The sequence below is a fragment of the Rhamphochromis sp. 'chilingali' genome (genome assembly GCF_963969265.1).
Source record: "Rhamphochromis sp. 'chilingali' genome assembly, chromosome: 14".
Classification (NCBI taxonomy): domain Eukaryota; kingdom Metazoa; phylum Chordata; class Actinopteri; order Cichliformes; family Cichlidae; genus Rhamphochromis; species Rhamphochromis sp. 'chilingali'.
In genome coordinates, this window is record NC_137941.1 from 19,657,634 (window position 1) to 19,729,341 (window position 71,708).

The window sequence follows — 71,708 nt, forward strand, 5'->3', positions numbered from 1 at the left end:
CCATTCCTACCGTTAATCCCCCTAATTTGCTCCATCTCTTTGCCTAGCTATCCAGAATCAAAGTCACTTAAAACTGTTCCCTTTGCCACCCTGCTCATTACCAGACATCTTACACCAGTACAGCCAGTACTCTTTCTAATCTTTCTGAGTGTCCCACTTCTTAATTGATTCACAGGGGGAAATAATCCACCAAAACATATACCATCATGAGACTGAACTCATTTACAAGGAGCTTCACATTTTTTTCACCTTTTCTTTCTTTTATCTTTTCTCTAAAAAGCAATTCAACAAAGAAATCTCTGAAATCTAAAATATCTAAACACCAAAGAAACTTCAATGCTTCACTGAGCTAACTAGAAACTGTGGCAAATCATGTTTTTCATTTCATTTATTTATATGTTATTTTCTCTTTCAGTTTTTGTCATAACATGGTTCTCTTTTAAATGGCCTGGGTGATACAAAACTGTAAGTAAGATACAGTGGGGCAAAAAAGTATTTAGTCAGCCACCGATTGTGCAAGTTCCCCCACCTAAAATGATGACAGAGGTCAGTAATTTGCACCAGAGGTACACTTCGACTGTGAGAGACAGAATGTGAAAAAAAAATCCATGAATCCACATGGTAGGATTTGTAAAGAATTTATTCGTAAATCAGGGTGGAAAATAAGTATTTGGTCAATAACAAAAATACAACTCAATACTTTGTAACATAACCTTTGTTGGCAATAACAGAGGTCAAACGTTTACTATAGGTCTTTACCAGGTTTGCACACACAGTAGCTGGTATTTTGGCCCATTCCTCCATGCAGATCTTCTCGAGAGCAGTGATGTTTTGGGGCTGTCGCCGAGCAACACGGACTTTCAACTCCCGCCACAGATTTTCTATGGGGTTGAGGTCTGGAGACTGGGTAGGCCACTCCAGGACTTTCAAATGCTTCTTACGGAGCCACTCCTTTGTTGCCCGGGCGGTGTGTTTTGGATCATTGTCATGTTGGAAGACCCAGCCTCGTTTCATCTTCAAAGTTCTCACTGATGGAAGGAGGTTTTGGCTCAAAATCTCACGATACATGGCCCCATTCATTCTGTCCTTAACACGGATCAGTCGTCCTGTCCCCTTGGCAGAAAAACAGCCCCATAGCATGATGTTTCCACCCCCATGCTTCACAGTAGGTATGGTGTTCTTGGGATGCAACTCAGTATTCTTCTTCCTCCAAACACGACGAGTTGAGTTTATACCAAAAAGTTCTACTTTGGTTTCATCTGACCACATGACATTCTCCCAATCCTCTGCTGTATCATCCATGTGCTCTCTGGCAAACTTCAGACGGGCCTGGACATGCACTGGCTTCAGCAGCGGAACACGTCTGGCACTGCGGGATTTGATTCCCTGCCGTTGTAGTGTGTTACTGATGGTGACCTTTGTTACTTTGGTCCCAGCTCTCTGCAGCTCATTCACCAGGTCCCCCCGTGTGGTTCTGGGATCTTTGCTCACCGTTCTCATGATCATTTTGACCCCACGGGATGAGATCTTGCGTGGAGCCCCAGATTGAGGGAGATTATCAGTGGTCTTGTATGTCTTCCATTTTCTGATGATTGCTCCCACAGTTGATTTTTTCACACCAAGCTGCTTGCCTATTGTAGATTCACTCTTCCCAGTCTGGTGCAGGTCTACAATACTTTTCCTGGTGTCCTTCGAAAGCTCTTTGGTCTTGGCCATGGCGGAGTTTGGAGTCTGACTGTTTGAGGCTGTGGACAGGTGTCTTTTATACAGATGATGAGTTCAAACAGGTGCCATTCATACAGGTAACGAGTGGGGGACAGAAAAGCTTCTTACAGAAGACGTTACAGGTCTGTGAGAGCCAGAGATTTTCCTTGTTTGAGGTGACCAAATACTTATTTTCCACCCTGATTTACGAATAAATTCTTTACAAATCCTACCATGTGAATTCATGGATTTTTTTTTCACATTCTGTCTCTCACAGTTGAAGTGTACCTCTGGTGCAAATTACTGACCTCTGTCATCATTTTAAGTGGGGGAACTTGCACAATCGGTGGCTGACTAAATACTTTTTTGCCCCACTGTACACCTGTTGTAGTCCATCTTCTGGACAAGGAAAAACTATTAGGAAACGTATGTAGCGGTATGTGTTTTTAATATTCAAACATAGCTGATGATTGACTTTAAAATTCCCAGCTCTGGTAATGGATCACATGAGTAAAAACCTAGAGGAGAAAGACAAAGCACAAAGGAAGGAGGTGCCCTCCTTCCTTTGTGCTTTGTGTCCCACAGGAAAAACTGGAACGAGTGAGTGACTTGGAAATGCAATGGAAAATGAAAGCATAGACAGGATTCCTTTGTTGACCTTCCTGAATTACTGAAAACACTGCAGGTATTATTGGTGCAGAACAATAATACTTGCCTTGTCTTATCACACAAGCCAGTGTATTGTTCTTTCACATGCTTCAGTTTAACTGAGAATTCGGTGAATTGACCATAATGGTTTATACATTTTTAGTCTACATGCTTCCTTCAACAGTTTCTTTATTTTTCACAAGCATTAGCCAAGACATGTAGGTGTTCCAGTAAATATTAGTAAGAATAGAGTAAAAATTATAGTTGTACCAAAACTATCCATAATTTCAGTATGCTCAGTTTAGGATTAGTTTCACTTGCATTTTTACTTATTTATTCACTTTTTAAATTTTGCTTCATGTTTTTCTTCTTTTCTTAACGGATTAATCATTCCCCGTTGTGAAGACTGTAGATGACACTACTGATTTGAGTTCATTTATTTTAATATGTCTGTAACTTGTACACACTTGTACTTGCTTTATGTTTTATATTTAAGAGGAGTAAAGTTATTCATATAGTTTTTATTCTTTATAATATGTTGTGCAGATCACTGCAGTCATACTTATCTTTACAGACAAGGTGAATAGATAGGTAGCTAGACAGAGAAAGAGAGAGAGAAAGAGAGAAGATGCATTATTAATTATTAAATCCAGTCTGATGAGAATTCACTGCTTGAGTTCAGTTTTGGTGTTAAACTCCCAAGAATACCACCTGGATCAATAGTCTTTTTTCTGATTATTGGCAAAAGGTTTACAGCGGTCTTCTTCTTAGAGATGCTGCTAAGGCTGTAATTAAGCCAAGAGATACAATAACTGAAAACATGTGCACATAAAAAAATCTCCTGATGAATGAATCACAGGCAAGGATATGCTGTATAAACACTGTATAAATTAACAGTACTCAGTGCTGGTTCTAACAGCCAGAGCTGCTTCAAGCTTTATCAGAATCACAATCAGAATACTTTATTAATCCCTAGGGAAATTATGCAAGTTACAGTTGCTCCAGTACAGTAACATTAAGAAAAACAGAAAACAAAACCGACTGAGACAGGACTCTTCTAGACACTCTAACACCCACCAGGACAATGTACATTTCAGATTTTTCATTTAAAATTTTCAGATTGTCTATTTTATTTAATTCATGTAATGTACAAAATTCACCCGGGTGGGAGGTATTGGTATTGTCCAACATTGTCCTTATCTTGGACAACATTGTAAATGGTAAATGGCCTCTTCGACACCACCTTAAAAGAGTGCAGCTCCATACACACAACATTACTGGCCTTATGGATCAGTTTATTGACTCTGTCGGCATCAGCAACCCTCAACCTGCCGCCCCAGCATGCAACATCATAGAGGATAGCACTGGCCACACCTGACTTATAGAAAATCCTGAGATTGGTGGTGTGGCTCTGGATTCCAGGCTGACTGCAGGTGAGGTTGTAGGTGAACATCTGGCACAGCTGTCCTGTGCCAGATGTTCTGTTGACCCACTGAGAGAGGCTTCATTTAAGAATCACCAGGAACACTGAAGCTCATTGCACTGATCAAGCAGGACTCATGATCTTCACCAGCAGCTCCCTCACAGGGAAATCTTCAGAGCTCCACCGCAGGCCGACCCCAGGAGATGGATAAACCCAGCATTTCATGAACACTGTGATGGAGACCTTTGGTTTGTGTAATGTTATAAATACTCGTTTTTTTTAATGTGCAAAAAACTGTAAAGGAATTCCAGATCACAAGTTTGTAGTTTGACATACAAGTGATGACCTTTGAGCTTCATCAGGTTTTATTTAATTGTGTCAGAGAAAATCAGCTGTGCTCTTCATGCAGCTGAGTACATCAAGTGTTTAAAACAGAAGCTGTGCAGGTCTGAGATCAGCAGCTCGCTGAAAAACCAAGCTGAGGTCCTGTTAATGCTGATATATAGTGACACAGTTACATGGGTGATTAGTCCTTTTGACTTTTTGTCTTTAACTTTGTCAATAAAACAGCTGCAGCTTTCACTGACAGCACATGTGGTACTTTAACCTTTGTACTGTTTTCATCAGTTCATTTTGCAGCTAACATGTGAACATGATGGATGATCTGTCTGCTCTCACTGGTTGGTGCTGAGGTCCAAATCTGAGGGCAGCTCCTGTAATCACAACGAGAACAGAATCATCACAAACTGAAATATGAAGTTTATCTTTCAAATCCCAAATAAAGCTGATCCTTCTCTGTCCTCACACACCCAGGATCTGAAGCTCTTCTCTTACATTTTTTTTCAGTTCTACGGTTCAATCCATAGTTACTTATTAATGAGGAGTTACTGAAGTACAAGCTTTAAAAAAATAAATTGGTTTACTGTCTTTAAAGATGTGGCAAGAGACTAGGGTTGCCAACTGAAGGAAACTGTTTCCAGGGCCTACTCCGTGGATCGGCTTCCTCCGAGGCGTGGACGTCTATCAGCAGAGAATGTACCTTCACCTATCAGCAGAGAATGTCCCTTAGTCTGTAACACAGTCAAATATATTCTCAAGTAATATTCAAGCATGCCATTCAGCGTGTTAGTACGAGCAGCTCGGGAGCAGCTTGGGAGAACAAGAAAACAGAGACTGCTTTAGATTGTCTTCCCAAAGTGACTCAACTTTATTCACAAGTACAACAGTTTATATAGAGGGTAAAATTCATGAGACAGCAGATTTATCAGTTTAAACCAGTACAGACCAAGATAAGGCAGCGTCTTCCTGCCCTTGGGTGAAGAAGCATCCTTTGTGTAGTGTATCAGTTCAGCTACAATTGTGATTATCTCAGCGACATATTTTCAAGGCACAAAACAAAGAGTTCTTACATTAGTGAAATCTGAAACAAACCATTTGGCCTCAACAGGCGTCTCCTAAAAGATTAAGAAACTAATGTAGCTGAGGGAGTGATCTCTGTGGTATTTCAACCTTGTACCAGCCTGTGATTCTCACACATCAATTCTTGGGTCAAAGAGAAAAATAACTAAAACAAAGGGGCCTTATTGAATGACAGAGTTTTCCTGCATAATGTCACTATAAAACAATATCCAGTAAATGCTACCATGGTACTAAAATACCTAACACCAACCGTCCCTTAAAAAACGGAATCGTCCTGTATTTCGAAACAAAAGTACACGTCCCGTATTGAGCTAATAAGGGACGCACTTTGTCCCGTAATACAGTGATAATCAAAAGTAGTCTATAACTTTTAATGGAATTAACACTTTGTTTGAAAACATAATTCCCAGCCCCTCTCCTGCTTTGTGACCAATGAGCTGACAGCACACTTATGACAATTCGAGTATAACAATTCAGATTACCGCTCATCTCATTGGTCGAGGAAAGGTCGCTTACAGAGAAAATACCGGAAGACAACAGATGACCACAACAAGAAGCATGGCCAACAGGGAAACAAACGCCGACACTGCGGTGCAAGTCTCGGACGACAGTACACCTAAAGCTGGGCAGACACTGTGCGATTTTTTTCAGTCACGTTATTCAGCTCCTGCTCAAACTGCACGATTGACTCGCAGGGGTTAGAAGTTGGTAGGTCACGATGCAGGGTCTCACACTATACCGCCCGATGCTCTGATGCGACCTGAGTGCTCACACTGTGCGTCCATAAAATGAAGGTTATAACAGAAAATCTGTCGCTCTCTCTCTCTGTCTTTCACTCACACAGACACACCACCACCATCAACTTTGCTAAATTGCTAATGAAAAACATTGATCAGGCAGCTGTGATTGAGCACCAATGTAAATCCAACTATTTTCACGGTTGTTGTGGTCGTGATAATTTTGTGATGCCACATCGAAAAGGCTCGGATGAGCTTTCCAAAGTTCTACAAGTTGTGCCTCCATCGCTTGTGTCCAGATCACACGCGGCACTGCCGTGCTGCTCCGTCTTTTTCACCGACGTTTGCGCGTGAGCAGTGTGAGCGCCTGTGGTGACACTAGGGCTGCCACGATTTGTCGACTAGTCACGATTACGTCGACTATCAAAATCGTCGACGACTGATTTAATAGTCGACGTGTCGTTTGAAGCTTTGTAAGATCGCAAAAGACGCAGGAATAATAGCAGGATTTAAGAGTGTAATAACGGACTGAAACAGAAGATGGCAGCACAGCATGTACAAGGATGCCAGCTGCCGTTAAACCCCGAAGAAGAAGAAGTAGCTGTGTCCCAGAATTCATAGCGCGGCCCAGCTTAGTTTCCAACAATGGCGGTAGCTAGTTAGTTTTAATATTACTCTTATTATTCTTTCTGGGTCACAAAATAAACGTTTAACATATTTTCAGGCGAGAATGTAGCTGTGTAAACCTCAAATATCTGCTCAGTTTATCAGGACACCACATATTTTCAAAAGCGCTCCGACGTTTTCGGAGACGTCTGTTACCCACTAGCTCGATAGCTAGCCGGGGGCTAGGTCACTAGCGCCGTGAGAACACCGGACTCCCGGCAAATTGTTTTCAAACCCACACTCAGGTTAAATATATATGAGTCACTTAGATAAATTAAAAATGTTGTTGTTTGGCTTTTTTTTTTTTTTTTTTTTTTTAGTATTTTATTTGTTCCTGAGTAAATCGGTTTGGCTGAGATTAAAGTTATAGTTTTTACACAGCTGAATAAATGTCAAGCAGACAGCTGATTATCAGAAGTGTGAGATGCTGGAGAATATACCCCGGTGTCCTGTTATATTTTAGATAGCAAGGAGTTTATTAAACTTTACCGAAACAATCTGCAAATTTCATTAAAATTTAATAAACTATCATCTTGTCTTTATTTTTAGTTAGCACCTTAAAAGCTTAAAGCTGTAAGCTAATGATAGTTATATAAGCTGTAGTTTTAAGTCCAGTGGATGATGATCTGATTAGTCGACTAATCGCAAAAATAATCGGTGACTAGTCGACTATCAAAATAATCGTTTGTGGCAGCCCTAGGTGACACCCTCACGAGCGATTGATGATCGGGAGCTGGTCGTGAGGTGTTAATCACTTCTCGTTACCCCACGTATACTACACAACGCACAATGAAGGCCAAAATCGGTCCGATCACTCAAAAATCGGCTCAAAATGGGCCTGAAACCGCACAGTGTGAGCCCAGCATTAGAGCAGCAATGTTTGTTCCCCTCAGAGAAAGGGAAGAATGGGAAAAGGAAAACACCTGGCTGGAAAAAGTTAATATGGGCATGTGCAGTGAATATCAGCGCTATGTGGCCAGAAGTGTGATAATATCACTTATTTTGTGTAATAAACAACTGCAAGGATAGATGATTACAACAAATTGATAACTAATACATAGATGAATAATGATGATGAGTTATGATGCGTAATCATGTGAACAAGCGGGTTTACAAACAGGAGCAGCTGATTAGCATTAGAAAAGCTGAAATAATACCTCAACTGAAGCCAATTGTACTAAATGCACTAAATGTGCACTGTTACAAGAATATTTTTCTTTCTATTGTTTTCTATTATTTTAAGTTAAGCAGGACAGAGTTCTTTTAAAGAAAGATTTACTTATATTCTCAAAAGTTAAGCATGACAGGCTTCTGTTTAAGAAAGAGGCCTGTTTTATTGTGTTAATGTTGTCATTTTGAGCTAAAAATAAATGGCTAAATGATCATTTGTTTCACATGTGTTCATATCACAAAGAATAGAATATGCATCTACTTAAATCAACTTAAAGTCAAATGGTTAAAAAAAATAATTTCACACACAAAAAAAGAGCTAGAAAATTCACCACACTGGGAAGGGTGAAGACAACTGGGTCGCCCGGTGTTCCAGATCTACTGGCGTTTAGATCAACTGGCGTTGGTCGAACAGATGTGTGTCAGTCTTGCGTTTCAGGAGCTGCTACCGACAAACCAGCAAAAAAACGCCAAATGTGTCATCTGTGACATTTGTGAGGTTGTCTCAAACACACTCCGTCAGTCTTGATGCTGTTGAACAACAAAATGCTTAAAAATGTGGCGAGTTTACCTGGTGATATCCTCATGCGCGACGCGATCGCGAAAACAGCAAACAAGTAATACCACGCCGATGTTGTTCACAGGACAGCAAGAGTAAACGATCGGGAGACTCTTGTCGTCGTCATCGTTCCCCTCGCACGGTTTATTTCTCCGAATTCAGCGTTTTTGCTTCACAACTACAGCGTGCTGTTTACTTTGTGCACTAACATGGAGTCGAGTCAACCAGCGCCACCTCTGGCCAAGTGCCACAGCCTACAGCCAGATCAACCTGTGACACACATCTGCACCACGTTTGAATTCGTGTCATGCACATTTGTACCTTTCAATTGTGTCTGTTTGTGCGTCATGCAAATAAACCTTTGAAAAGAATGAAATGATATCATATATTCCTTATTGGCCTACATTTGTACAAAATTCCAAATTATATACACAAAGTCATAGAAATCACCACTCCAATTGGTCATCATGATTTTGATATTCTCTTTTTCCATAACAATGAAATACGCCTTGGACAAATATGACACATCAATATTTCATTAGTGTTGTAACATCACATGTCGCTAGCATAGTCTGTCTGTGTCTTTTCCCTGAAAATGAATATTTCCAGCCAATATAGGCAATTCATCAACATGGCTGGAGTTATATACAGTCTGTATAAGTGTGGTTAATCTAATGAACATTTGTAAGGAGACGGCAGTTACTGTGAATTCACAGCAGTTACACAGTGATTAGTAATAAACAGCCAGTGAGAGTGAGTGGATATGACTGTTCCCACCACTAACACATGACCATAGCCCACTACTAGATTAACTTGTGACACATCTGCACCTGCTGCTATGATCACAGTGAGTAGAGGCTGAGTGGCTGCACTTACCCCTGGTACATCCAAATCTGCCCACAAACATGTTGAAAGATGCAATGCCAGCAATGTGGATCGTCAACACTAAAAACAATCAGTAAGCGAAGACAACAGGGATCACTTTTTTCTGTTTATTTAGCACCCACAACATTTGTAGTCGCCTTCTGCACAAGGGAAGTCCACACACACCGTGTGGTACCACTTTCCACAGAAGGTGCAATCTGCAAGATTGAATGAGATTGTCAGAGTCATTGTCTGGCTGTTTATTACTAATCACCTGCTGTACATTCACAGTAACTGCCATCTCCTTACAAATGTTTATTAGATTAACCACACTTATGCAGACTGTATATCACAACCAACTCTAACATGTTTGTTTGCAGAGGGCAGACACAGACAGACTACGCTAACGACATGTGATGTTACAACACTGGTGAAATATTAGTGTGTTCACGACATTTTTCGTATGGGCAAAAGTATTGATATCAGGATGGTGATTCTTATGTGTATGTCATTTGGCATTTTGTACAAATGTAGGCTGATAATAAATACATGATATCATTTCATTCATTTCAAAGGTTTGTTTGCATGACGCACAAACAGACACAATTGAAAGGTACAAATGTGCATGACACGAATTCAAACGTGGTGCAGATGTGTGTCACAGGTTGATCTGGCTGTAGGCTGTGGCACTTGGCCAGAGGTGGCGCTGGTTGACTCGACTCCATGTTAGTGCACAAAGTAAACAGCACGCTGTAGTTGTGAAGCAAAAACGCTGAATTCGGAGAAATAAACCGTGCGAGGGAAACGATAACGACGACAAGAGTCTCCCGATCGTTTACTCTTTGTGTCCTGTGAACAACAACGGCGTGGTGTTACTTGTTTGCTGTTTTCGCGATCGCGTGGCGCACGAGGATATCACCAGGTAAACTCGCCACATTTTTAAACATTTTGTTGTTCAACAGCATCAAGACTGACGGAGTGTGTTTGAGACAACCTCACAAGTGTCACAGGTGACACATTTGGCTTTTTTTTTTGCTGGTTTGTCGGTAGGAGCTACTGAAACGCAAGACTGCCACACATCTGTTCGACCAACGCCAGTTGATCTAAACGCCAGTAGATCTGGAACACCGGCGGCCGCCTCGGGTCTCTCCTCCTGCCTCACCTTCCCTCATCCACCTGTTGCCTCTGTGGAAGCTCCGCCATAGCCACCACCAAACAACTGAGTTATTTTTACACATCGGCCAGCATCTGGCCAATCCACCACCTCTCATTGTTCATGCCGTTACAAAAAAAAAAAAAAAAAAAAAAGTCATCAGCCCACCATGCAAACGTCCGATGGCTAGTCCAGCTATGTTAACTTGTTAATCTTTCCCCGAAAAAATGTTTTCTGCGGTGCCGTCTTTCGTGCTTGGCTCTCCTACCTTTGCTAACATGATGCGCATAGTGCAGAAGCCGGTGCTGCATTCACTTACCCTCGGATATCTGAGCTTCACTGTGAAACCATAATCGTACATTTGATATTTCATTAAATTTTATTGTTTTAGCTTCGGGGTGGCACCTGGGGTGGCCAGTCTGCAGTAAGCATTTGTTAAAGTGTATCTAATTTAAACTTTTGTAGTCAAATATTTCGCAGCTAAAGATTGCACCAAATCAACTGCTTTCCACCTAAAAGTGATGAATCAAGCAAAATCCAGAGCACACAGTGTCCTTTAAATACTGCAACAGCAGCCAGGAGTCATCTGTACATGTAAATGCCAACTTTGAGCATCAGTTGAATTAGAGTAGCTGCATTTCCTCCTGCAGGAGCTTGATACATACAGATCCTGTAGCTTGGACAGATTAGTACAACATTACAGCCACTATGTGGAGCTCTTTCTCTATTTTCTATATTTGATGGTCTTTCCCTTTTAGGTGAAAAGGGAAAGACCATCTTTAAATCTAGGAGGGTATCTAAGGGTACATCTTTCACCATCTTACAATGCTGTGATTGCAACCATTCCCCATCTCTCTGTGAATGGGACTCATGGCCATTGAGCAGTGGTCTTTGATTAGTGGTTGTTGATAAATGGTCATGAGAATTTGCATATTAATAATGAAGGAATTGACCTCCCAGCCCATTGTTCCTTCAGTGTTGCTAGTTTCAGTCATTATGCAAATGTACTGTTTATTGGGGAAACCTGCAGTCAGCTGAGACTGAAGAAGTCGGTGATGAAACGTTTCTCCCACTGAAAACGCTACGTCCAGAAGAACAGAATCAACTTTTGGGGGTATCTGACCTTACATGGCCCCTCTATATGCTTTATTCTCATTAACATTATCAAAATCATATTGTTGTCTGCGGATATCTCAAATAGGAAATTTACCACTTTTTTCCAGTCACGTGTTATTACTTCTTAAGCTAAATTAGTTATCGCCACCACCCTTGCCTGTGGGAGCTCCATCTGGGGCCTCCATCTGTTTTATCCCGACCTTCTTTGCTGAGCCTTTCCTTAACTGTGTTCCTGCCTCAATATTTTCTTCTTCCTTGGATTTTCTCTGTTGTTGCTGTTGCTTTTTTGTTTTTCTACAATTTGTTTCAGCTCTCACACATTTGCAACCATCAGTATAGTAATTTGACTTCTTACAGTCACACTTAAAAAGGTTGACCTAACAAGTATTCAATTTAGGCATAACATATGTTAAACTATCACCATCTGCTGGCTACTATAATTTTCAAGTCAAGGTTCAAATCCTGAACAAAGAGGAGAGACAGAACAGAGGAGAGGCATATACAGAAAAGAAACATAAATGTAAAGTATGTTAAATCCAGGTTTGATGTTTTAGATTATTATTTGAAAAATAAAACAAAATGTCTCAAGTAATAATCTGTTTGAAAAGCACATCATACACTTTCTGAAAAACAAAAGATACATTGTCCAGATACATGTACCGGTACTATAGGCTGAGTCGATTTTAATCAGTTTAAATGCCTGTTTCTGTCAAAGTAATTTAATTATGGTGGGCATGTTGTCCTTGTGTCATTGAGATAATGTGTTTAAGAGGAATCATCATGTTGTCCCTGCAGTTCAAAGACTCCCTCTGGCTACAGTCTGTGAGGAGAAAGAGTCAGGAAGTCAGTGAGTGCCTGAAGGACTAGGATCCACGTGAGGATGGCATAAACAGCATCATAGACTGCATCACTGAGATCACTGCCTATGTAAATATATGAACCATAATTCCAACAACAAGCCCTGGATCACCACTGACCTGAATACTAAATGAAAGGAGGGTCGTCAACTGCTCATAATTACCTATAATTTCCTTATTGATTCATAAAGTATTCTGATTCTTATAACCCCACCAATCCCATCTTCCTGTCTGAAACCCCTGCTTGTATACGTTTGTGACCACTGGTCAGTTCGGGAGATGGCATGAGCTACTAGCTGATGCAGTGTGCTCGCTGTCACCTGGATGATATTTTGGTGGTATTGTGAGAAAGCAACCAAACTCCATCATGGTGAATCCTTCTCTCCCACTTCATCCCACTCTACTGAGACAACAGAGCTCTTTCTCCCTCAGACAGGTGAATACACTGATAATATTCCATTGTGTAGTTTTCTATCCAGGTGTGCTTTTAATGCACTGGGAGTCCATTTGGGAATCCATTGTCTGTCAGGTTCTTTTCAGATGTAATTTCATGGTGGATCTAAAACTGATGGTGCTTTTCTTTGTTCATAACTCCATTAATTTTGACATGATCGCCAACACGACTGACTGATATGCAGCTCCATACCATGACAGAACCTCCACCATGTTTTACAGATGCCAGAAAATTCCACATTGGATTTCTTCTCTCCACAAGACCAAAACGTCCAACTGGAATTCAATATCAAGGATCACAGATGGGGTTTACACACCTGAATGTATATACACATGTATACTGAGGGAGAGGAACGTACTGATTTTATGCATGATTATTTACTTTTGAAGAAAAATGATAACAAAAAGTATTTCAGCAGTGTAACATGTTATAAAAGCAATTACAAAACAAAGTTTCATTTTAAGCAAACAATAAAAAACACAAGATATAAAGCAAGCACACCAAATGATTTATAATTGGTCAAGAATACAGATCAAACAACACACTTTAGTGATTGAATGCTTAAAAAAAGCTGCCACACAAAAACCTAAATAAATTGAAAAGTACAACCATCTGAGACACAGGTGTATGATATATGATTTGATATGATGTATAGCTTTCCAAAAGCAGGGAACCCTGACTGTGTAATGCTTTAACAAAGTAATTCTCCAGCTTTCTCTGAAATGTCAGCCAATTATTCCCTACAGTAGTCGCACCACCAGCTCCACAGTTTGAGAAGACTGTTTTAATGTGTAGTGTAAGGACATGTTATCAAATGGCTCTCACAAATATCCCCTGTGTACATGTGTAAATGAGAGAAAAGACAAGGCACAGTTTATTCATTAATGCTGACTCTTTCAATAAACAAGTTTAGAGATTTAAAGTTTAGAGTTAAAAAACGCGTACTAGTGTAACTATTGCTATAAAGGATTAAGATGAATTTAGCTAAATGTAACCTACACAATTAAAATACAAACATATCTTCATTTGACACACAAACTTGGCAGCAAATAGTTGATTGGTTAACTAACTGGTCAAAATACTCCATCAGCCTTTTTATGTCTGGGGGTAAAAATTATGGGCCAAAGTTTAAACACACATGCTGTGAAATTTTAGCTTCATATACCGAATACAGTTTTGTGAAAAATGGTCTATCGACCTACTATCAAGCCATTTCTTTTCTTAAAATGGTCAAGGAAAAGTCAGATTAGCAGCTGAGAGTGCATTTTGAAGGTTGACATTGTTTTTCACAGTATTTCACTGCTTTTCTGTAGTGCATGTAATACAGAACTTAAATTTGACCTTAGAAACTGCCCATGTCACATATTCTGTTTTTGCTGACTTTGCCTCCTGTCGTTAGCTTGTATACTCATAATAAAAGTCGGCACAAAACAGATGATCAAAGAGTTTCACTGACATTACTTGATAAGTTTGTGTGTCAACAGAAGTTAAACATGCCTTTCACCATTTTTGAAAGTGAAGCAGCTTACAGCAAACACTGTAGAGCGAGTCTGGCTCTCTGGAAACAGAGATCCAAGTGATAGCTCCTGGGAAAATACAGGCATCATAAGCTTTGCAGAAATACGTAAGCCAATGTCGAACAGAATTATCAGTTACAGTCAGTTTCCGTCTTTATGATGACACACTTTTCATAACAGTGAAGTAAAAACAGCTCTTTATCAGTCAGCACACTTATTAGACCCGTCTATGTTTTAAATAAGTCAGCTCGGCTGAACGGATGGAGTTAAAGGTCTGAACCAGAACAACAAAAGATAAGAAATTAAGAGAGTGCATTTGCAGTTGTGTAACTTAGCATTTGTTACTTAATGCACTATGTAGTCTTGTATTCATATAATATTAAATTTTAAATTTACCATTTTTAGTATTTTATCATTACCTAAAAATGAGTATTTAATCATACTCCCATAAGTTTATAAGAAATCGGTTCATATACTTGGGCTTTCTGTTCAAGTTTCTTATTAACCGTTGATCAGCACATTCATTTAAGTAAATACATGAATGAAGATTAAGATTTTTTTTTACTTGCATGTGTAAGTTTTGTTTTATTAGAGCAAAACTTGTACATTCATGGCAAGTACAGACAAGTGCAGGCCTGTTTTATTATAGTTTTATGTAGTAGTTTTACTGGAGGGGAGTAAGTGTGTGCACCATCATCATGCACAAGAGAAATTTAGCACCATTCACAGTGTGCAGTGAAGCTATTCTCTGTGTGAGTTTTTGTATTATACTGGTAATTCATTTAGTGTTTCTGATACAAACACTGTGGGTTTTATAAACTGCAGCTTAATGACTCGTGTTATCAGGAGGAGTAAAGAACATCAGCCAGAGCTTCAATGCAGACACACCTGCTGCAGCTGTGCTAGCATACTGACTGGATACTGTTATGGTGCTTTTATAGGCACAAACAAAAAAGGAAAACATGTAATTCCATATGAATGGTTGATGTGTCCACAATTGGCCAGTATTGTACATTATAACCTTAAATACTTCTATTGTTACCCTTAGGGAAGGGTGTTACTGAAGGCAGGTGGATTTTTCATTCCTGAATTTACAGTAACCACATTACTATAGCTGTCAACAGTTTTCACTGATGATGAAAGCTTTTGACAAGTTGGTGGAAACACAAGAACAGATGGCAAATATAGTTAAAGCTTTTCATGACAATAGAGGACCAGGCAGTTAAAACCACATCCTAACAGTTGTTCCAGTTACATGTGAAGTTGTTTCACAACATGGCCTTTTTAAAAAAGACTAAGCTAACTCTAGAATAATATGTTGGTAGAAACTTCAGTTGAGATATTTTCCATCTTTGGCTTCCACAACTGTCAGAGGGATTGCTGAAGCAGAGGATTCAGAACAATTGTTTAAAAACCTGCATTGAATTTAAAACAAACACGCAAAGACTCTGTGTATCTGCAGATTTTACAAAGAATAGTAATACTTCTGTAATATTCAACACACTATTAAAAAAAGAAGGGCAGATTTAATAAAATAATAAAAAAATATATAAACATATCTCCACCATATCAGAGAGTTTTGCATTACATTTTTTTTTTCGATCGCTTTGGCCCAGTTCTCAGAGCAGAAAAGTCAGTCTCACTATTCTATTTTTGTCTGTTTTCTTTTGCATATAGTTTAAAGATTATTATTTTGCTTTTCTCAATTTCATCAGTTTTGTAAAATAAATATTAAAATCCTTCGGATTTCACTTTTGTTTCTGAAATATGTGTACACTACATTAGGCCTACATTTTTGCAATACTTCTAAAGTCATTTAAGGTTTTGAGGAAAAAAAACTAAACAATTTGATGACTACGCCTTTAAAGGGTGGTGAAAGGTTTCTATTCATTCATCACAGAGATAAAGTGACTGACTGACTATTCGTTTTTTGAACAATGTAAGAAAGGTTTTGATTGTAGTAGTTCCTTTTGCACAAGAGACTCTGTTATGAAAAATGCTCTGTTTTGAGAATTGCATAAAGAGTGGTTTGAATGACTTTTCTGCTGTGAGAATTGCACAGAAGCAATTGAGAAAAACTGTAAGTTAAGTCATTAGCACCAAAATATTGAGAGACATATTAATTAATTTATATTTAACATAATTAATTTTGACTTTAACATCTCTACAAATTAACCGTTGGTGACCTCGCTCACTTCCTGCAGTTGTTCTTGCTCTCGTCTTTGATCATCTCCTGCACTCCTGGGAGATGGTGGGTCTCTAGGCCCATCACCATGTGATGGAAAACACCTAATGCCAGAGAAAAATAAGACAGTATGCATGGCTTACAGTTAAGCCTGGAAATTTTGCGGCATTAAAAAATGAAACAAAGATGAAATGTCAGACAAAGCAGAACACGAGGAGCTTATCCCCAGAAGTGGATCATCATCCACTGGCTGGAACTACTTTGTATTTGGGACAAATGACATTAACTAAGAACAAATTATAAACAAATGTTGCTGTAGAGTTGTGTTGGCACCACACAGCAACACAACTAACTGAACCACCTGAAAACTCGCCACAAACTAAGATGAATGTACGAAAGCCAAGAAAACCAAAATCATAACTCAATAACAATAAAAGCAAACCTGTACAGTCTGTCAATGTGTCCCAGTGAATGAACACTTTGTCTGCAAATACATTTTAATTTGAGGATTATAGTGAAATGTAAGAGAGAAACCAGTGCCCTGTTGAATCGTTAGTGTTGAACTTTGCGGCAAATGCAATTTGGAATTTTTAAAGAAATAACCAAGCAGTTTACACAGTTTTTCAGTGACCTGTTAAATTGTGTCTGTGTGTGTGTGAGAGAGTGTGTGTGTGTTTGAAGTACCTTTGAAGTTGTCTGGATTTATTAAGGTACCATATTGCAGCAACAACAACATTCAGGAAAAACAAAACACCAACTAGAGCCCAAACAGCAGAGCATGCATCTACAGACACACATGGAAAAAAAGAATATTGTGTGAATGAGGTAATCCTTTCTCTCCTTCATGGTGTTTAGTCTTTTCAGACATTGTTCAAACACCATGCAGCACTTGTACCAAACATTCTAAAACTTTTATGCTCTGAAAGGTTCTGAGACAAATGACCATGAAAAGAACTATTTGCTAGGACATGTTCTTCCAGTGATGGAGCTGACTTTAATATCATTTTTGCTCTGTGTGGAGCTTCAGTCATCCATTCATTAACACTACGTTTTATGCCGGAGATGTCTTAAACCAACCACCTCTTTAAGCTGGCTGGTTTTCAGAAAAACATTAGAATGAAGCAACACCAGCAAAGGCTCAAATTAAAATTCAGAAAGATTTGGACAAACTGCACAGCTAAATCCAAGCTGCCCTCACCTGATGCCACATGCACATAGAGCTGACCATGTTTAGTTCCATATGCATTAGATGCTTCACACTGATAGAGGCCATTTAGATCAGAGGTCAGGCTCAGCAGTTGTAGCTCTGCACCGTCGACTTTGATAGAAGACTGCAGCAGAGTCTGGCCAGATCTGGAAAAACATGAACAAGGCTCAACATGAACTATATATATATATATATATATAAAAAAAAAAAAAAAACACCCAGCACGCCCCTGCGGGCGGTTTATCCTTCAAGCTCGGGTCCTCTACCAGAGGCCTGGGAGCTTGAGGGTCCTGCGCAGTATCTTAGCTGTTCCCAGGACTGCGCTCTTCTGGACAGAGATCTCCGATGTTATTCCCGGGATCTGCTGGAGCCACTCGCCTAGCTTGGGAGTCACCGCACCTAGTGCTCCGATTACCACGGGGACCACCGTTACCTTCACCCTCCACATCCTCTCGAGCTCTTCTCTGAGCCCTTGGTATTTCTCCAGCTTCTCGTGTTCCTTCTTCCTGATATTGCTGTCATTCGGAATAGGATGAGGGACCTATGGATATATATATATATATATATATATATATATATATATATATATATATATATATATATATATATATATATATATATATATATATATATATATGTGTGTGTGTGTGTGTATATGTGTGTATATGTGTGTATATATACGTATATGCATATGTATATATATGTATATATGTATATATACAAAAAAAAAAAAAACACCCAGCACGCCCCTGCGGGCGGTTTATCCTTCAAGCTCGGGTCCTCTACCAGAGGCCTGGGAGCTTGAGGGTCCTGCGCAGTATCTTAGCTGTTCCCAGGACTGCGCTCTTCTGGACAGAGATCTCCGATACATATATATATATATATATATGTATATATATATATATATATATATATATATATATATATATATATATATATATATATATATATATATATATATATATATATATGTATATATATATATATATATATATATATATATACATATATATATATATATATATATATATATATATATATATATATATATATATATATAGATAGTATGCACACACACACACACACACACACACATACGCAGTTTTTCTTCTCTTAATTACTTTACCTACTCCAGATAAAGTTGGCACTTGGGTTGGCTTCTGTCACACACTCAAATGAGTCTTGTGTAATCACTCTAATATTCACTTCTGTGGGAGAGACTGCAAAAAAAAAAGACAGAAAACTGTGTTAATCCTGAATTGAGGACATAATAATAATATCGAAATAATGTTTCACAAATGTTTGGGTCTCATTGCATCAGACAAAACAGTCAATCTTTTCAAGACAAAAACAGTAACAAGGTTGTGACTGGCTAATTTATAATCACCTTGATGATGGAAAAAAGAATATTACATTACATGGAAAATCCACCAGAAACAGGACCCCACAGTTGTACCATATCAATAACAATAATGCACTTCTGAATAAGCCTGCTTTTTACTTTCATTGCAACTTCCATTATTTTTGCTGATGGTGTGACCAGCAAACCTCCTCCTCTGCCATTTCCCATTTATATTCAATGACTTACGACTGGAAAGATAAATTACATTTATCTTAACGTTAAGCATGTTGGTCACAAATAACCTTTATGCTTGACAAACAAATCTGAAACAGCTTTTGCTGTGACTTGGTGTATTATTGACATCAATGGTTTTGATGGTATGGCATGTTATGGTTCCTTGCACGTGTGAATTAGATGGGTTGTTAATGACATTTGATGAGAATTCCATTTCAGTGGCACCTTTAGAAATATGTTAACTTAGAAAAATTGGTGATGTGTTCAATACTTATCTGCTGTGTGTGCATGTGTGTGTAAATATGGGGACATTGTTGAAGTGACAGTGGTGAAAGAGAGAGTGATATCAATAAGTTTTGGAATTTGATAAATTTGGGACATTTAACAGAGTGTATAGTTTTAGTGAATCATTAGTATGTAGTGTAATGAAAAAAAATTGAGGCATTGTTTGCATGTCAAAAGCTGTTATAGAACTTTGTCGTTTGCTAAATTTGTCAATAATTTTCTGTTAAATCTAACAATTCATATTTGCATTTCAAGTTATAAAACTTAATTGTTAAAGATTTTTGTGGTTTGTGGCACTCACAGTAGACTTGTATGTTAAAGGGCAGGACTTCTTCTTTAGACAGGGAGTCACCACTGATGACACACTGGACCTGGTGACCGTTAATCTCTCTCGTAGGAACACCAAACAGAGAACTGACTGTGGTAGTTGTATCGTTGTCATACTGTGTGGAGTTTGTTGTCATCCTCACTTTGTCTCCCAAAGCACCAGTGAGCCACCTCACCTCTGCAGGAGGCTTCGATCCAGCAGCCGTGCAGGTAGCAAATAAAACCTCTTCTGTGCCCAAAGTGGGAAGATTGTCCTTCACATTTGTGAAAGGAGGCACTAGGAGAGGTACAGCACTAAAATAAATCAACATGCAAGAAGGATGGTGGAAGTAACTCCGTCTCACGTACAAGAATATTAGAATATTTGAAATAAAGTATCTTTTCATACCGAGCAAGTTCAGAGGTATCTCAGTCTTCTGATTTCCACTGGGAAACAAGGTGAAGATACACGTGTAGCTGCCTTCATCCTTCAGTGCAACATTGGATAACTGGAGTGTTCCATTTTTGTTGTTAAAATTCCCGATATATTTAAATCGATCATCACCTCCATTGACAAACTGCACTCCCTCTTTGGGTAGGATAGTGAGGAAATTGTCATTGTGAGGTTTTTCTCTCGTCTTCCTCTGCCAGGTAATCTGTGTCAGGTCATCATTGGTATCAATGACATGGCACGGTAAAATAGCGGTACCTCCTTGAACCACTGTCACATTTCCACTAATCACCTGGAGAGCTGTAAAGTGAAATACTGTTAAAGAGCAGAAAAAAAGTAAAAAAAAAAAAAAAAAAAAGCGTCTCCAAGAATTTTTGGGCTTCACAATTAATCAAATATGAATCTTGATTTTAGTTTTACACAATTAAATGAATATGGCTGATACTGAAAACGTTTGCACAAACTTTATGCCTGCAAGTGGCAATAACAGCTTTTTCCTACACTGTGAAGCTTCCTGGATTAATCTGGATGAGTACATTAAATCAACCTAAAAATTATAATTTGTATTATACATGCATCTCAATAAAAACATTTAAAACAAAATCTCAAGGGGTTTTTTTCAGCTTGTAGAAACCAAAGATTCCTGCCCATTCTGCTCCAGTCATATGGGTAAATACTGGACTGTATGTAGCGGAGATGACAATAAAGTTTACTTTGATTTCAGCAGCGAGCAGGCGCACCGAGGGCTCTCGCTCTCACTTTATAGAATTTCGAAAAAACATCGGTGCAAATTATAAATCTGTATCATAATGTCTGGTGTTTTCGTGTTTGTTGTTTTTTTTATTTTTTTTTTTTTTTTATTTTGCGAGTTGGTTATTAGATGCTGCTCCAGCCAGCCAGAGAATCCCCCGCCGCCCCGGCCGCAAGCAGCATCAACACCTCGCAAACGGAGGGCGCTCTTACTCCCAGCAAATGGGCGATAGAAAACCGATCGGTGCCTATGCCATTCCCAATATGCGCTGGCATGATGTCGGAGCAGCATGAGTACGAGTAATTTTTTATTTTTATTTTTTTCCCGTGATGCCGCCCCCCACCACGATGCCGACCCGGGCAACCGCCCGTGTTGCCCGTATCAAAAACCGCTACTGGGTAAAGATAATAAAATACACAATTTTTTAAAGCTTTAAGGTCACAGGTCCTGAGCATCTTCTGAGTATGTCTCCTTATAATAATAATAATATTAAATAATAATAATAATAATAATAAATACATTTGGACAACACTAATATAATACAAAAACATAATTTCAGTCATCCGCTTCAAAATCCCCACATTCTTCCCTGTCAGATTTTGACATCAGTTAACACCTGCCATTTTATCTCATTTCAGCCCAAGCAAATCCAAGCATAAACAACAAAAAAAGAAAACTTTCGACATACCGTCAGCTTCTCTGGTCAGCAGGAGCGCAGATATTAGCAAAAACACGCGGTTATCGCGGAAAAATAGCGTGGCATGACTTATCGCAGCAGTTGGCCATAAAAACACAAACGAAAGTAGCAGTTCCATCCATTCGCCCATATCTTGCCGTTACCTCGTGGCTGCTCTCAGAGGAAGAAAAAACAGAAATGGCATAATGGACACGGTAAGGTAGGCTTTACTTAAGTCACGTAACCTGGATCGGCCCCTGGGACACTTGTGCTGGGTCTTATAATTATGAAAAGGGAATAATTCCCCTTTTCTCATTATTATTTCTGCTTTGGATTGTGAAGACATTCATTTTTACAGTCAGATCCAAAGTGTAATTACATAAATGACGGCTTATTGGAATAATTGCCGTCATACGAGAAACATACAAAGAGACTGATGGGTGAGACAGCGCTGCGTTGTAAAATTATTAAAGTATTTTAATAAAAAGTCGCCTCTAAGAGGGTCAAAAATTTTAAAGTTACAGGGAATACAAATAATATCAGGCTGACCCTGCCACAATCTGACCCCCTGTCCATGAACAAACAGAAGGCTAGTGTTTCAGCTACATGTGTTTTACAACAATAAAATAGAAAATTGTTTTAATTGATGCACTCAGAAAGGTGTATTTTTGGTTCCAGCAGACATAACTTTTAGCGACATGCAACAATCAGAGCAAATATTATTTTTATATGACGTCTGAAAACAAACACAGAGCCGTTATCTTGTTGAGAACATGTTAATGTTATATTGAGGGGTAAAGCTTATATGAATCACACAGGCATGATTCTACTCCTATCAGGCAAAACGTCCTCTTTTTAAATAATAATAATAACAATAATCATCACTTGAGAACAATAAACATATAATTTTTATATCATAACCTACAAACTAATCTAATGTAATTTCCTTTCCAGTCTTTCTCACTCACTATGTGTTAATAGACCTCTCTGCATTGAATCATATCTGTTATTAACCTCTGTCTCTCTTCCACAGCATGTCTTTATACTGTCTTCCTTCTCTCACCCCAACGGTCGCAGCAGATGGCCGCCCCTCCCTGAGCCTGGTTCTGCCAGAGGTTTCTTCCTGTTAAAAAGGAGTTTTTCCTTCCCACTGTCGCCAAAGTGCTTACTCATAGGGGGTCATATGATTGTTGGGTTTTTCTCTGTATCTATGAAGCGCCTTGAGACAACTTTTGTTGTGATTTGGCGCTATATAAATAAAATTGAATTGAATTGAATTAATGTAAACGATGATTTTCACTTTTTCACCAAGTTACACATTGCTACTTTCACCTTTAGTTGGTTGGAATGGAGGCGAAGTTAATTGGATCCGCTCTCCCTGCCAGTGCGCCATGGCACGACACTTTTCATCACTTTTTGACAGGAAGCCAAGACTTAGTATTTGCCAAAAAACATTATTGCCCGTCAAGGCTGGACTGGGACAAAAAATTGGCCCGGGCATTTTGACTAGAGACCGGCCCACCAGGGGTAAAACCGCAAAGGATTCTGGGAACTTGTGGCAAGAGCTACTAGCGCACGCAGGCTTTCAATTACACTCAGTTACACAGCGATAAAAAGAAACCCAAAAAATGTTCAAGGTTCAAGGTTCTTTATTTGTCACATGCATAGTTATACAAGTATAACACACAGTGAAATGTAGCCTGACACGCTCCTCGACATGTGCAAAAATTGGGGGGGGGGGGGGGGGTGTAGAGGAGGAACATTATATATATATATATAGTATATACACTGGGTGAATGTGCAGTAGTAGCAGCAAGCAGGTGAATTCTGTACATTAATGTCAAGAAGCTGTTGTATTATTAACTGCAATAGCCGGTCGCATGACAGCCAAGGGAAGCCGACGGGTAAAGAGATCGTTTTTCTTTTTTATCGGATTACGTCGTTGAAGAGAAATTTTTTAAGCCATGTTTCCGAAGTAAGAGCCGATGGATGGTCTGGATATACCAAATATAACGTCTCAGAACACTCCAGTGTAGTAAAACTGACAAGCTAGTCAGCGAGTTAACTCCAATTTTTAGCTCTCGGTTTTTTCTCTTAAACCTGGCCGTCAGCAGCTACTGTCCGGACTATGCATCCCTGGCTGATTCAATTCAGTGCAAGTCATCAGAGTAAACTCAGGTAATGACAAAAAATTTACATAGTTAATTGTGTTGTGAAATATTGGATATTGCGGTTATGCATGTATATACATTGTAGATATAAAGAATCCTCAATATATTTATAAATAAGTATATGTTTTGGATTTTTGTAGTGGGTAGATCATTTTGACTTGGTCATTTTATAAGTAGCTCACATGCGGAAAAAGTGTGAGCACCCCTGTCCTATAGTTACCATATCTCCTGCACTTAATAAAAACATGTTCAACCGTTTCCATAACACCACACCACAACAATGCCCTGATCTTATTCTACTCATATAACAATCTCCTCCTGCCTATTCATTCCTTTATTTCTTTTTACTTCTACTGTATTTTGTACCCAGTAAAATTGTCTCCCTCTAGTTTCATCATTCCATTTTCCATAACTTCTTACTTTCTTTCCAAACTATACACTTTCCTTCAGATTAAGATAATGGTATCTGAACATCTACGTCTACTCTTTTAATAACTTTAGCCATCTTATCCGCTCTTTCATTAACCATATCGCCTTTATAGCTGGCGTCAACGTTATTACTACACTTTTGCCCTGTTCACACACTCTGTGGTGAGCAAACATAACTTCATACAGAATGTTCTGATCATTACTTGTATTCCCATTTTCAATCCTTAACACAGCTGATAATGAATCACTGCATATTATTACTTTTGCAATTCTGCTGTCTTCCACCCATTCTAATGCCATCAATATGGCATATAGCTCTACTGCATATATACTCAGAAAGTTTATGTTCTTTTCCCAAACTTGATATTTAATTCTGGAACTACCAGTTGCTTCACTTTCTGGATCTTTCAATCCATCTTTGTACACCTGCACATAGCCACTGTACTTGCCCTCGAATCTACTGTAAAATTCTTGACAAAGATCTGTTGTGACTTTTTGATATCCACATATGTTCTATCTACTTGGACAATCCCATGTCCAAGTGGGCCTTAAAGGCCATACCACTGTCTGGCTAAATTATTTGTCATATACCTTAAATGCTCTTGCTCGATCATCCCCAACCCATCCAATACTATTATTGAACTCCTTCCCTCTTTCTCAACAATGTTCCAACACCTTCTTTACAGGATGATTCTCATTGGGACCTTTCAAAGAACCCAATAGTTAACCATTAACTGCTGCCTTCTAATATGCAGAGGCTTTTCTCCTGCTTCCACCTGAAGAGCACATACTGGCGTTGTTTTAACTGCCCCTTAACAAATCCACAACACATGAGCTTGGATAACATCCAGCTTCTTTAACCAAGTTTTAGCCGCTGCCCCATACACCACACATCCATAATCAATCCTTGATCGAATTAATATGACACAGATACTTTTAAGTGCATTAAAATTGGCACCCTATGACAACCCTGCTAAACACCTCATGATATTAAGAACCTTTTTACTTTTCTCCACAATGTGCTCTCCAGTTTTCCAAGTTAACTTTCTATCAAAAACTACTCCCAAAAAACAAAAGCTCTCCACCCTTTCTAACCCTTCCCCATACAAGAACAACTGTATATCTTTACCCTATTTTTCTATTTGTGAAAAACATGACTTTAGTTTTCTCAACAGAAATTTTAAACCCCACTCCATTCCCCACTTATCTATCCCCTCTTGAATTTTTCATAACTAGATGGTCAACATTCCTCCCCCTTACCCAAGCCACTCCGTCATCAGCGAGAAGTCATTTACCAAAACTATCAGATATCTCTTTAAAAATATCATTAATCATAACCGAAAACAATGTTGGACTTACGACACTTCCCTGCCGGGTTCCATTTTCTGTTTTGCATGGCTCTGACACATGTGTCCCTAGCTTAACTGTTCTCCCACAAAAGAAATCCTTTATCCAGTTAAACGTCCGTCCTCCTATTCCTAAACCAAACAATTTAATCATCAAACCCTCTCTCCAGAGCATATCATATGCCTTTTCTAAGTCATAGAACACAGCCACCACCACTTCTTTATTAATCTGTGCATTCCTAATTTCATCCTTCAGACATAAAACCAGATCCATAACTCCTCTTCCCCTACGAAAGCCACTTTGGTACAATGCTAACATATTGCTTGATTCTAAGGAGTGAACCTACCTCTCATTCACCATCCTTTTCATCACTTTACTCACATTAGAAGTCAGAGCAATGGACCTATAATTCCCAGGATCACCATGGTCCTTCCCAGGTTTCTTTACTGGCATAATTATTGCTTCACTCCCCCACAGCAAGTGATGTGCATTAAAATCTCCACACCATATAATATCTCCTTTCATACCCATTTCTTCCAGCTTACTTGTTTCCAGCTTTTTACAAGGATTGTAGAAATTAATAATCCTCATCACCTTCCTTCCCAACCATACCTCAACCCCAACGTACTCGAACTCCCCCTTCCTTCCAATTTTCCTATACGGTATCCCTTCCTTAATCAATGTCAGACACCCCCCTCCATTCCCCTCTTCCCTATCATACCTAAAGTCCAAACAAGGCTTCAAATCATGTTTCCTGAACACAGATTATTTCAGGCTTTTCTATTTGATCATAAACAAACTGCTTAAAATCTTGACCATTTGCTAAAAGACTCCTTGCTTTCGACTGCACGATTAAGATGGTTACAAGAAAAGTTAACCACCACACCTCCTGGTTCACCTGACAACTAAGCTCGCCTCTAATATCCTCCCATCTGTTATTCTTCATGTCTAAACTATGACATGCTGCTTTAACAATAATCTGAATCCTCGCTGTTTTTGACTTTACATCTGACGTTGCATTTATTACCCCCGCGATGAATGTCACCATCTTCTTCTTCTCTTCCTCCATTTTCCTTTCTACCATCTCCATAACCTTGTCCAGCCTGTCTTTCATTCTTTTTTACATGCTTCTGCATACTGTATGTTTATTTTTGCACAACTTTTTGCACAACTCTCCTCTTTGGAACAAAGAGTTGTTTCATCACTTCACACCCCTAAAAAGCAACACTATGTTCTCCACCGCAACTACAACATTATGGCTTAACTCCCACACCACACTTCCCATACTCATGGTCTGCAGAAAACTGAGTACACCTTCTCTTCCTTTTACACACCTTGGCAATATGTCTAAATTTGTGGCAATTAAAACATCTCAGTGGCTTGGGTACAAATTCCCTCACACCGAATCTTACAAACGCTCCTTGGTCATTCCCCTTACCCCTTTAACCTCACCATTTCTTAACTTTAAGTTCTCCACCAGGTCCTGCATACTTGTAGTTACCTGTACTCCCACAATGACTCCTTTACTTCCATTGACTCCCTTTTTCCCAACCCTTGCAGTATTTTTCACTTTAACTATACACACCCCCATCAGTTTCACTTCCAAATTACAGCCAATCAGTAGATTACCATCTCTGAGTAACTTAGCATACTTAATTTCTCCCACTTGTGCTCTAAGCACTCTTGGCAACTTCAGTAGATCCATTCTCTTTATTCCCTCCTCCTCAAACCACCCCTCCCCTTTACCTTCACTATCAGATCCTTCCGAACCCTCACTTCTCTTTTTCCTTTTCCTTTCACTAGCCCTGTCCCTCTTCCTGCCCCTTCCCAACTTTCTCCCAATGATTCTCTTCACACTGCCCGCCAACCTCCTCCTCTTCACTATCATCCATGTACTTCATGTTATACAGTGCTCAATCCAATACTTCTCTTTCTCTCTTAGGACTTTTTTTTTTTTTTTTTTTACTGTACTGAAATAAATATTTCAACTGAAATGATTATTCAAACTATTTTATCTGCTCCAGGTAAATTTTGCATTCGGGTTGGCTTCTGTCACACACTCAAACGAGTCCTCGGAAATCTTCTTAATGTTCACTTCTGTGGGAGAAATTGAGAAAAGACAAAGAAACACATGTGTTAATCCTGAAGTCCTGAATGTTTCAAATTTGCCTGAATCTTGTCAAAGCCACTGTTTTAGTTACTTTTCATTTAGTTTCAGGGAGCGATTCTTTCATATGCTTTCAAGGTTGTCACCAGATCACCCACAAACCTTTTCCTCATCTGCTATTCTCTGTGCACACCATGGATCTTATGACTGAGGGAGATGAATGAAGCCCAATGAAGTAATTTTGCAGCTTGATAAATTAATTTGAAACAGCCTTTACAGTCTTGACGCAGTGTTTAGTCATGTTGGAAGTAGAAGGTCAAAAATGAATAAATAGATCCAGATTAGAAACATTCTGTTCTGCAAGATAGGCTGTGTTACTCAAATCATAGTTGAGTGGTGCTTCTATTTCACTACGTTTACCCTGGATTGTTGGATTACCTTGGACTGCATTCCTCTGAGAAATGACTGAATATCAAGAAATACTCTTACTGACACTTTAGCTCAGCTGAACAAAGCTTATCTGGGTTTTCTGGGTATGTTGACCTCAATGGGCATCGCTAATTCCACGCTGCTTTCAAGAATCCAAAAATAACTCCAACAGTAATGCTCTTTGCAGTTGAAACTGTTAAATTTATCTCATGTTTCTATTTAGTTGGTTTTGACAAAAAGGAGCTATTACAAGCACAATTCCCCAGACCACTAACAACTAAGTGTTTTGAACAACTTAATTCATGTATAAATATATAATGTATATATTGCACACAAGCATTGCAGATAATGTATTGTCACTTGTCAGCAAATTAAGGAACACATCACCGCCTGGATTAAAGAGAAATAGTTTCATCCAGATTTCCTCCCTTACCAAATGTCTGTCATGCTAAACATGGAGGCTAAAACAAAAACTCTTCATTAAACATTTATTGCTAACTATTGCTGCTGATTTTAATCCTTAGTGTGTCCGTGTATCTTTTTCATATTTGATTTAATAATTAAAATAATAAAATATTTAAAATCGACAGACAAAAAAGAAGACAAATAATAAACTACATCATCAGCTGATACTCACAGTAGACCTGTATGGTGAAGGGCAGGGTTTCTTCTTTAGTCAGGTAGTCACCACTGATGACACACTGGACCTGGTGACCGTTAATCTCTCTCGTAGGTATGCCAAACAATGAGCTGACTGTGGTAGTTTTATCGTTGTCATACTGTGTGGAGTTTGTTGTCGTCCTCACTTTCACTCCCAAAGCATCAGTGAGCCACCTCACCTCTGCAGGAGGCTTCGATCCAGCTGCCGTGCAGGTAGCAAATAAAACCTCTTCTTTGCCCAAAGTAGGAAGATTGTCCTTGATGTTTGTGAAAGGAGGCACTAGGAGAGTTACAGCACTAAAATAAATCAACATGCAAGAAGGATGGTGGAGGTAAGTCTGTCTCACACACAAACATTTAGAATATTTTAAATAAAAAAAAAATATATATATACCAGGCAAGTTCAGAGGTATCTCAGTTTTCTGATTTCCACTGGGAAAAAAGGTGAAGATGCACGTGTAGCTGCCTTCATCCTTCAGGGTAACATTGGATAACTGGAGTGTTCCATTTTTGTCATTAAAATTCCCGATATATTTAAATCGATCATCGTCTCCATTGACAAATTGTGGTCCCTCTCTGGGTAGGACAGTTAGGAAATTGGATTTCTAAAATGACCATAGTCTCGTTGAACTTAATTTACTAGAATATAGCTTTTTTCGCCACTGCGTAAACACCTTGATCTGCAGTTACATCATCACAAAAAGCAAGGACAGGGAGCATTTTCTACTTACCGCCAGCGTTGCTGGTCAGCAGAAGCGCAGATATTGGCACCAAACTACAGAGTATTACGTAAAATTTGCTTCGCATTAAATTATCGCAATCACAGCCCATGAAAACAGTCATTGCTTTTTTCCAGGAGAAACAGCCAGGATCAAGTTGTATTGAAACTAGTCTGTCTCTTTTTTTTCTTTCTCTCTCGGAGCCTGGGAGCTTGAGGGTCCTGCACACTATCTTAGCTGTTCCTAGGACTGTGCTCTTCTGGACAGAGAGCTCAAATGTTGATCCCGGGATCCGCTGGAGACACTCGCCTAGCTTGGGAGTCACCGCACCTAGTGCTCCGATTACCACTGGGACCACCGTTGCCTTCATCCTCCACATCTTCTCAAGCTCTTCTCTGAGCCCTTGGTATTTTTCGAGCTTCTCGTATTCCTTCTGCCTGATGTTGCTGTCATTTGAAACCACTACAGCCGTCTTCTTCTATTTGTCTACCACCACTATGTCCGATTGGTCAGCCACCACCATTTTGTCCATCTGTATCCAGGTACTCGCCATAGGACGAGGGACATATCTATCTATCTATCTGTGTGTGCGTGTGTGTGTGTGTGTGTGTGTTCTGTGAAACAAACCAACATCTAAGTGCTTTCTATCTAATAATCACACTCTGATGAACACATCAGTATCTTGCCTAAGAATGATTTGGCATACAGACTAAAGCAACCAGGGTTCGAACCTCCAACCTTCCAATTTGTAGATGATTTGTCACAACCAAACCTAAATAACACTTACACAACTAACTAACTATGCAACCAATAGCTAAATAAATAATAATAATACAACAAACAAACAAAAAAACAGCAGTGGTAGACAGCATCTTTTAGTCAACTGTTTTTTTTTTTTTGGTCTTAAATTGAGAAATTACATTCAAAAGCATTTAAGTTTTGTTAAATATTTAGCTGATTTAGAGTTTAGAAATGTGTTAACATAGAATGTAGAGACACTGACACTGCCCTCAATATAATAAAGGCTGACTGTGTCGTGAATTTAGGAGTAGGAAGACCCCTCCCCACTTGAACTGTGAAAGTAAAACAAAGAGTAGGACCTCTCCCCCACTGAGTGGAAATTCCCCAGAGGAAGCTTTAGGGTGGAGGTCGCAACATTTATGATACCTGTAACTGTGGTCTAGAAGGGAGAGGGGTTTATGACCTCTAGGGAGTCATCTACCCCCACCGTGTTTTAACTGTCACGCACACACATCCACACGCACACTCACTCATGAGCACTCACACATACACACAGGTATGCGCACACAGTCACACACGAGCACACACATAGACACAAAGACAGAGTTTGCAGCACACCGTAGCGGGGGTTTTATGATAGGGGACTCTATAAAGCTAGCTGCAATGAACAAAGGGTTGAAGATTGGCAGAGGGACACACCGGCCTCCCTTCTAGAAGAGCATGCTTAAATAAAGATGAATAAAGTTTTGTGAAAATGACTACTGAGTTCCGGTGCCATCTCTGGAAGTTTCGACGAATAAAAGAACCGGGAGAAACTGATTTGGTAACAGTTTACTTCAAATGTCTTAAACAGGACACTAGAACCAGAAAAAAAACACAAAACAAAAAAGGACAAAGGTAAATCAAATTTTCAACTTTTAGACTGCCTATGAAAAACAAAATCTTATAGTCTGAGTGAATTTTAATGCTGTTCATACAAATCCCCCAGGTCAGCAAATAGTATCTGAAAATATTGATTTGTAGGCCTAATTAATGTCCAAATTATATTTTCAGCCGATATATATTTGTAAAATACTTTATTATATTTCCATCAACAAGCAGGCATCAGTGGGGATTACTCTAAATTTAATGTGTGGCAACAGTAAAAAAAAGAAGGAAAAAAAAAAGAAAAGGTAGAAAGAAAGGTAAATAAAATAGAGGTAGGCATGTGAATGGATACCAGGAACTTCCACCTGTGTTTCATCTGTTCATTTACCAGCTGAAAGACTAGTGGAGCCCTCAGTCCAGATGTTTTTCTTCTTTTGCTGTCAGACAGATTCCTAAGGCGGATAATTCAGAATATTTGTTAATTTTCAACTGGAGATTTTAGTAAAAAACATTTAAACTTCTATAATATTAAACACAATCATAATAAGCTATTAATGTTACTGCTGTTACTATTTGGGTCTTTTACTAGAGATTAAATAAAATAATTTCTTCATAATTAAACTATAAATACACCCCCAGTAACTGCATATCAGAGAGTTTTACACTAGTGCCAACATATTTCAAGACACATATTAACAGTGAGGGAAAAACTCACATTTCAACAAATTAACTGTACTAACCTCTCTCTGCAGTTTTTGGTGATCTTGTCCATGATCATCACCTGGACTACTGGGAGATCGTGGGTCACTGTGTTCATCACCATGCATGGGGAAAAACCTAATACCACAGGAAAAAATGATATAGTTTGTCGTATAGAGTTGGAAAATTTTGGGGTCAATTTTGAAATAAAATCTATCAATTTTAAATTCAAGTGGAGACTTTTAGCTTTTATTGAGGAGTTTCAACAATATGAAATATTGAAATACTATAATAGCTACTTATCATGCTACATCCTAAATGTATGCTTGTATGATTATTGTTCTACGCACCTTTGAAAATATTCAGATTTGAAAAACCACCATGCTGCAGCCCCAATGACATTCAGGAAAAGAAAAACAGCAAATGAGGCCCAAGCAGCCAAGCATGTTCCTGCAAAGACACAGGGAGTGAGAATATGAAATGATCTATTGTTCTCTCTCACTTACCTGGCATTTAGTTTTATATTTCACATTAAGATGAATCTGACGGTATTCAAACACCATGCAACATCAGTACCACAAACATTCAAAAATGTCCCTGTACTGTAAATGTACTGACAAGTTCTGATGCACAAAAGTAAATGAAACAAACTTGATATGATCATGAAATGAATCACAAGATAGGACATGGTCTGAGCTTCCATTGGTGGAACTGAATTGAATATGATCCTATACTGCACTGGGTAAGGCATCCATTATCCATTAACTTGTCTGTTTTGTGCTGACTTAGGATAAGGCAACCACTTCTCTAAACTAGCTGCTTACCAAAGAAATCTGTCTGGATGTTCAAGTTTCCTTGGACAGGAATGGACAAAAAAGAAAACAGAATAACAACACACAAAAGCTCAGAAATCACAAAAACAATTCAGAAGATTTTGACAAACTGCACAGCTAAATCCAAGCTGACCTCACCTGATGCCACATGCACATAGAGCTGACCATGTTTACTTCCATATGCATTAGACGCTTCACACTGATAGAGGCCGTTTAGATCAGAGGTCAGACTCAGCAGTTGTAGCTTTGCACCATCTACTTTGACAGCAGACTGCAGGAAAGACTGGGCAGATCTGGAAAAACATAAATGAGGCTCAACATGAAATGTAGAGATAGGGCAGAAAAATGCGAGATGTGCCAAAAGTCCAATGAATTTCAGTCAATTCAATTTTAATTGAAATACATCATTTGTGAAGACATTCTTAGTTTGGGTAAAGTTTTCTACCACACTAGTCTAAGGAACTTGGAAAGAAAAAGCATCTGGAAGGGATTTTAAAACTGGATTACAGAATACTTTGAACAGAAGTGGAGGCTCTGTTCAATGAACAGAGCCTCCACTTCTGTTCAAAGGTCATTCACAGTTGACATAGATGGCTTCTTTCATCTTAGGTGGATCACTGATGCTAAAACTCTTACAAATAACTTAATGAAGCTTTAGAGGCACTTAAAGCAAAACTGTTTAAATGCATAAACACTGCATTTACCAGGGATTCCTCACATGTAATGTATAAGTAGTGAACTGGAGAGAGAGAAGCCAAGCACTGCTGAGTCACACTGGTGAATATGCATAATGAAATATTTAGTGTAAAAAGACTGTTTTGCAATGTGAAAAAAAATGTTTATGTCATTTGTAATGTCTGGACTTTAGCGTTATTGTTTTGAAAGAACAGATTGCAGATACAAGTGGAGGAAATTAAGGGTGGCTGGCCTCTCCTTTAGATACGGCAAGGACATCAGCCATTTGGTAGAGGTTCAGAGTAGTGCTGCTACTCTGCTACACATCAAAAGGTGCCAGTTGAGGTGATTCAGGCATCTGACAAGGATGCCTCCAGGGCAAAGTGTTCCGGCTATGTCCCACTTGAAAGAGGCAAGATGTGGAATGCGCTGGACTGATAATATCTCTCAGCTGGTCAGGAACGCCTTGGCATTCCCCTTGACAAGCTAGAAGGAGGTTGCTGTGGTAAGGCAGGCTCAGCTTCTCTGTTTAGGCGGATGCCCCAGCAACACAGCCCCAGATAGGTGGAAGAAAATGGATGGATGGATGTTTCTTTTTCATGAATCAGCATTTCATTTAACTATGTCCTTATGTTCAATATGAACTGTGCACACATCATGGAAATACCCTACCCTGAAAAACAGGCAAGTCTGTATCACACCTGACCAAATAGTTATATATTTAGTGCCCACTGTTTTATACCCATAAATAAGTCCCATTTGATCATGTCTGAGTGAACGTGTTACCCTCATAGTTGAACGAGACATGACTGATTGGTTTTGATTTGAGAGTAATTAAATGAAACCATCTTTCAAAACTCTTTTTAGCTTTTGCAGTCAGGCTTTCTTTTTATTAGCTGGTTTAACAAAACCTAAAACCCATGTTGGAGATGAAGGTTACCATAAAAGTGTTCATCTACTTTCTCTGTCTGCTGGGCTTTATGCTTCAGACTTCATGTGTCCTCACATAAATTTGGTCATGTGACTCTTTTTCAACAGGGAATGATCCCTACGCCACCTACTCCAATCAGCTGTTATCAGTTAATAATGAAAAATCTCAAAAGAACATAAAATACAACACTAATAATAAGACAAGGTTATGAGTTTGACATAAGTCGCCACAGTGATTTACCCAAAAAGAAATACAGTTTCATGAAGTAGTTTACATTTTACACACAATTAACCTTCACTTGTGGCCCGTTTGTACCTAATTGTGTACAGGAAATCTACATATGTATCTATATATACACACACAAATGGGGCCAATGGGGTGGTCGTGGCTCAAGATTGGCAGTTCATTTTATAATCAGAAGGTTGCCGGTTCGAGCCCCGGCTTCGACAGTCTCGGTCGTTGTGTCCTTGGGCAAGACGCTTCACCCGTTGACTACTGGTGGTGGTCAGAGGGCCTGGTGGCGCCAGTGTCCGGCAGCCTTGCCTCTGTCAGTGCGCCCCAGGGTGGCTGTGGCTACAATGTAGCTTGCTATCACCAGTGAGTGAATGTGTGTGTGAATGGGTGAATGCCTGAATGTAGTGTAAAGCGCTTTGTGGTCCTTAGGGACTAAGTAAAGTGCTATACAAATGCAGGCCATTTACAAATGAGAAATGAATGATGAATTTTGGTCTTAAAATCACGATAGGGAAACTCCTGAACAAAATGCACTTGAAGTAAAAATGCAAAAACAACTAGAGTAAAACCTCGGGGTGTTTCAAGCTTCACTAAATCTGTTCAGTGAAGCTAAAAAAACATTACAGCAAGCATTACGCCTGCAGTAATGACAGTTTTTGCCAGAGGGAATACAGTAAAATGTGAAACTGCTGACAGTAACTGCTAAAAACTAAACAGCTTAAATAAATACCTTAAATGTTTGTTTTGTTGATTGTTATCTGAAGAACCAACCATGACTTATTATAGCATCTACTTAAGCTGAGTAAGCTAATCCCTCAATAGAATAGAATAGCTGTTTATTGTCAGTGTACATATGTACATAAATTGTGGTTGCACCAGGCCAAATATAAATAGTAATGCAGCAGGAATAATCAACAGATAAGAGAGAATATATACAAATAAAGAGGTATACAATACAAAGGCACATACTATGTGGGGGATAGTGTTTGTTTACAGTCTAAATAGCCCTGGGGAAGAAGCTGTTTGTGAGTCTGGATGTTTGGAACCTGATTAATAACATGAGGCGCCGTCCAGAGCGCCTGTGATGGACTTTGTTCTCCTGAGACAGGAGGATCTGGCAAAGGCCTCCATGGGTGGCAGAGGGCAACCAATGATTTTTCAGGTAGTGTTAATTCCCCCTTGTGCAGCCTACCACCCAGCCAGTAGGAGAGCACGCTCTCCTCTAAGGAGAAATAGAAGACCAGTTTTAGCTACTGGTTCAAAGTTATTCTTCCTCAGGATATGGAACAAGTGCAGCTACTGCTTGACCTTCTTTACCAGGGCAATGGTGTTGTGGGTCCAAGTGAGGTTGGCAGAGATGTGGGTGCCCAGAAACCTGAAGTTGGAGACAGACTTGGATGGGGGCTGTCTGACTGATTGAGGCCAGGTGGTGATGGAACCTATGATCCAGGACCAGTTGGGAGGGGCATCTGAAGGTGATGATAAGATTATGGTGTTGAACGCTAGAGCATACTCACATAGCTCTTCCTGTTCTCTAGATGGCTTCGCGTTCTGTGAAGGGTGATGGTAAATCTGTGCTGTAAACTGTAAATTGGTGGGGGTTGAGACAGGGAGGAAGGAGGTTTGTGATGTTTGTGATGTGCTGAGACACTATCCACAAGAAACACTTCATGACCACAAGACATGAGGAGTATGATTCTGCAGTCACTGAGGCTGTCTATTCCAGTCCTTTGGGGGATGGGAATGATGGTGGGGGCTTTCAGACAGATGGACCCAGTGCCGTGATATGTTCACAAAGTTATAAGTTCAATTGACACTGGTTGGCTGTATTGCACACACCAATGAGAATTCACATCCACTCAAGTCAAGAAAACTCCCAAACTGTCATATCCAGGTCACATTTATCTAATTTCACTAAAATTTGATGAGTAATTCTTGTGAACATAGAAAAGTGCCCATAAAATGAGAGTTATGACCTTGACCCCAGTTTGAGTGAAGACCCATTATGTGATAATTTTGTGAATATTTCACTAAAATATGAGCAATATTCTAGGAGTAGAGACTGTTGTGAATTGTGAAAAGACAAACACGTGGCAGATGCCTCGTCATAGCATAACTTTCCATGTTAATGTATTTTTAACTACAGCTAAGGAGGAATATCTGGAAGACAAAAAGAACAAAACCTCAAAAACTTAGTAAAACATCTAAAAACAATAATACACCAAACTTCTCTACTTGTAGATGTATATATTTACCTTAAATTATTTTATTTTTTTCAGAACCTACAGTTTAACCACAGTCTGTTCCTAAAGCGTGCATGTTCAGGAAACACCCATCAGCTAAAGTTTAAATGTTGCCTTCTTTAATTTTCCACAATTCACTCCCAACAACTTTATTATGTGTTATACTGTATATCACTAAATACAATACATCTTTTTGTTCCTCGGAGCTTTTTAAAAACAGGTTGCACAAGACAAACAAAAAGAAGCAAATTAAAGTTTCAGCTTAAATCATTATTCAAACTACTTTACCTGCTCCAGGTAAAGTTTGCGCTTGGGTTGGCTTCTGTCACACACTCAAATGAGTTCTCAGAAATTGCTCTAATGTTCACTTCTGTGGGAGGGACTGCATAAACAGAAAGAGAACAGTGTTAATTCTGAAATGAGGAAATACTAATGGTGTCAAAGTAATATTTCACATTTGCCGGAATCCTATCATGTAACACAAAACCATAAATTCTGGTTTCTTTTATTTAGTTTGAAGGAGTGATCCTATGCTACACATTGAAGGTTGCCAAGGGCTCACTTACAATCACCTTGTCTGAAAAAAGGATATTAAATTTTTTTTTTTTATGGAAAGTTTTGAGGATATTAAATTTTGTGTTCTTCTCAGGGACTTCCACCAGATACATAACACCGGACAAAACCAGAGGAACCTGTGTTCAGTTTCAAAACAAGCCTCTATTAGTTTTGCTTCATCCTCTGCCATTCCTCATGTGTACTGAATGGATCTTATGACTGTGGAGATCAGTGAAAATAATGGACTGATTGTCAGGCTTCACAAACAAGTTTTAGGCAGACTTTGTCACATGGTGTTTTGTCATGCTGGAAGTAGTAGACCAGAAACAAACAAAATAGGCATGGCTAAAAACAGACATCGTCAGCAGCTTTACTTTGCAGGATAGTGGTGTGCCCCCAAAATCATAAATGGTACCTCTGCTTTAAAACAACTGGATTGCTGAGCCATTTTCTGACTTTAGCTGCTGTAAGTTAATTCTGACCTGAACATATACATGCAACTGAAAAATTATTAAATGATGAATATTGGTAAGTTGATACCTGCGCTCATGTGAACAAAACTCATTTGAGGCAGCTGAAATATCTAGACAGTACAAATTGACTGGTAAAGAGTATTTGATACTGCCTTACGGGGCTTTTCCTGATTCAGTTCAACTTCTTTTTTTCAGTTCAATCTATGGCTGTTTATATCTGTATATCATTTTAATATACATTTTTATGGTCAAATAAAAAAAATCTTTATTAAAAATGACACAAAAGACAAATAATAAACTCTATTAACAGCTGATACTCACAGTAGATCTGTATGCTGAAGGGCAGGGTTTCTTCTTTAGACATGGCGTCACTGCTGATGACACACTGGACCTGGTGACCGTTAATCTCACTCGTAGGAACACCAAACAGAGAGCTGACTGTGGTAGTTGTATCGTTGTCATACTGTGTGGAGTTTGTTGTCGTCCTCACTTTGTCTCCCAAAGCATCAGTGAGCCACCTCACCTCTGCAGGAGGCTTCGATCCAGCAGCCGTGCAGGTAGCAAATAAAACCTCTTCTTTGCCCAAAGTGGGAAGATTGTCCTTGATGTTTGTGAAAGGAGGCACTAGGAGAGTTACAGCACAGAAGTAGGTCAACATGCAAGAAGAATGGTAAAAGTAACTCTGTCTCTGCCTCACATACAAACGCCCAGAATTTTGGGAATATTTTGTACATACCAATCACTATTAGAAGTATCTCAGTCTTCTGATTTCCACTGGGAAACAGGGTGAAGATGCACGTGTAGCTGCCTTCATCCTTCAGGGCAACATTGGATAACTGGAGAGTTCCATTTTTGTTGTTAAAATTCCCGATATATTTAAATCGATCATCACCTCCATTGACAAACTGCACTCCCTCTCTGGGTAGGATAGTTAGGAAATTGTCATTGTGAGGTTTTTCTCTGGTTGTCCTCTGCCAGGTAATCTGTGTCAGGTCATCATCGGTACCAGTGACATGGCATGGTAGGATAGCAGTACCTCCTTGAACCACTGTCACACTTCCACCAATCACCTGAAGAGCTGGAAAGTGAAATACTATTAAAGATCAGGCCAAATAAAAGTAGAAAGGAAAAAAGAGTCTCTAAGAAGGGTAAACCAAACTTTTCTTTCTTTGTGTGTGCTTGATTTCTTCGCTAAATCTTGAACTTATGTTTGGTAGTTCGTTTCAGACAAATACAGCGTTTTCCTCCCATAATAAAAATTCTGCCTTCAACTAAAGGATAAATCCCTAGGATAGTGATAATGTTCTTACTATATGTATCATAGCATGTATATATGCTTGTATGTATCCTTCCTGCTCCCTAACCAATAGGTCGACCTGAACAAAACTTTGCAAAACACTGTGACACGGCCAGAAATTATTACCATCTATATGTTAAAAAGTCATTAAATTATTTGTTTTTCCATAAAGATTGTTTATTTCATAATTATTGTAACATTTTATGTTATGTTCTCTGTGTGCATCTTCTTCCTGTGTCACATCCAATGTATGTTAGTCATCTGTAACTTAACAGTGACAAAAATTGGTATACTTGATGGAATTATGTTCTAATCACCACTGATTACAGAGTAATGACAAATGAACTGCAGGCATGACAAAACCTCTCTGCAGGTTTGGTTTTTCTAATGTTTTTAACCATTTTCTTAGGTGTTTAATCTACTCAAGATTAATATTACTTTTGTTTATTAAATGATCAAAATAACAAGAACATACACTGAAATCTGTCAAGTAAGGTAACAACTCATGTCCTTAACAACATGTGAAACACTCAAGGTTGCATGCTCTAGTGGCCTGGGAAAATGACTTTGAAAACATACCCCACCTTAAATCTCCATGACAGAGGAATGTGAAAACAATAATCTGCAGCTTGATTCCCATGCTTTCAGTTTGAAGTCATAAGCAAATACATGTGCTCAAAACAATGTAAAACCAGATCCTGGTTGCAGTTTGGATGGATAATCAAAAAGCTAAACAATTTAAAGTCTTTCAGTTAGTTACATAAAAACTCTGCCCTGTTGTATAGAAATTAAGGAACATGTGACCAGTCGAATGAAGGATTCATATCTTGGGGTCACTGCTTGAATTCATCTTTCATTTATTCTTTTCATGATAAAATTTTATATACAGTGAACTTCAGTGAACAAGGCTCCTCAAAAACTCTCCTCACCACTCATTAACAAAGAGCTACAATCTACAAGTAAAACAAAACAAAACAACACAACAATGTAAAAATACAAGTACAAGTTAGAATGTGTAAAATCTCACTACTAGATGTCTGTAGGTTTCTTTCATTCATGAATAGGTTTTATTGAATAGGTTACTTACTTCAACTGATCAGCTTTGGATCGCGTTCAGAGTGTACAGAATACTGTGGCAAGACTTTACCTGGCACTAATAAGACGTCACATACTACTCCAGTTAATACTCCAGGCTTCTCTTCAGTGGTTGCCAGTCCAGTTTAGGTTTTATTTAAAAAAAAAAAAAAACAACTTCCGTGCTCTACACAGAGAAGCTCCCCAATATATCTCTGACCTGTTAAAATCTCATGCTTTAGACCTCAGATTTTCAGGTTAGAGGTTACTGTTGGTCCCACGTACTGGGTTCATGTGGGGATTAGGCTTTTCAGGCAGTGGCACGAGGGTTGTGTAATTCTCTTCTGTTTTCTTTATCCTGTACAAACTCCACTGACTCTTTTAAAAAGCAGCTGAAGACATTTCTATGCAAACAAGCTTTTAATTTATTTTTTCATTGTTTCATATTATTATTTATATATATTTCTGCTTTTATTGTGAAGTCCTTATGATTTTTATCTGTGAAAAGTGCTATATAAATAAATTCTATTTACTTACTTCCTATAAAGGGGGATGTGTTATTTTGAAAGAAGCGATATGGATTTAATTGTGGTGTAACAGAAACAAAGCTAAAGATCACTAGGAGAGAAATAAGGAGAAACTGGGAGAGTAAAAGATGAGTTTAGTTTCAGCTGAAAAATGGCAACAAGCTCTTGTGTTGGTTTGTGATTGTAATGAGTGAAGCTGCTGAAATAAACAACAGAGGCTATGAGTTGAGGCTTAAGCTTTCTCTGGGTGGAAGCTACAGCCAGCATAAGTGAAACCTTCTCTGAAGTGGATATAATATTGCTGGACAAAAGTAACATTTCTGTTACTTTTTTGGTGCTTGTTTTTTTGTTTTGTTTTGTTACTTTGTACGTGCTGTACAAAGTAACAAAACTTGTTCAACTTGTGTTGTTTTATAAATGTGCTTATAAATACATTGATTGATTGATCGATCGATTGGTCGAGAATGTAGCCTAATTTGTGATCAAGCTCTAATCTTCTGAAAATAAGTAATTGTGACAATATCCAGAATAAATAAGCAGGTTTATGTTTTCATCTGTTAAAGCCCAGACAGTAGAGGAGGCTTTAGGCGAGGAGGAAGAGGATGATGCTGATCATGTCTCTCCTTTGACTTCTCACTCCTTTGGTAATTTGTGACATTATGAAATATCAGATGAAATATTGTGTATTTTCTTAGGCATATTGGAACAGTTAGCTATGGAATACTACACACGTACAGTTTATGAGCTAGAAGAGGACTCTGTTGAGAATTTTACGTTAACTATGAAGGATGTTTTACAAGGCATGACGTGTATGATATTAAAATGACTGGGCTTTTGAGCTGAGCACACCTAAAAGTTTAAACCTAGAACCTAGAATTAAACCTCACAGGGCGCACATGTCAGGCACAAACACAGGTGAGCAAATCCATTGGTTAACCATTAGAAAGTCTACAAGTCGTCCAACCAAGAGGTCTCTTAAGACACAAAAGACAAGACATACAATAAACCTGCTGACCAGAACCTTTCCAAATATGGATAATATTTTCTACTACATATGTGCACTGAAGCACCACCATCGGGAGCAGCAGACTGCTCATGGAGTCGCAATAACTTCCATCCACTGATCTTGATAGAGTTAAAATGATATTCACATAAACCAACTTTACGGAGAAACAAATCATTAGGCAAAGATTTTCTGTTGCAGCGAAGTGACATTAGGAAGGTACCTTAGTTAGTACCTACAACCAGTAGCGGTTTTTGATACGGGCGATGGGCGGTTGCCCGGGGCGGCATCATGGGCATCGGCAATAAAAAAAATGCTCGTACTCATTCTGCCCCTACGTCAGGCCATCGCATAGTGGGAATGGTACAGGCATCGATCGGTTTTCTATCGCCCATTTGCTGGGAGTAAGGGCGCCCTCCGTTTGCGAGGTGCGCCTGCTGCTTACACAGGGAGGAGAGGGCGGGGCGGCGGGGGATCCTCTGGCTGGCTGGAGCAAAATAAAAGAAAGTAAAAACAAACCAACAAACACGAAATTCTACGCGCGAAAAGTGAGCGCGAGAGCCCTCGGTGCGCCTGCTCGCTGCTGAAGTCAAAGTAAACTTTATTGTAATCTCCGCTACATACAGTCCAGTATAGAGAGACGAGCCGACGAGGCTCCGGTTACAGCAGTGCAAGTAAACAACAATAAATATGAGAAGAGTAACAAAATAAATATACACTTTAGGACTAGGGGTAAAGGGATCAATAACAATTTAAAATTTATAATTTACAGTTTGATGATTTAAAGATGATTTTTCGTTTTTATGGGCCATGACCTTTTGTTTGTTTGTTTGTTTTGTAACAGTATAAGCAATTAAAGGCGGTGGATTGGCTAATTGGTCATGATCGACTCTGGGCTGGACCAATTACAGCCGATGAGGTTGAACTTTAAAGTTCTGTATTGAGGTGAAAAGGAACGCGATTTGTCCCGTACTTCAGCTAGAATGAAAAAAAAAAGACACAAAGCTGGAGTTATTCTGTGTCTTGACGCTGTCAGCTGCCTCTTCTTCTGTCATTGTCTCTCCCTCCCTCTCGTGTTGCTACTTCAATCATGAAACTTATCAATGATCAGCTGATCGGCTTTTCTGTCGCAAGTCCCGTTTCTCTTGTTTGTTTATCGCATTGATATTGACATTTCCGGTAAGTACTGTTTAAAGGATAGTGTAGGTTTAAGTTTATTAGATTGATACCTATTTACCAACAAGATAGTGTACATCACTGTCACAACAGCATTTGTTTTTATTCAAAGGTTTTTCCTATAATTCCTGGTGGGTCGGACTCTAGTCAAAATGCCTGGGTTGATTTTTTGTCCCAGTCCAGCCCTGGCAGGGCTCATGTTACAATGAAACAACGATAGATTTCCACAAGATCCATTGCAGGTTAATTTTAAGTTTAGTCAGCTCCAAGTGCTGTAATCTCTTCACTGCACCCGTTTTTGAGCACATTTTGTTATATTTTCTGACGTAAAACGCACTTCCGACCGCAGCCTCATAAAAGTACCACATTTCCTGTTCCTGCACAGCCTTTTGGGGCCATATTTACACAATCGTGAAGCAAAAAACAAAACGTGCACTATCATTAAATAGCGCTCATAGTCGTGGTTAGTTTAAGAGTGATTTATAAAAGATGTGCTTCCATCTAAACTAATATTAATATCGAGTGCAAAAAATTAAGACCTATTTTTTTGCGTTAAATGTTTGCCAATTAACATCAAATTGCTTGTGTAAGTAAATCTGCTATAAACCAACCAATATAAGCTCTTTTTGAAGATTTCTTTAGTGAAAAACATAAGCTTTCTATTTTTCAGTTACAGAGGTTTATTAGAGACATTGATATTTCTCGTGTATTTAATAGCAGAAATGTGGCTTTTTAGTGTACATAATGAGCAAGCGAATAAGGCAGAAAATAGGGTTTTTGATGGAAAATTGGTCTTGAAGCACACATAAATAGGAAGTGCAATTTTATTATGGTGGAAGCAAGAGAGCCGAAATAAAAGTGAAATCATCACAACGTACTATTTTCTACTACCTTATGATTGTTGTATTCAGTCATATTTATTCATAACTTTAGACTGCAGTAGTCAGTGTTTGTAAAGCACCTCTCTCAGGGTGCACTGTGTGATTAAGGGTGATATATATACACACACAGAGATAGGAAGTGCAATTTTATTATGATGGAAGCAAGAGAGCCAAAATAAAAGGGAAATCATTACAATGTTTTTCAAACATGAAGCATAGTTTTGGTCGTCTTTTGCTGTTGGTTCAGTGAACTTTGGTCACAGAGTGTCGAAACCTGGAATTTGGGAATCTGTGAGACGTCAGCTTTAAGCACCTGATGGTATTTAAAGCTGACTTGGGCCACTAATTTGTTCCAGTTTGTCTTAATCTGTTTTATAGGTTGCATCAAAAGATGCATTGTGTTGCAGGCACTCAGCAGTGACACTAAATTATTCTTACTTGCAGTAACACCACTATTTTCTATGGGCATAATGTCATATCCTGTTTTTGTGTGTGTGTATATATATATATCACTCTTTAATCACACTTCACAGTGCACCCGTCACGAAAACACTTATATGTGAGTGGTGCTAGTCAATCAATCACTGACTACTGCAGTTTAAAGTTATGAATAAATATGACTGAATACAACAATCATAAGTTAGTAGAAAATAGTTAGTAGAATTAAAGCACAAAGAATAGAGCAGAGTTTCCATGACTGAGTAGAACACAGAAAAGTTTATCAGTTATCTGTTATGTGTGTGGCGGATGCTTAAGAAATAAAAATAACCATGTACAAGTCACTAAAAGCAGTTTCTCATCTAGAGTGTTTTCTGAAAGAGAAAACACTGCAATCCTATGACAGGAAACATTCAGTCATGGGTCTTCATAGTAGTGCATTGCAGTTCAATTAGTAGCACTAAATTGCCCATAGGTGTGAATTAAGATTCATTATAATGATACCAAAAAACCCATTGGACCCATTTCAACCATACAAACATTGCACAAATATCACATTGGGAAGACAGGTCAGAGAGAAATTGCATGGTTAGAAAACAATGAAATTCACAACATCCGGGGACAAGAGGAGAAAAAAGAACTTTACTCAGACTGAGCTTAGGAGAGCAGTTAGACAACAGAAAAAGGGTGATTGTATGTCTGTGTCTGTGTACATGTGTATCCTGTGTCCAACTTGAGAGACAGAGTGTCCTTACACCCTGTTTTAAACAGAAGTCAACAATCCCCTAGCTGACACAAGTGATCTCGAAGAAGTAGGAGGATAAGGCAGAGAGTCAACACAGTCTTGTAATCTGAGATTTGTTGTTCCATCTTCAGTCTTGGAGCTTCCAGCTCGTGAGGGGAGGCCGCATGAAGACAATGGTTGTTTGGGTTTGGATTGGAGCGAGGAACTGCATCCACTTTTGCAGTTGATCTAATGTCCATCACTGGTACCCAGATCTATCGATTCCCATTGTTTGAGTCACAACATTTATTTTTCTTCTGTAAAATGAAACCAAAAGAGCAGAGTTAGATATTCTTTCTGTTTCTAGTTCTAGGCAATCCCCAGGAAGATGAATGGTTATACGAGGGGATTTCCACAAAATGTTTTTCTCTCCTTACCGTTCTCTAGTTTTGCTGGTAGCATGAGATGGTAGCTGCAAGCCTTTCAGGTCACACAGATAATCCAGCTACTCCAGGATGGCAAATCCACACATGCTCTTGCAAGAAAGCTTGCTGTGTCTCTGAGCACAGTCTCAAGAATGTGGAGAATATATGTGCATATTTCTGACCAAACTGTCAGACTCAGACTGCATGATAGTGGCATGTTGTGAGCACAAATCATTTAGTGAGATTTGTGCTCACAAGCCACCGTGCAGTTTAATACCTATTCCTGTTTAAGGCGTTGTGTTAGTGTTGCATGTCCAACACACCTGTTGCCACTTTCATCTCATATCCCTGAAGTTTCACAGATTTTGTGTTATAATCTGACAACAAGTGTTCCCCAATTTCTTTGAGCTGTGCACTCTTATCACATTTTGGACAGTGGCAACAAAAACTAGAGGCAGCATAAGTTTTGCAGAAGTAATCTGATCAGTCAGATTAGTTACATTCTGTTTCTGTCTTTACTGTAATGATGAAACAATTTCCATGACAGTGAAGTAAAACCACTCAAGTTGTTTCTCAATTTATCTCTGTGCCTTGTGCAACATCCGTGAGTGCTTTAAATAGTCCACCTGTGACTCGCAGCTTACCCACACTTTGTAAAAGCTGCATGATGGCATCAGTCAGTGTACTCGTTTGACTTATTTACTCACTCTCTTTACTCCTATTTAATCATACCTCTTTATAAAATAAAAAAACTGTTTAAAGCAGTAATTACACAGCACTGTAAGGCAACAATGCCTTCCATCATCTTCTGGTACATGATCATCATCTGTTCTCCTAGATGGCCCGTGATCATCATGTGCACTCCTGGGAGATAGTGGGACATGCTGTCTGTCCCACTGTCTGTCATCATGTAGCCCAACCCCCAGCGACCGTGGCGCTGGGGGCTGGGAAGCGCATCTGTAACCGGAAGGTTGCCGGTTCGATCCCCGGGCTCTCTGTCCTGGTCATTATGTCCTTGGGCAAGACACTTTACCCTACTGCCTACTGGTGTTGGCCAGAGGGGCCGATGGCGCGATATGGCAGCCTCGGTTCTGTCAGTCCCAGGGCAGCTGTGGCTACAACTGCCTCCACCAGTGTGTGAATGTGAGAGTGACTGTGAATTGTAAAGCGCTCTGGGTGCCTTGAAAAGCGCTATATAAATCAAATCCATTATTATTATTATGATCACACTGCTCTCCTGGGGGAGGGTGAGACATTATGTGGTCCTTGATCACCTCCAGCACTGCTAGTCGACAGTGATCCATGTCTTCTGTCATCTTCTTGTCCATGATCATCATTCTGTTCTCTTAGATAGTCCATCATCATCATGTGCACTTCTGGAAGATGGTGGAACATCATGTGGATCATCTACTGCACTGCTAGGTCTCAGTGGAACATGCTCACTCTCTGGCGTGTTGTCATTATCTGGTGTGTTTTCTGGTCTCCTAAGAAAACAGTAGGACATGCTCCCTGTCATTATTTGTGGTTAAAAAACCAACAAACAACCAAACAAAACCCAAAGATGCACATGAGAAAGTACATGTGAGAAACTGTTCTAACATCAGAGGAAACACTGTCAGTACATCTCAACATTTTCAAGTGTTGAGATGCTGACTGCTCGTGTCACTTTCAAGTGGACTTTTAGTGCTTTTAACAGAGTGTGCATATGGGAATTTCCGCTTATTTTGTTGATCTACTGTTGAACTTTGTTAGATATTATCTTTACACCTTGTTGATCGTATTCTTTTTCATTTTTGCCTTCATCAACAGCTTCCCAAGGAAATCTTGAAGATTTACTGGCCAAACAAGATCCACAGTCATAACCTGTTGGAAAAACGCAAGGCGGGTACATTCGGAGGAAAATATATAAAGAAGATAATGGAAATGGACAGGATATGCACTGAGGAAACCAGGCAACAACCTCACCAGACAAGCTCTGAAACTCAGAGGGGAAGAGACAAAGAAGAAGGCCAAGAATATATGGTAAAGAGATCTCAAAAAGAATACATTTGCCATCAGATTGAGAAAATGGCTCAAGACTGAGCATTTCTGAGGATCCTCATCAAAGGTCCATACTCCAGAGAAGGGTTAAGTAGGTAATATATGTGCTTTCTTTCCCTTTTTTTTACAGCATATGTACGACCTGTTTAACTTGCACTGAGAACTCATTTGACCACATGTTTTAGGTTAACACTCACAAATTGCAAACACTACACTTGGATCCCTGCTATATGTTTTACTTCTTTCATTTATGAAGAAATAAAAAATAAATTTTTATCAGCACCCTTTAAAGCACATATGCTTTAAAATGAGATAAACTTTATATTTTCCAACATACAGACAAGCAGGTAAATGTTAGAAGTACCTTATCAGAAATCCATGTTTATAAAAGCACCATGCTGCAGCCCCAGTGACATTCAGGAAAACCAAAACACCAAATAAGGCCCAAGCCGCAGAGCATGCTCCTACATGGACACAAGAATTAAGAATATTTGACTTTTCCAATTTTACATTTGGATGACTTGGACAGCATTCAAACACCATGTAATACCTGCACCTGTACACATTCAAAAACGTGTCATTCTGACAAGTTCTAGGGCACAAAAATAAATGAGACAAACTTGATACGACCATGAACAGAACCTATCACAAGTCAGGACATGCTCTAAATTTTAGGTTTTGGAACTGACTTGAATAATATAATGTACTGGATGACTGGAGCATCAGTTATCTATCATTCATTCATTCATTCACTTGTATGTTTATCCCTTCATATGGAGAGTCCATCATTTTACTCCAAGTGTAAATGTTCAAGTTTCTATTTATTTCCTTTGATTGTGGTCCACAAAAAAATAGAACAGAATAACTTCAGAATGATACAATCTGCACAAAAGTTTGGAAATCAGAAACAAATTGAGAAAGATTTGGACAAACTGCACAGCTAAATCCAAGCTGACCTCACCTGATGCCACATGCACATACAGCTGACTGTGTTTTCTTCCATATGCATTAGATGCTTCACACTGATAGAGGCCGTTTAGATCAGAGGTCCGACTCAGCAGTTGTAGCTTTGCACCATCTACTTTGACGGCAGACTGCAGCAAAGACTGGCCAGATCTGGAAAAACATGAATGAGGTTTATTGTGAAATGCACGACAGGGCAAAAAAAAAAGTGAGTTGTGCTAAAATTCCAATGAATTTCAGCTATTAGTTTGTTAGTTGTGTTAGTCATTTTCCTTGCTCACATAAATGTTGCTATGTTCTTGAAATTAAACCAAAATACATGATCTACAGTGGGGTGAAAAACTATTTAATTAGCCACCAATTGTGCAAGTTCTCCCACTTAAAAAGATGAGAGAGGCCTGTAATTTTTATCATTGGTATTCCTCAGCTATGAGAGACTAAACAAGAAAAGAAAATCCAGAAAATAAAATAAAAGACACCTGTCCACAACCTCAAACAGTCACACTCCAGACTCTATTATGGCCACGATGCAAGAGCTGTCAAAGGACACCAGAAACAACAGGCTGGGAAGACTGAATCTGCAATAGTTAAGCAGCTTGGTGTGAAGAAATCAACTGTGGGAGCAATTTTTAGAAAATGGAAGTCATACAAAACCACTAATAATCACTCGATCTGGGGCTCCACGCAAGATCTCACCCCATGGGGTCAAAATGATCACAAGAACGGTGAGCAAAAAATCCCAGAACCACACGGGGGATATAGTGAATGGCCTACAGAGAGCTGGGACCAAAGTAACATCAGTAACACATTACGCTGCCAGAGACTCAAATCCTGCAGTGCAAGACGTGCCCAGGCCCGTCTGAACTTTGCCAGAGAGCATTTGGATGATCCAGACGAAAATGGGAGAATGTCATATGGTCAGATGAAACCAAAATAGAACTTTTTGGTAAAAACTACCTGTTGTGTTTGGAGGAGAAAGAATGCTGAGTTGGGGGCATGGGGGGGACCCTGCGCATCAAATCCAACTTTTTTGACCCTATGCGACCCATATCCGATCATGGTATGACAGTGTGAACAGCACAAATCCGATATTTTCAAACCCAACCTGGGTCACTTTCGTATGTGGTACTGAATCCGATACATATCTGATGTTTTAGAAAGCGACTGATGTTTGAACGGTCATGTCGCATTAAATCCGTCTTTTACGTCACTGGCACAAGACAGATGCCAATTATCAGTGCCGGAGAAGCGCCCGAGAAGACATCATGAACGCTTCCTGGCCATCCAGTGTAGACGTTTAGTGAAACTGTTGTGAAGACAACGTTGGAGAAACGTGAACATTTTATTTGTACTGTATAATCTGCAGATTCTGACGGAAATCTGCTACTATACTTTGAAGCACCGCTCCTCTCTGAAACAGCCATAAGGATCATTATTAGGCCATATGTAAATAACAAAATCACTTTACAACTTAAAGCAAAATTGGGAAACATAAAGTGCAGAACGAGTCTTTATATTAACGGCCATCAGGCAAACAATACTGTTTGGTCTGGGTCTAAACAAAGCGCTTTGTATGTGACGTCTTCTTTTGCGCATGCGGGCCGCTTTGAGGGTTCACACCAGAGCACGCTTGCTGTCACATTTTATCTGTAGTGTGAACAAACAGACAAAAACATCGGATTTGATCAAAAAATCGGAATTGAGCATTAAGACCTGCAGTGTGAACGTAGCCTAAGTGGTGATGTCATACCAGCGAAAGCTTGCCCTCTCTCAGGGCTTTTTCAGCACAGTGTACTTAGACAAACCTAAAGAATCAATGAAATCACTTAAATTAACTGAAACCATTATTCAAACTGCTTTACCTGCTCCAGGCAAATTTTGCGTTTGGGTTGGCTTCTGTCAAACACTCAAACGAGTCCTCTGAAATCACTCTAATCTTCACTTCTGTGGGGGCGACTGCAAAAAAAAGAAACAGAAGTGTGTTAATCATAAACTGTCAAAATAAAAGTGAACATACCTTTGAATCCTATCATGGCAGGCAGAACCATGAATCTTGGTTGTTTTTCTTTCTTTCTTTTTAAGGAGTGATCCTTTCATGCACATTCAAGGGTGTTAATCACTGGCTCACTTATAATCACTGCTGACTAAAAAAAAAGGCTCATTAAATTCTGTGGTCATTTTGGGGACTTCCACCAAAAAACAGCTTCACCATGCCACTAAAAGAAGAAACAGTACTGGAGGAGCATGCTTTCACATTTAAATTAGCCTGAATTGTTTTTGCTTCGTACTCTGATCATGTGTGCTTCATGGATCTTGTGACTGGGGGGTGAATAATGACAGAATTTTTAAGATAGACAAAAAAGTTTGAAACCTCTTTTACGTTGTGGCATGGCATCATGATGGAACTGGAAGGCCAGAAACAGATAAACAGATGCACATGGTTATTGACATTCTACTCTGTAGGATAGGCTGTGTCATTTAATTTCTGTATACCTTTTTTAATATTTGATCAAATAATTAAACTTCTTAAATAAACACTAAATAGGAACTCCATGAGCAGCTGATACTCACAGGAGACCTGTATGGTGAAGGGCAGGGTTTCTTCTTTAGACAGGGAGTCACCACTGATGACACACTGGACCTGGTGACCATTAATCTCTCTTGTAGGAACACCAAACAGAGAGCTGACTGTGGTAGTCGTATCGTTGTCATACTGAATGGAGTTTGTTGTCGTCCTCATTTTGTCTCCCAAAGCACCAGTGAGCCACCTCACCTCTGCAGGAGGCTTCGATCCAGCAGCCGTGCAAGTAGCAAATAAAACCTCTTCAGTGCCCAAAGTGGGAAGATTGTCCTTGATGCTTGTGAAAGGAGGCACTAGGAGAGTTACAGCACACAAATAAATAAACATGCATACAGGATGATCAAAGTAACTCTGTCTCTATCACGCATACGAACACACAGAATTTTTTAAAGATAAAAAAAGTTTAGTATACCAAGCAAATTCAGAGGTATCTCTGTCTTCTGATTTCCACTGGGAAAAAAGGTGAAGATGCACGTGTAGCTGCCTTCATCCTTCAGGGTAACATTGGATAACTGGAGAGTTCCATTATTGTCATTAAAATTCCCGATATATTTAAATCGATCATCACCTCCATTGACAAACTGCACTCCCTCTCTGGGTAGGATAGTTAGGAAATTGTCATTGTGAGGTTTTTCTCTCGTCCTCCTCTGCCAGGTAATCTGTGTCAGGTCATCATTGGTACCAGTGACATGGCACGGTAGGATAGCAGTACCTCCTTGAACCACTGTTACGTTTCCACCAATCACCTGGAGAGCTGTAAAAAGCATGAAACACTATCAGATTACAATTTCTTCTATATCTTACTTTTGGTGTGTGCTTTGTCTCTACACCAAATCTTGAAATTAGGCAGTTTTGCAGCATCTTGCTGACATACAATTGCAGTGTTTTTCCTGCATAAGAAAAATGTGGCATAACAAAGAGGTCTTAGCCTCCAAATATAAATGAAAAATGACTGTGACAGTGATAAATATTTGAACAATTTCTCAATTTCTTGGGAGTTTAAAGGACTCAAGCTTAAAATGAAATCTGTTTATCAAATAGCCAAAAGTAACACAACTGAATCCCTTGCTACATGTGAACGAATCAAGGCTACGCGAGTAACTTATGTTACAGCTGTGTGGCAAGCATGAATTGGACCCAAAATGCAGGACTAACAGGCAGAACATGAACTTAAACACTGCTTCATTGCGGGATAGGAAGTGATACAAAACAGAACCAGGCTAAACTGAGCTTCTGAAACCTAGGGGAACACAGGGAGATGCACACAGCATGAGGGGCAACGCGACAACGAACAGGTGCAAGCACAGGCAATAAATACAAAAGGTGAACTGGGCAAAGAGGGAACAGCTAGGAGACACGACTGATGACAATTACACATGACGAGACAGGGAAGACGCAAAACTGACACATGACGCGGACCTTCAACGTAAAATAGGAAGAAGGTCATGCATGCATACACCTGGGGCTTAGCCCTAAACGGTAGCATGCATGTGGGATTGGGGGGGTGTAGAAATGACTGAAAAACATGGCGTGAAGTTGAAGATTTATTAGGCTGTGTTTTGAGTTTTGTTTGAAAAAGAATAACTTCATATAAGAAAAAAATATATATCACATATGCAGGACACCTTAAACTAGTTTTTTAATACAACAGCAAGGCAGAAAAAAATTAGGGTTGTATCAAGACACGAGGACTAAACCCCAATTCAACCAGACCCAGAACAGATCAGGAATTAAAACAGGGCTACAACAGTTCAAAATCAGGACTACTTTAGGACTTAACCAAAATAGAACCAGAATCAAAACTAGTAGCACTGAAAATCATTATAGACCTGCACTACAATGACAACACCTCTTTATTGTGGTAACATGAGACTGTATCTTCAAGGCTTGAGTTTTGCGAACCTGTCAATGACATTTTCAATTAATTCAAGTATTCCTTTTCAATAGATAATATGATGAGTTACTAGTTTGTACCATATTATTTTCTAATTCTACGAAAGTACACTATTCAGATTCAGAAAAGTTTATATAATTATTTAGCCTTGTTGTGCAAACAAACCTACATAACTTAATAAATATAGAATTTGAAAAATAACAAACCTCAAAAGTTCTAATTAGTTTTGGCAAACAACCATTTGACTAACAGGTCTGTCTCACACTGAAAAAAAGGGATTGGCCAGCTCTTGGATTTACATAAGCATCATGCTTACGTAAATCATGCTTCAAAGTTAAGTGTAACTATATAGTGTAGAAACTACATGATATGCAGGGAGGCTAGATTAAATCGTTCATGTCCTGTTCAAGTGAAGTAACTCAATGACTTACTGCGACACTGCACGGGATTTCAGTCTTACGTGCTTTGGATAGTGGTTTCTGGAAGACATCCATCTCAGTCAAGTCGAGCAGCCACCTCTACTTTTTTCGGTATACCAAAAAAAGTAAATTGGGTGGTTGTTACATTAAAAAAGTCTACCTTGTAATTTGAACACAATAATTTCATGTTTCTATGAACGTAATTAAATCATGAAGGATTTGTACAAAATTCAACAACTTAATTTGTTCTTGTTAAGATGACATGATACAATCTAGTAAGAGTGGTTAGTTGCTGAACTCATGAAATTCACAAGATCGCACGAGATGTCAAACTGCAGGAGAATCACTGGAGTTCTAAGAGGCAGACAACTACACACACGTCATGTGTATACTATTGCTATTTATTGCAGTTTAACCAGTCAAGGACAAAAATGCACAAAAAATTCTGAATCAAGCCTTGAAATCATAGCTTTCCTACTTTTGCTAAATCTGGTGGCATGGTGGTTAGTGCTGTTCCTTCGCAGTAAGCAGGTCCTGGGTTCAAATCCACAACCTGGCTAGTTTGCACTGGCTTCTCTCTGGGTCTACTGGTTTCTTCCCACAGTTAAAAGTCATTCAGTTGTTAGGTTAATTGGTGATTCTAAATTACCTGTCAATGTAAGTGCAAATGATTGTTTGTGATAGACTTGTGAGCTGTCCAGGGTGTACCCTGCCTTGTAACCTATCACTTCAGGGTTATTTCCCAGCCCCCCTGCAACCAGGATAAAGATAGGATGATGGCAGTTTTTGTAGATCCATTCAATTTTTATGGTAACCAGACTCTAGACTTTGTTGAACATTGTGTAATATGAAGACAACATGTAGTATTTAAGTGACCAAGTAGTACTGGGGTAAAAAGTTATTGAATAGTGTTGAAATAAAATGACAAAATTGTGAAGGATTAAAATATTCCAAGAGCTCACCTTACTTCATCTAAACATGTTTCAATCGCGTTTTATGAACACAAAATGCACAGGTTTATTGAATATGAAAAGTTGTGTTGATTTAACTCAGTTGTTTAAGTTTCTGCCAAAGCAAAACATTTGTGTGCAACCAATGTCCACTATTGAATTAAGTAAATCCAACATGGCCTTTTTTTCAGTGCACCTGGCTCTTGTTCCATCTCTGTTCTGTCCTCATTATCCTCTCCATCCCCCTCTCTGTTCCTCTCTCTCTCTCTTTGTGCTAACAATCAAGCCAAACACCAATATCATCAAATATACAGTTGAAACAATATATGAACAGAGAAACTATCTGTATTTCTTAATTGCAAATGGAACCCAAATTGTATTCAAAATTGAGCCACACTTATGGAGCTCCACAATTCTTTCCCTGGTGTTTTGGTTGATATCTCTTGATTTTCCCATGTCAAAGAAACAGGCTCTGTGTTTTGCCTTATATGCATCCACAGCTGTGCCACCAATTTACTCACATGGACTCTAATAACCTATCAGAAGCTTCTTAAGCTCAGAATGGAAACGTCTGGAGTTTTCTTATTAATTCAAGACACAATAAAAACGTGATAAAAAATAGACAGCTCTCTCTCTCTCTTTATTCTGACATTTAATTAATTCAAAAGATATTTCAATATTTATTTACCTAAAACAAAACAAGTTTACTCTAAATTGATGTTTAACAGTAAAAAAAATGTTTTTATGTTTTTTCCCTAAAGTGTATGTAAATATCTGGTTTCAACTATACTGCTGTGTATTGAAATTCCTCTTGTTTTGCAGCATTGTTGTTGTTTGGCTTTTCATTTCGCCATTTGTTGATTCACTGGAAGAGCAAGTAACGTAATATGGGTCAAGTGTTCAGTTTGATATCAATCTTTTGTGATACACCGCCATATTCACATTATTTGTACAGTACGAATGATTTGCTTTGGTACCTGGTCAAACTTAAGCTCTCCTCTGTCTGCCTGTCTGCGTTTCTCCAACAGCAAATTCGCAGGCAGCAGCTGCTGTGCTCAGTCGGCTAGTGCCTGAGCTCGGATCATACCAAAATTAGGGGGAATTTACGACTGCGCGCTATGTGCTTCGAATACTGTGTGTAGTTTTTGTTTTATACAGTTGTCAGTCAGGCACCTAACTGTGAAACAAATTTGTAGGGCATAAGTCTCGAAGAAGATAAAAACACAAAGGATGAGATAAACATTCTCTGCAGGGATGGGAAGCTCGACACTGACATCGAGCTCAGCTCCGATTTTTCGAAACACAAATGTCACGTGACCGTACATTTATAAGCAGGTACATAGGCACGTGTAAAAGAAAATAACAGGCCTTCTCTCTCTATTATCTTTGCGATGGGTTATGAAAACCAGCAGGTCTCCATTCACATAAACCTCAACATTCAAAGTTTAATTAAAGAAATATCACCTTATTCAAATGATTCTAGTCACAGACGAGAGAGAGGGAGTGACAGAAATAGAGATTGGTGATTGACAGGGCTGGACTGGCCATCGGGCATACCGGGCATTCGCCCGGTGGGCCGCTCGTGATTTTTCGTTTTTATGGGCCGATGGGGTTTTATTTCTTTTCTTTTTTTTTACGGTATAAATGAATGGTGGTGGATTGGCCAGTTGGTCATGATCGACTCTGGGCTGGACCAATTACAGCCGAGGAGGTCGAACTTTAAAGTCGAGGTGAAAAGGAACGCGATTTGTCCCGTACTACAGCTAGAAAGTTGCTAATTCAATCATTAAACTGATCAATGATCAGCTGATCGGCTTTTCTCTCTGCGCAAGAAATTGGAAACCAACGGATGTCGCGCTAAAAAAACAGCAGCTTGTAAGCTTGATCAGCTGTTGTAAGAATTTATTTAATATTAATTTCTAGTATCACATGAGGTTTGCTGGAGCCACAGCCGTAAAAACTGCTGGTCATGATATCGGTTTGGATATCCTGGTGAGAGGGAAACATGAAGATGAAACCAGGAGATGTCCTTACTGAATCATCAGAGCTGAACAGGTGATGAAGAAACAGGTTTACCTTTTAGGTGACATGAATGAGTTGAAGGGAAGTTATGAACTGTTTCTGAGAGACAAATAACACCAGGATCCTTTTTTATGTAGCTGACAGCTGGTAACTGTGCAGGGGCGGCTCTAGCAAAGTTCTGCCAGGGGCCCAGGGAGAGCATGAACAGGGAAAAGGGGGGCACAAAGAAATTAAAATGTCTAGCTTTTAATAAATATTTATCTGAATCTTACAACCAAAGTTTTCATCTGATGTAAAATGTATAGAAATCCATTATTGTATTCAGTAAATATTAAGTCTAGTATATATAGTATTCTTTCCTTTGGGAATGTACCATCTGTGCAGTCTGCAATTCTGTTGAAGAAAGATGTTGAATCTATTTAATTACTGAAGAAAAATAATAGATTACTGTGCATTTGTTTGATACGTGCATTAAATTAAAATCGGTTTTGCTTCCTGGTGAAACTGTTGGGGAGACAACGTTGGAGAAACGTGATCATTTTATTTATACTGTATAATCTACAGATTCTGACAGAACTCTGCAACTATCCTTTGAAGCACCGCTCCTCTCTGAAACAGCAATAAGGATAAATTTTAGGCCATAGCATCCCTGGCTGAATGATGGTCTCTTATACTAATGCGTCACAGAGATTTCATTAAAAGTTTTTTTAAATTTCTCCTGCTCACATATAGCATGCACATCAAATTTGCATCACTTAATTCACTATCACCTAACTAGCTTACAACTACACATAAACTCTATTAAACAACATTTTGATTGCACATAACTAATTCCATTAAAGGAAACATTAACAAACCATGTACAATTGTCAGCACATTTACCATATCGTACCTTTACCAAACATATGTGAAGATTTTACCAAATTTAAAGGTCATTTACAATATGTACATAACAAAATAATTTTATAACTTAAAGCAAAATTGGGAAACGTGAAGTCCGAAACAAGTCTTTTTATTAAGAGCCATCAGGCAAACAATAGTGTTTGGTCTGGGTCTAAACAGAGCGCGTTGTGTGTGACGTCTTCTTTTGCGCATGCGGGCCGCTTTTTATTTGTAGTGTGAACAACCGGACAAAAAAAAAAATCGGATTTGATCAAAAAATCGGAATTGAGCATTAAGACCTGCAATGTTGTATCAACAAAGCCAGCGGTTCATTGTGGTTTGAATTCATGAAATTACCCAGCCAGAAACTGAAGGAGTAGCCTACTAATAGTGTTAACACACACACACGCGCAGACATTAATTCAATGTGACCAATTTCTTAGCAAGACAGATGAGTCTCGCTCCTCTATTTTGTACCCCCTCTTCTGTTGTAAATATCTCATAAACAAAATGCATGTAGGACAACAGAAACACGTGATGAGGACTAAACAATCACACTGCACGAGATTTTGAATTCTGCAACACTTTTCTGTGTCACTGCGTTAGTGAACATCATTATCAAGATGCGACGATCACAAAAGCAGCCAGTTCCGGTGCAGGTGCTGTTTCACAAAGCCTCACCTTTTTTCGTACGAGTCTACCTTCCACAAAAGAAGCAGCAATAACATAAAAATACAACAAAATAGAAAAAAATTTAATCGACGTACCTATTACATCTGTGTGCAGAAGCGCTACCATCAGAAATAACAGCCTGCGCAGCACCGAGTGACATCGGGACGATAAACTGTGGCGGTAATTGCCACAAAAAGGAGAAATGTCATCCATCCGCTAATCCTCGGTAGATCAATTAAAAAAGAAAAAAAAGTGCCAAAAAGTGATTGTCTGCCAGAAAGTGATTGCCGTCCGCGGGAGCGCGCGCAGCTGCTTAAAGCTGCAGCGCCAGGTGTTGTGCCAAAGTAGTTACCCCCGTCAAAAATTGTTTCCCCATTCACGGGAGCGCGCAAAGTAGGAGGAGCCACTTGCCCAGCTCCGTTCTGTACGCTACTTGTCACTGATCTGCAGTCGACGCGATAAAGAGTAAAAGCTGGAAAACAGCAGACTCGATGAATTTAATATTAGTTTCGTGATATTGTAATGTGCCGTGTGGAAGACAGTTTACCTTATAATGTACACTGAAATAACCTGCTGGGAATACTTTGTCTAGAAAAAGACTTTGATACTATAATACTGTAAAACCAGATGCGATCATGGAAACACGTCGCTCTCCAGTGAATTTACACTCGGTTTACACTTTGTAGCGAAGCTATCACGAATGAGTTTATTTGCAAAATCAATCTCAGTATAACCAATAAGTACAGTAAATTTGGAGAAGATGTCTTATTCACAGCAAAAGTTATGGAGGGATACAGATTTTATCAGGCTGTGTGGCATCGGCTGCCAAAATGTGTGCCCCCCCCCCCCATCTGTAATCCATATTGCCTTTGCCATCACAGAGGGTATATTTGCCAAATAAGTCACAGTATAACCAATAAGTACAGTAACTTTGGAGACCATGTCTCATTCACAGCAAAAGTTATGGAGGGATACAGATTTTATCAGGCTGTATGGCATCGGCTGCCAAAATGTGTGGCCCCCCATCTGTAATCCATATTGCCTTTGCCATCACAGAGGGTATATTTGCCAAATAGGTCACAGTATAACCAATAAGTACAGTAACTTTGGAGAAGATGTCTCATTCACAGCAAAAGTTATGGAGGGATACAGATTTTATCAGGCTGTGTGGCATCGGCTGCCAAAATGTGTGCCCCCCCCATCTGTAATCCATATTGCCTTTGCCATCACAAAGGGTATATTTGCCAAATAAGTCACAGTATAACCAATAAGTACAGTAACTTTGGAGACCATGTCTCATTCACAGCAAAAGTTATGGAGGGATACAGATTTTATCAGGCTGTGTGGCATCGGCTGCCAAAATGTGTGCCCCCCCCATCTGTAATCCATATTGCCTTTGCCATCACAAAGGGTATATTTGCCAAATAAGTCACAGTATAACCAATAAGTACAGTAACTTTGGAGACCATGTCTCATTCACAGCAAAAGTTATGGAGGGATACAGATTTTATCAGGCTGTGTGGCATTGGCTGCCAAAATGTGTGCCCCCCCCATCTGTAATCCATATTGCCTTTGCCATCACAAAGGGTATATTTGCCAAATAAGTCACAGTATAACCAATAAGTACAGTAACTTTGGAGACCATGTCTCATTCACAGCAAAAGTTATGGAGGGATACAGATTTTATCAGGCTGTTTGGCATCGGCTGCCAAAATGTGTGCCCCCCCCCCCCCCCCCCCCAATCTATGATGATGCACATTGGCAGAGTTTTTCTTTGTAAATAAATAAAATTTAAAACAACATTTAAATATATATATTTATCGTCTTTGTAAGTAACAGGGCTTTTCAAAAGTTGGCAAGTTAGTTTTGGCCAACCTTTCGTAGGCCTACTCGACTCCGACATTGTCAAATTTTTCCAAAATCTCCGGTCACGTGGGTTTTCCTAATCAATTATGCAAATTAGCTCACATTGTGCGCACGAACCGAAAACCAGAGTGCCTCTGAGCTAACTAAAAGATTACTTTACAATTTGTTTTCGAAAATAACAAACACCACAAGAGGATGGAACCAGACGAGTACAAGATTTTGGTTGCATATAAACTGAAAGGCGAGTATCCAGCGCTTTTCACGAAGAAAGAGAAATTTCTTCTCCGAAGAAAAGCTGCTATTTACGACATTGAAGGTAATAACTGCAACTTTGTAGCGTTTATAAATGTCATCAATACATATATATTAATACATATACAATGGCATAATGTGTAGTCTTAATTTGCACTAACCGATTTAATTAGCTTGACCTTTCTTTGACCTAGTTAACCCCGGTTAATAGGCACATGTGCGTTTATTAAAGTAAAAGTTTTAAGGTTTGCTATTAAGTAGACAGCGTTAACTAAGAACTGTTTTTGTCCTTTTATAGCTTAACTACAATATATTACGTCGTAATTACTTTTGGAGTGGTATGTGCCACACCCATTTACGCAGGTGTACCCACTGTTATGTCTTTATGTCTTTAAATTACATATGTGGAAAATTACTGACAGCAGGAAATTTGGAATTAAACTACTTCGAATTGATATTTGTATTAAAAATAAATCCATGATATCTGAAGGCCATTAGTCATAATTACTTTACACACCCATCACTTTTTTTAGTATCAGTAATACAGTCTTGTGTGTGGCATAATCTTTTTGGTTTCTGAAGTAGTCATACTGTCATAAATATAGAGAACCAGTCCAATAGTCACCCCCAAATTATATCACATAAATAATTGATTCATTACATTCAAGATGTATTGTCATGACTTTTACCACATATAGACCTGTCGTGGTTTAAACAGCTATAATAAACTTTTCTATTTTCTTGTTTATGTTTAGGGGAGCAGCTGTTTTACTGGCGCTACAAAGGCACAGACAAAACCATAAAGACAACGGTAGTCTGTGGGGCTGATGAGGCAAACACAATTTTTTCAGATTTTCATGCCAGTCCTACTGGGGCCCATTGCGGGCAAACAAAAAAAAGAGAAGCCATTTCAAAGCGGTTCTACTGGCCAGGGATGTCAGTCGACATCAATAATTGGGTGGGTACTCCAAAACAAACTCTATGTAATTCGACTACAGCTAAATTATTTTAAGAGGAACACAGCAATGTTTCTGTATCTCTCAAAATAAGTTATGTAAACCTTGATCATCAACTATTGTGTTTGTTATTGAATTGCTTTTATTTTTGATTAGGTTTCACAGTGCGCACTTTGCCAGGCAAGTGCTGCAACAATTAAAAAACCAGCAGAATACATTCCGATAAAGGTTAGTCATCGACCATAGCAAATAATCACATTTAATCACACAATGTTTTCATTGCTTAGAAACCTACTGATTATATACTTGAAAAAATTATAACAGTAGACTAGCATTCTGTGTAATTTCAGTATTATTAACTTAACTATGATTTTCTTTTTAAGGTCTCTCAGCCATTTGAACTGGTTGGGATGGACCTCATTGGAAAACTTACTGAAACCAACAATGGACATCAATACATATGTGTTTTTATTGATTATTTTACAAAATGGCCACAAGCATACCCTTTAAAGTCAAAATCAGCCGGGGAAGTGACAAACTGTCTCATAAAATTCGTCCACCAGTTCGAAGCCCCGAAAAGGATTCTTACTGACCAAGGCAAAGAATTTGTCAATTCTGTAAGTACTTTAGTCTTTGGCAAAAATATGTGAACTCATATTTGAATAATTTTTTGAAAATGGTTAATTTTCTGGTCTTTATAAATCTGTTGTTGAGATATTAGTATGACAGCTGTTTATTTAAATTCTTATTGTAATGTGCTTATAGCCAGTGTATATAACTTTATTTTGCAGCTCAACAAAAGGGTTTGTGGACTGTTAAAAATTAAAAGAAGCCTCTGCTCCCCCTATCACCCTCAAACGAATGGGCTGGTGGAGAAAATGAATGGCACCATCCAGAGGTAAATTCTTGGAGTACATGTTATACATTTATGGGGGTTCCCTTCAAACAAAACATTAATGCATGACATTAAACTATTAAAAACTGTAAATGATCTTTCATATGAATGTCTTCTATGTGCTTTCATTGTCAGAGCCCTGTGTAAAGTCATTGGCAACCAACCACAAATGTGGGATGAGTACCTGGATGCTGTAATGTTTGGACTCAGAACTAAAAAACAAGTGACCACCAAATACTCGCCTTACTACCTAATGTTCGGCAGAGAGGCTCGCTATCCTTCCGAAATCCCAGAAGAGTTCATGGTATGTCTTTTTGTCTGTGACAAACTACACGGAAATCCCACACAATGAAACTTTTTTAGTTTTTGAGGCGCAGGCAGATCAGTTTCAATGGATGCTATGTCACCGCCATAAAAGGACAACAACACTGAATATTTCTATGGATTGTTCCACCCCTCAATAACAGTTTTCTTCATGTCCAATCAATCCCAGGATACACTGAAGTTTTGCCAGAAATACATTGTGTCTTAAAACCTTACCAAAGACACTTAATGTAAATTTTCACTGTATTTCTCAGTTCTTTTATGTATTATCTGTGTATCTTACACAAATTATAGTAATGATAGACATGTCTTTTGATTCAAAGGTTGATGAGACTGTGGAAGACATTGTGGGGCAGGAGGAGGTGTCGGAAGACATTCAAAAGCATCAAAAACTGTTGGAACTGGTGAAGGACAACGTGGTCAAAGCTCAGGAAAAAACAAAGGGCAAAATAAAAATGATGAAGAGAGATGTCGTCTTCAAAGTTGGTGACAAAGTTTTAAGAGCTAACATAAGAAGCCAGCAGAGGAAAGGGGGGAAACTTGAAGCAAACTTTTTAGGCCCTTACATTATTACAGCAATCCAAGGTAAAAGTGCAGATCTTCAGGATTCCAATGGGACAATCATTCCAAAAGTAAATATTGACCAACTAAAGTTAAGCAAAGACAGCATGCCAAGAGTGCCACACCGGGGTTTAAAGAAAACAGCAGCCACATTACTAACAGCACAACCAGGTCAAGCAGCACCAGCATCTGCTCTAGCTTCACAGGCTACAGCAGCACCAGTGGCGGTAGCACCAGCACCTCCTCCTAGAGCTACACAGGCTACAGCACCAATGGCATCACTTACATCACTACCAGTTCAAACTAAACATCCATTTCCAGTTCCACAAGGTATACCAATAACGGTATCAGAACCAGAGTCAGGAGCAACAGCACAGAAAGACAACGAACCACCAGAACCAGCCACAAGTGCTACAGCACCAGAACACGCTACAGCTCTACAAACCGAATCCAAAACAGCAGCCGACCCAGCCTCAAAGACCATAACAGCAGACCAGGCCTCACAGACCACAACAGCAGACCCAGCCTCACAGACCACAGCTCCAAATGCTACAACCACACAAGCCTCAGCTCCACAGATTACAGCCCAGCAATCTACAGCACAAACCATAGAACCAACAGTTGCAGAGAAATGTAAATAAATATAATATTTTTTTATTTTTTTAAAAAAGGACTTTTGTTCCTATGACAGTGTTTGTTTCATTACTCTGTAGATCATGGCATAGGAAATTTTACACCTTTAAAAAGATTTTGTTAGGTATATTTCCTAACAGAATATTTAAATTTAACAATATGTTAATGCTTTAAAAAAACATTCATGGGGCAAAACATTATAGAAAACTTGTAAAAGGATGTAAGCCACATGTGTAAAATTACACAAATGAAAAAGTGAGTCCTTCAAAACTGTGAATCTTTCTTTTGTTGTTGTGTAACCCAGAATGTTCATGATTGATATTGTACATCTGATGTACACTAAGAGTGAAAAGTTTGGACACACCTTCATTTTAATGTTGCTTCTTAATTTCCTTGTCTATTTTGTAGATTCATTGTTGATTAGAACTCGAGGCATCAAAACTATGAATGGACACATATGGAGCACTAACCCTAACACAAATGATGTAGTAAACCAAAAAGTATGAAAGAACCAAAAATATATTTTATATATTAGATTCTTCAAATTAGCCACCCTTTGCTTTGATCACTGCTTTGCACACTCTAGGCCTTCTGTCAGTGAGCTTCATGGGGTAGTCACCTAAGATGATTGTCACTGCATGAAAAGCATGAACACACAGAAAAACACTGAATGGGAAGGTGTGTCCCAAATTTTGACTAGTAGTGTATGTTCTTCATTTTCTTCTTTTCCAAAATTGCTGTCATATATGCTGCTAGTGACATAGAATGCCCACTACAAGAAGTATATTAATGTTGTGATGATGACTGCCTGCCAGCAACAGTTCGAAAGATCAAATACTCTAAGACGCTGCTTTTAACAGCCCAAAAATTGACACTCTATTTTACAGATAATAAAACTAGTTTTGGAGGAGAAAAATAACATTTTTCCAGAAAAGGTTATGTAATAGTAAAGGCCACAGGTGCAAGCCTTGAGCCTGAGTATTTTAAAATATAGTCATGTAGCTGCAACTAAACATAATTTTAAAAAATTGTTGTAATAGGTGTTTTTGCTGGAAAAAGATATGATAGGGGGCAAGAGCATTTCTATTGCTATGTATTTAAATTTCTTTTCTTTTATTAATATGAATTTATTTAAATTTCTTTGTAGAACATTGTAAGTGTAACTTTACCCCCAAATAAAAGCAAATTTAAGTTCTCCTTTTTTTTTTTACAAAATACAATGTTAAACCATGTGCCCATTTTATCAGCGTCTTAAAAGTATTTACCCTGAAACACGTCTTTTGTCAGACAACTACATAAGAAATTATGCATTTGAAATTTTGATTTACATTTAGTCCTGCTGACTTATCTCTTTTTCTCATTACTTTTTGTAGATATAATGGATGCCTGGGCTGGAAAGAGTCCTCACATTCTACTCTCCAGAATTGGTGCTTACAAATTATTCTACTGGCATATCCAACAAATTGGTCCAGACATGGAGTTGGAAAGTGAGGTACATTGATCTTTACTGACAACAATGCAACTATCAGTGTTTTATTCATTGACAACAGTTAACAAATGTTTACATTTTGTATTCGCAGTCTATTAATGCATATCTTGAGATCATGGTGAGACAATGCAATCGTCATAATTCAGCAAAAGCAGCATTCATTGATTCATTTTCAATGACTGCCATTTGGAAGAGAAAAGCTCCAAGACTCAAGGTAGGTATCTCTAGAAAGAATCTTGTGTGTATTGTTTAAGTACCTCTGATCATATCCACATCCAGATTTAGATTGGATAACAGCTTATGCTGAAAGAATAAATTGAGACTGGGGTTAGTAGATGTGGATAGTTTATCAGACTTGACAGTTCTCTTTTGTTCTCTGCTTGTCTGGTTTCCTCCTCTTTTTGTACACACTCCAATCAATGCTTGATTTGAAATTTTCAAACATTTGGGCTAATATCTCTTTTGAAATCATCAACACTGCTTCATCTCTTTAATAGGTACCTTTTTATTATCAAGTGATTCTTACGTCACTGTTAAAGAGGCTTAAGAAAGCATTAAACATTATTATGCAGATGGTAAAAGGATCGCATTGAAAATGATTGAAAATGAACTCCATGTCCAAAAAAAATCCTTAGAAAGACCTCTATTAGTCTTGGAGGAAGTAATGTGCAAAACCACTTATAAAAAATATAAGATAGTCCAGCTTCTTGCACAGGTTAAAGAAATGAGGGGTGAATCATGGCTTTCGCACAGTACTTTATAAGTGGATGATATATAATATATCATAAATTGCTTTAATAAAAAAGGACTCTAAACAACATGTTATTGCATTTCTTTCTGAAGTGAATATTTTTATTGTTTTGTTTCAATTTAAGATCAAACCCATGGAGCATGAAGTCATTCTGGGAATTGTAAATGAACATCATCACTGGACATTAGTGGTAAAAAAATAATTGCATTTACAATATTCATCAAATCAGTTTTATAAGACAAATGCATGGCATGCAGATAATCTTAACTCTTGAATTATTACATGTAATTCTCCACATAATTTTACTGTAGGTCATTTACCCACAAGAAAAGAAGTCACTGTATCTTGATCCACTCGGAGAAACTAAACAAGGTATCCAAAATTGTTTGGAATCAACAAGGTAAGGATAAATGTTGAAATTTATTTTGACCCTTTATTAAACGCTTTGTTGCTGTTGTTATTTATGTGTTTATTATGACAATTATAAGTATGATGTCAATCAAAAAAAATTAAAAAAAAATTGGCACTCAAAATTAAAAAAATAGCAGCAACAGGTTTGAATTTTTGTGTTGGCCTTCTGATATTGTGGTGTTATGGGTTAATTTTGCCTTTAAAGAGAAGTCTCCCCATGTTTCAATGTTTATTTGAGGACCTGATGTCTGTATGAGATGATGTTTTTACATTAGAAAATATAGCATGGGGAGAATAATGTTTAGTAGTTGCATAAAGTGTTGCGGAGGTTTAGCACTAAAACATCAGACAAATGTCTAAAATAATTTCACATAGGTTATACATGTGTGAATTTCATCTTTGCTCCTCCTCCACATCTCTTCAAAGTGTACTGTGTAAGTGATTGATTTCTATATCATGGGCGGAAACGGGAAAAAAAGCAGAAGTAATTGTCCACGGAAATGCGTTGTAGACTTTTAAAAAGTAATGATTTTAACAAAACATGTGGTCAGTTCTTAACTTGATGTTCAACAGACACTTAAGCTCTCCATACTGTTCACCTTCTTGTGTCACCAAAATTTTAAAACATGTTATTTGTTTTTATTGTACTTGTCTTTCAGGGCATTCATGCGAAAAAAAGGATGCAACGTCTCAAGATGGACTTGTGACACAGTCAAACACCCAAAACAAGTGGACGCTACCTCATGTGGAGTCTTTGCATTGAAAGTACGAGTCTTAACCGTAATACATACATATATACGAGAATATTGGAAATGTTGTGTTGTAATAAATGTTAATGACAGGAAAAGGAATATAAGATAATTACACAATAAAAGAAAGAAATTGATTCACAGGAAACAAATTACTATAAAATAACATTTACGATATTAGCCTATTTAGTCATCTTCGAATCTCTTTTTCAGTTTGCTGAAAAGATCTTGCGAAAAGAGTCAATAGACTTTCTGTCTACAAAAAAGGCCATAAACACACACAGGCTGCAAATTGCCACCACTCTTCTCCTAGAGACAGGTAACTCATTTTCCACCATTCAGTGTTCTCACATCATGAATATTTTCATCATGATGGCTGTAGAAACAAACCATATAGTTGTTTGAATGAAGTAATAAGTGCAGTAGGTAGTATACTCTATGTGCTATTTTTTCACTTTTTAAAACAGATGACTTGACAAACATCTGTCATTTCTGCGGGGAAGAAGAGCATGAAACTGACAACAAATGGGTAATGACATCAAGAAAGACTGCTAAATGTTATGATCAATTCCCATAAATGAAATTTTAACATTGGGATTTGTAATTATTTATTTTTTTACAGATTCAGTGTGAGATGTGTTTGCGGTGGTTCCACCAGCTCTGCGTGAAAAGCCCACCACCAGAAGATGTGTTTATTTGTCTCGCTTGTACATAGTTGACACTAAAGGTCCACAGCTAGTGTTCTTATGGCACACATTGTCGAGAACACATATCTACATATATAGATGTAGATGTTAAATTAAAAAGTCTAAAAAACCAAATGGTCTCCAAAGTTACTGTAGTTATTAGTTATACTGTTATTTATTTTGCAAATAAACTCTTTCGTGATAGCAACGCCAAGGTGCATTATTGATGGGGGGGGCACACATTTTGGCAGCCGATGCCACACAGCCTGATAAAATTTGTATCCCTCCATAACTTTTGCTGTGAATGAGACATGGTCTCCAAAGTTACTGTACTTATTGGTTATACTGTGACTTATTTGGCAAATATACCCTTTGTGATGGCAAAGGCAATATGGATTACAGATGGGGGGGGCACACATTTTGGCAGCCGATGCCACACAGCCTGATAAAATCTGTATCCCTCCATAACTTTTGCTGTGAATGAGACATGGTCTCCAAAGTTACTGTACTTATTGGTTATACTGTGACTTATTTGGCAAATATACCCTTTGTGATGGCAAAGGCAATATGGATTACAGATGGGGGGGGCACACATTTTGGCAGCCGATGCCACACAGCCTGATAAAATCTGTATCCCTCCATAACTTTTGCTGTGAATGAGACATCTTCTCCAAAGTTACTGTACTTATTGGTTATACTGTGACCTATTTGGCAAATATACCCTCTGTGATGGCAAAGGCAATATGGATTACAGATGGGGGGCCACACATTTTGGCAGCCGATGCCATACAGCCTGATAAAATCTGTATCCCTCCATAACTTTTGCTGTGAATGAGACATGGTCTCCAAAGTTACTGTACTTATTGGTTATACTGTGACTTATTTGGCAAATATACCCTTTGTGATGGCAAAGGCAATATGGATTACAGATGGGGGGGGCACACATTTTGGCAGCCGATGCCACACAGCCTGATAAAATCTGTATCCCTCCATAACTTTTGCTGTGAATGAGACATCTTCTCCAAAGTTACTGTACTTATTGGTTATACTGTGACCTATTTGGCAAATATACCCTCTGTGATGGCAAAGGCAATATGGATTACAGATGGGGGGCCACACATTTTGGCAGCCGATGCCATACAGCCTGATAAAATCTGTATCCCTCCATAACTTTTGCTGTGAATGAGACATGGTCTCCAAAGTTACTGTACTTATTGGTTATACTGTGACTTATTTGGCAAATATACCCTCTGTGATGGCAAAGGCAATATGGATTACAGATGGGGGGGGGGGCACACATTTTGGCAGCCGATGCCACACAGCCTGATAAAATCTGTATCCCTCCATAACTTTTGCTGTGAATAAGACATCTTCTCCAAATTTACTGTACTTATTGGTTATACTGAGATTGATTTTGCAAATAAACTCATTCGTGATAGCTTCGCTACAAAGTGTAAACCGAGTGTAAATTCACTGGAGAGCGACGTGTTTCCATGATCGCATCTGGTTTTACAGTATTATAGTATCAAAGTCTTTTTCTAGACAAAGTATTCCCAGCAGGTTATTTCAGTGTACATTATAAGGTAAACTGTCTTCCACACGGCACATTACAATATCACGAAACTAATATTAAATTCATCGAGTCTGCTGTTTTCCAGCTTTTACTCTTTATCGCGTCGACTGCAGATCAGTGACAAGTAGCGTACAGAACGGAGCTGGGCAAGTGGCTCCTCCTACTTTGCGCGCTCCCGTGAATGGGGAAACAATTTTTGACGGGGGTAACTACTTTGGCACAACACCGGATTACTTGCGTTGCCAGCTACTTCCGTGCAACTGATATAACGTGGGGGGGGGGGGGGGGGAACCCAAACACATTTATGCCTTTGTTATTAGGCAAAGGTATGCATTTATGGAGCTTTAACGTTTCTTGTAACCGAATTATGACGCTTATCAGAAGGTTGCTTTCAGTGTGTAGCGCAGTCACGAATGACTACACGCATCACGATGGAATAATTAATGCCTACAGGTTTAGTATGTCTACTCTCGTTGTTCATATTTGTTATAAGACTGTCGAATAGTACTTAAAACAATAAAGACCTATTGTGCCAGTATCACCATGACTCTTTCTTGTTTGTTCAGAATAACGACTGAGAACATGGCGTTACCAAAAAGTGATTGTGGCCTATAACTTGTCACTGAAACAATATTTCGGCTTCAAACTTGGTGGATATATTCCAGAAGGGTTACATGTGATATATTATATCCCAAAAACTCTCCAAGAACTGCTGAATAACTTGTACAGGAACAATAAACTGATAATATGCCATTTTCAAGCTGCCAAAAAGTGATTGTGGACTATAACTTGTCACTGAAACAATGTTTCTGCTTCAAACTTGGTGGATGTCATTCAGAAGGGTCCTATGTGACATATTATATCTCAAACACCTTCCAAGAACTGCTGAAAAACTTTTAAAAGAACATTAATACCGATAATATGTCATTTTCAACCTGCCAAAAAGTGATTGTGGCCTATATCTTGTTAATGAAATACTAACAAGGGGGGGGGGGGAATAGGTGGCAATCACTTTTTGGCAGGCTGAAAATGGTATATTATGGGTATTAATGATCCTTTAAAAGTTATTCAGCAGTTCTTGGAAGGTGTTTGAGATATAATATGTCACATAGGACCCTTCTGAATGACATCCACCAAGTTTGAAGCAGAAACATTGTTTCAGTGACAAGTTATAGTCCACAATCACTTTTTGGCAGCTTGAAAATGGCATATTATCAGTTTATTGTTCCTGTACAAGTTATTCAGCAGTTCTTGGAGAGTTTTTGGGATATAATATATCACATGTAACCCTTCTGGAATATATCCACCAAGTTTGAAGCCGAAATATTGTTTCAGTGACAAGTTATAGGCCACAATCACTTTTTGGTAACGCCATGTTCTCAGTCGTTATTCTGAACAAACAAGAAAGAGTCATGGTGATACTGGCACAATAGGTCTTTATTGTTTTAAGTACTATTCGACAGTCTTATAACAAATATGAACAACGAGAGTAGACATACTAAACCTGTAGGCATTAATTATTCCATCGTGATGCGTGTAGTCATTCGTGACTGCGCTACACACTGAAAGCAACCTTCTGATAAGCGTCATAATTCGGTTACAAGAAACGTTAAAGCTCCATAAATGCATACCTTTGCCTAATAACAAAGGCATAAATGTGTTTGGGTTCCCCCCCCCCCCACGTTATATCAGTTGCACGGAAGTAGCTGGCAACGCAAGTAATCCGGGCGCTGCAGCTTTAAGCAGCTGCGCGCGCTCCCGCGGACGGCAATCAGTTTCTGGCAGACAATCACTTTTTAGCACAACACCTGAAATAAAGCAAGATGCAGGACAGGCTCTGTGCATGTCTAATTTGTAGCTAACTTGTTCATCAAAATGTAGACGATGACGGATTAAAAAGTTGGCCACCCGCTGCTGCTGCGAGAAGAGAAACTTAGGGAGTTTCCGTTGTTTTCTGTTTTTTTTTTGGGGGGGTGGCACACAAGACTGCAACCACGCACAGTGCAAACTATAAACTATACATGAAGAGAAAATCTCCGTCCCGGTTTCCCTCCAAGGCACGAGCACCGATAAGCAGAGTTCTGTCCTTTCTTTATTAGATTCCTAATTATTCAAAGTAACACTCAAGTATGCCGTTCAGCTGGGTTAGTTACAGCGCCGGGAGTAGCTTGGGAGAACAAGGAAACACAGACTGCTTCAGGTTGCCTTCCCAAACCAACTCAAAGGTTTATTTAGTACATAACAGCTTATATAGAGGAAAAAAAGGTTCGTGTGTCAGCAAGTTCTCAGTTCAAACCGGTACAGACCAAATAAGGAAACGTCTTCCTGCCTTGTGAGCAAAGAAGTATCCTTTGTGTAGTTTATCAGTTCAGCTACAATTTATGATCATTCCAGCAAAATACACTCCTAGACATAGAATACAGAGTTCTTTCATTAGTGAATTCTGAAACAAACCACCTGGCCTTTAACGAGCCTTTTTCTAAGAGATAAAGAAGGGAGGATGGGAGTAAGGAAGTGGTCTCGTCTCTGTGGTATTTTCGACCTTGGGGTACCAGCCTGTGAGTCTTACACATCAATTCTTGGGTCAGAGAGAAAGAGAAAAACAACTAGTAAATGGGCCTTATTGAGTAACTCTTTTCTGTATAATATCACTACAAAACAATATCCTGTAAATGCTACCATGGTATCAAAATATCACAACAATACATATACCGTTTATAGCTTATATTATTAAGTTATGTATTATATTATCTTATC

General features: G+C 38.8%; 5 protein-coding genes and 1 long non-coding RNA gene across 15 annotated transcripts; 2 read left to right on the forward strand and 4 right to left on the reverse strand.

Moving 5' to 3' along the window:
* Positions 1 to 2,836: 2,836 nt before the first annotated feature.
* Positions 2,837 to 9,172, reverse strand: LOC308410352. Of its 7 annotated transcripts, none has more exons than XR_013974164.1 (4): positions 8,339 to 9,172; positions 8,077 to 8,212; positions 4,699 to 4,820; positions 2,837 to 4,488 (listed from the first exon to the last, which is right to left on the reverse strand). It is a non-coding gene; the product is annotated as an uncharacterized lncRNA (long non-coding RNA). The 7 variants fall into 7 exon arrangements; XR_013974165.1 differs by having other exon boundaries at positions 4,699 to 4,845; positions 8,077 to 8,209; positions 8,339 to 9,171; XR_013974166.1 differs by having other exon boundaries at positions 4,699 to 4,845; positions 8,100 to 8,209; positions 8,339 to 9,170.
* A 3,956-nt stretch (positions 9,173 to 13,128) lies between these two features.
* On the reverse strand, positions 13,129 to 21,942 carry LOC308410350 (nectin-3-like). Of its 3 annotated transcripts, none has more exons than XM_080903626.1 (7): positions 21,737 to 21,942; positions 20,256 to 20,597; positions 19,842 to 20,144; positions 18,806 to 18,899; positions 17,671 to 17,825; positions 17,157 to 17,256; positions 13,129 to 16,576 (listed from the first exon to the last, which is right to left on the reverse strand). In XM_080903626.1, exons 1-7 carry the CDS (start codon positions 21,873 to 21,875, stop codon positions 16,459 to 16,461), a joined length of 1,251 nt encoding a protein of 416 aa, XP_080759752.1. In that variant the 5' UTR covers positions 21,876 to 21,942; the 3' UTR covers positions 13,129 to 16,458. The 3 variants fall into 3 exon arrangements, with proteins under 3 accessions (XP_080759752.1, XP_080759751.1, XP_080759753.1); XM_080903625.1 differs by having other exon boundaries at positions 13,129 to 16,623; XM_080903627.1 differs by lacking the exon at positions 17,157 to 17,256.
* Positions 21,943 to 31,263: 9,321 nt separating this feature from the next.
* LOC308409872 (nectin-2-like) lies at positions 31,264 to 46,292 on the reverse strand (the record flags this gene model as incomplete). The annotated part of the gene is made up of 8 exons (XM_080902873.1): positions 31,264 to 31,646; positions 31,935 to 32,031; positions 32,244 to 32,343; positions 32,865 to 33,019; positions 37,098 to 37,191; positions 38,159 to 38,461; positions 38,574 to 38,915; positions 46,178 to 46,292. 8 exons carry the CDS (start codon positions 46,290 to 46,292, stop codon positions 31,635 to 31,637), a joined length of 1,218 nt encoding a protein of 405 aa, XP_080758999.1. The 3' UTR covers positions 31,264 to 31,634.
* LOC308410009 (nectin-4-like) lies at positions 45,395 to 58,128 on the reverse strand. 2 transcript variants are annotated; one of them, XM_080903059.1, is made up of 7 exons: positions 57,901 to 58,128; positions 51,379 to 51,720; positions 50,957 to 51,259; positions 50,248 to 50,341; positions 48,384 to 48,538; positions 47,787 to 47,886; positions 45,395 to 46,866 (listed from the first exon to the last, which is right to left on the reverse strand). In XM_080903059.1, exons 1-7 carry the CDS (start codon positions 58,016 to 58,018, stop codon positions 46,716 to 46,718), a joined length of 1,263 nt encoding a protein of 420 aa, XP_080759185.1. In that variant the 5' UTR covers positions 58,019 to 58,128; the 3' UTR covers positions 45,395 to 46,715. The 2 variants fall into 2 exon arrangements, with proteins under 2 accessions (XP_080759185.1, XP_080759186.1); XM_080903060.1 differs by lacking the exon at positions 47,787 to 47,886.
* Positions 58,129 to 60,858: 2,730 nt separating this feature from the next.
* Positions 60,859 to 64,097, forward strand: LOC308410162 (uncharacterized protein). The gene is made up of 2 exons (XM_080903327.1): positions 60,859 to 62,078; positions 62,422 to 64,097. Exons 1-2 carry the CDS (start codon positions 61,836 to 61,838, stop codon positions 63,298 to 63,300), a joined length of 1,122 nt encoding a protein of 373 aa, XP_080759453.1. The 5' UTR covers positions 60,859 to 61,835; the 3' UTR covers positions 63,301 to 64,097.
* A 656-nt stretch (positions 64,098 to 64,753) lies between these two features.
* LOC308410058 (sentrin-specific protease 2-like) lies at positions 64,754 to 68,485 on the forward strand. Its single transcript, XM_080903148.1, has 8 exons — positions 64,754 to 64,784; positions 64,873 to 64,995; positions 65,657 to 65,722; positions 65,844 to 65,932; positions 66,603 to 66,708; positions 66,906 to 67,011; positions 67,160 to 67,221; positions 67,315 to 68,485. Exons 1-8 carry the CDS (start codon positions 64,767 to 64,769, stop codon positions 67,405 to 67,407), a joined length of 663 nt encoding a protein of 220 aa, XP_080759274.1. The 5' UTR covers positions 64,754 to 64,766; the 3' UTR covers positions 67,408 to 68,485.
* Positions 68,486 to 71,708: the final 3,223 nt, after the last annotated feature.

What these genes read in the sequence shown, in the direction of transcription:
- LOC308410009 (XM_080903059.1), bottom strand. Translation starts at nt 58,018, where the DNA reads ATGGATGACATTTCTCCTTTTTGTGGCAATTACCGCCACAGTTTATCG. An exon ending in CTTCACCATACAGGTCTCCT is followed by an intron (nt 50,342 to 50,956) that starts GTGAGTATCAGC and finishes TTTTTTTTGCAG; the next exon opens with TCGCCCCCACAGAAGTGAAG. An exon ending in AAACATGGATTTCTGATAAG is followed by an intron (nt 46,867 to 47,786) that starts GTACTTCTAACA and finishes CTGTTTTCTTAG; the next exon opens with GAGACCAGAAAACACACCAG.
- LOC308410162 (XM_080903327.1), top strand. Translation starts at nt 61,836, where the DNA reads ATGCATGACATTAAACTATTAAAAACTGTAAATGATCTTTCATATGAA. An exon ending in AAATCCCAGAAGAGTTCATG is followed by an intron (nt 62,079 to 62,421) that starts GTATGTCTTTTT and finishes TTTGATTCAAAG; the next exon opens with GTTGATGAGACTGTGGAAGA.
- LOC308410058 (XM_080903148.1), top strand. An exon ending in ATCATCACTGGACATTAGTG is followed by an intron (nt 65,723 to 65,843) that starts GTAAAAAAATAA and finishes ATTTTACTGTAG; the next exon opens with GTCATTTACCCACAAGAAAA. An exon ending in ATGAAACTGACAACAAATGG is followed by an intron (nt 67,222 to 67,314) that starts GTAATGACATCA and finishes ATTTTTTTACAG; the next exon opens with ATTCAGTGTGAGATGTGTTT.
- LOC308410350 (XM_080903625.1), bottom strand. Translation starts at nt 21,875, where the DNA reads ATGGGCGAATGGATGGAACTGCTACTTTCGTTTGTGTTTTTATGGCCA. An exon ending in GATACCTCTGAACTTGCTCG is followed by an intron (nt 20,145 to 20,255) that starts GTATGAAAAGAT and finishes TACCTCTCCTAG; the next exon opens with TGCCTCCTTTCACAAATGTG. An exon ending in CTTTAACATACAAGTCTACT is followed by an intron (nt 18,900 to 19,841) that starts GTGAGTGCCACA and finishes TTTTTTTTGCAG; the next exon opens with TCTCTCCCACAGAAGTGAAT.